This window comes from Pogonomyrmex barbatus, unplaced genomic scaffold, assembly GCF_055798465.1.
Source record: "Pogonomyrmex barbatus isolate J1 unplaced genomic scaffold, ASM5579846v1 scaffold6, whole genome shotgun sequence".
Taxonomy (NCBI): Eukaryota; Metazoa; Arthropoda; class Insecta; order Hymenoptera; family Formicidae; genus Pogonomyrmex; species Pogonomyrmex barbatus.
In genome coordinates this window covers 1034993-1097591 of record NW_028297160.1, presented here as the reverse complement: position 1 = coordinate 1097591, position 62599 = coordinate 1034993, and the positions used below count along the sequence as shown (strand labels likewise).

General features: G+C 32.6%; 3 protein-coding genes, 7 long non-coding RNA genes and 1 pseudogene across 17 annotated transcripts; 6 read left to right on the top strand and 5 right to left on the bottom strand.

Moving 5' to 3' along the window:
* Positions 1-2290: 2290 nt before the first annotated feature.
* On the top strand, positions 2291-8317 carry brun (trafficking protein particle complex subunit brun). Of its 3 annotated transcripts, none has more exons than XM_089082329.1 (13): positions 2291-2535; positions 2727-3746; positions 3911-4184; positions 4303-4501; positions 4781-4992; positions 5057-5255; positions 5333-5747; positions 5872-6092; positions 6184-6544; positions 6646-6802; positions 6876-7050; positions 7628-7851; positions 7922-8317. In XM_089082329.1, exons 2-13 carry the CDS (start codon positions 2809-2811, stop codon positions 8111-8113), a joined length of 3567 nt encoding a protein of 1188 aa, XP_088938455.1. In that variant the 5' UTR covers positions 2291-2535; positions 2727-2808; the 3' UTR covers positions 8114-8317. The 3 variants fall into 3 exon arrangements, with proteins under 3 accessions (XP_088938455.1, XP_088938456.1, XP_011633915.2); XM_089082330.1 differs by having other exon boundaries at positions 2291-2637; XM_011635613.3 differs by lacking the exon at positions 2291-2535 and adding an exon at positions 2584-2600.
* Pif1 (Pif1 DNA helicase) lies at positions 6568-10501 on the bottom strand. Of its 2 annotated transcripts, none has more exons than XM_089082339.1 (2): positions 10347-10501; positions 6568-10210 (listed from the first exon to the last, which is right to left on the bottom strand). In XM_089082339.1, the coding sequence occupies exon 2, from the start codon at positions 10177-10179 to the stop codon at positions 8308-8310; it is 1872 nt and encodes a 623-aa protein (XP_088938465.1). In that variant the 5' UTR covers positions 10180-10210; positions 10347-10501; the 3' UTR covers positions 6568-8307. The 2 variants fall into 2 exon arrangements, with proteins under 2 accessions (XP_088938465.1, XP_088938464.1); XM_089082338.1 differs by having other exon boundaries at positions 10302-10456.
* A 158-nt stretch (positions 10502-10659) lies between these two features.
* On the top strand, positions 10660-57950 carry LOC105425064 (uncharacterized). Of its 2 annotated transcripts, none has more exons than XR_016140594.1 (6): positions 10660-10752; positions 20705-20805; positions 21107-21222; positions 21755-21890; positions 51484-51585; positions 54821-57950. It is a non-coding gene; the product is annotated as an uncharacterized LOC105425064 (long non-coding RNA). The 2 variants fall into 2 exon arrangements; XR_016140593.1 differs by having other exon boundaries at positions 21632-21890.
* Positions 11461-12434, bottom strand: LOC148935067 (uncharacterized). Its single transcript, XR_016140595.1, has 2 exons — positions 11883-12434; positions 11461-11812 (listed from the first exon to the last, which is right to left on the bottom strand). It is a non-coding gene; the product is annotated as an uncharacterized LOC148935067 (long non-coding RNA).
* On the top strand, positions 21898-25117 carry LOC148935066 (uncharacterized). The gene is made up of 2 exons (XR_016140596.1): positions 21898-23821; positions 23914-25117. It is a non-coding gene; the product is annotated as an uncharacterized LOC148935066 (long non-coding RNA).
* LOC148935065 (uncharacterized) lies at positions 29029-30483 on the top strand. Its single transcript, XR_016140592.1, has 2 exons — positions 29029-29679; positions 30263-30483. It is a non-coding gene; the product is annotated as an uncharacterized LOC148935065 (long non-coding RNA).
* On the bottom strand, positions 33931-38396 carry ERp44 (Endoplasmic reticulum protein 44). Of its 3 annotated transcripts, none has more exons than XM_089082343.1 (7): positions 38244-38396; positions 37366-37447; positions 37105-37260; positions 36315-36615; positions 36100-36147; positions 35294-35589; positions 33931-35225 (listed from the first exon to the last, which is right to left on the bottom strand). In XM_089082343.1, exons 1-7 carry the CDS (start codon positions 38277-38279, stop codon positions 34888-34890), a joined length of 1257 nt encoding a protein of 418 aa, XP_088938469.1. In that variant the 5' UTR covers positions 38280-38396; the 3' UTR covers positions 33931-34887. The 3 variants fall into 3 exon arrangements, with proteins under 3 accessions (XP_088938469.1, XP_088938468.1, XP_088938470.1); XM_089082342.1 differs by having other exon boundaries at positions 38118-38333; XM_089082344.1 differs by lacking the exon at positions 36100-36147 and having other exon boundaries at positions 38118-38329.
* Positions 37443-39442, top strand: LOC148935064 (uncharacterized). Its single transcript, XR_016140602.1, has 2 exons — positions 37443-37958; positions 38030-39442. It is a non-coding gene; the product is annotated as an uncharacterized LOC148935064 (long non-coding RNA).
* On the bottom strand, positions 39967-43423 carry LOC148935063 (uncharacterized). 2 transcript variants are annotated; one of them, XR_016140599.1, is made up of 3 exons: positions 43251-43423; positions 43009-43181; positions 39967-40451 (listed from the first exon to the last, which is right to left on the bottom strand). It is a non-coding gene; the product is annotated as an uncharacterized LOC148935063 (long non-coding RNA). The 2 variants fall into 2 exon arrangements; XR_016140600.1 differs by lacking the exons at positions 43009-43181; positions 43251-43423 and adding an exon at positions 40595-40720.
* On the bottom strand, positions 48519-50440 carry LOC105426021 (uncharacterized). Its single transcript, XR_016140601.1, has 2 exons — positions 49777-50440; positions 48519-49598 (listed from the first exon to the last, which is right to left on the bottom strand). It is a non-coding gene; the product is annotated as an uncharacterized LOC105426021 (long non-coding RNA).
* A 19-nt stretch (positions 57951-57969) lies between the features above and the next one.
* On the top strand, positions 57970-59466 carry LOC148935062 (uncharacterized; annotated as a pseudogene).
* The last annotated feature ends 3133 nt before the right edge of the window (positions 59467-62599 follow it).

The following is a 62599-nucleotide window of genomic DNA, read 5'->3' as shown; positions in this document are numbered from 1 at the left end:
TCGAATACTTTGATTTTTATTGCGTTAATTATTATAAATTTGATGCAATATTATAACGTTAACTTGATGTAATTTATAAATTTATAAATTGATACAAATGAAATGTAATTTTCAAAGTTGAGAGATAAGAAATAAATGAATTACTATTACCAAGACCAAAAAATCGCAGAAACCGTGATTTTTATTAGAGATAATTATTGTTCTTTTATTATTTTATTTTATTTTATTTGTTTAATAATATATTTAATATTACATAAATTTATCTATCATTAATAATATAAAAACATTTATGTAGCGCCCAAATGTAATGTGATATAAGAATCAGAATCTTTTCAGCATTGAATCTTTTATTTTTTTGCTATCCGTCTTCCAAAAATAAGCTTGAATTTATATAAGCAGAATAGTTTTATGATAAATTATCAAATATTATATAACTTATTTGTACAAATATTTTCTAAACTTTTATGTAATGTTTAATGAAATATGAAATATAATTCTTGTTTTTTCATTTATATCGTTGTAGATAATATATCTAAAAAGCATTTAGCTTATAGAATATCTTAAAGTGAGAAATAAACATCGAATCAACATTGAGTTGACATCGATTCAATGTAATTTAAATTTTATCAACGTCGATTCGATGGTTCATTTCTTATTGGGGAATGTCACAAAGACGTCTCCAATAATGTGAAAACATTGCAAAATAATGACGTCATAAATTGACGTCATAAATTGACGAAAATTTCACAATAATTGCGCTAAAATGATTCGTTATAATGTAGCAGTTGTATTAACATAAAATTTCTAAATGATATTTGTAAAAAATTAAATAAATCAAATTTGTAAATATTTTATAATTCACTTTAAAAAAAAAAACGTAATGAACAAAAGACTGCGGTAACGTACTGAAGAAACAAATCAAGACATATCGACTGTTTTTAAATGCTCGATGAACATTTCTGAAAAATTGACTTATATGCATTCTAAAAGCCATTTGAGCTTTTATTTAAAATTTAATTGTGTTGAATGTATGATATCCCAATGAGAAATGATAGATTGAAAAGATGGAGAATCAATGTTTCAAATACCAGTTGTAGAAAATTTGACCGATTAGATATTTTCATGTCATTTAAATGAAACGACTATAAGATTATTTAGATGACTACACACATACCACACACACTCACACGCGCGCGCACGCGCGCACACACACACTTGCAACCTAAGCAAAAAAATCCTCTATTATTTTGCGATTTTCATAATTAATAATGAATTATTAATTATTAAAAATCGCCGAATAAGCGCGTATCTGCTCAGACCATTGGTAAATGCCAAGCACACCAACGAGATGTGACCGTCTAACGTTACGCACATTCGCAGCTAGAAGTACAACAAAATATTTGGAGTGTATATATGTGTATTATATAATATGTGTATTATAAGCAAATGTTTTGTAAACTTCACGTCTAAATATCTGGCCACGCTCTTAACAACCGTGAACGCGCAATGTTGGACAGTTGCATCTCGATATATGCGCGCTTGCATTTGCCGGTGGATATGCGCTCATTCGATGATTTTTAATGATTAACTCGTTACTAATGGCGAAAATCACAAAATGATAGATTTTTCTTCTCAGTTTGACTCTATCTGTATACAAGCGGTATACCATTGAAATTATATATCCCATATATCATTGCGTAGTGAATCGATTTTGCGTATATCGATATATCGCTATTTGAAGAAGATTTTCAACTATTTTTGACTATTCCTTTAAATATATTTCTTAAAATATTGATATGTTGATTAACAAGGAGTGAACCGGAAGTAAGAACGCGCTTTTGAAATATAGTTTGAAATTTTTTTACAAAAGATAGTTCTTCTGGGCGTGTTCAGAATGCTATTAAGAATCCCAAACACTACACTTCAAATACGCATTAATTTTTTCAAAAATTAATAATAAACATAAAAATTATAAACTTTGGATTGATTAACCACTTGGCAGGATGATAAGAAAAAAGAAAAGGAGAAAAAAATTTATGTATTATAATGTTTCAAGATAAAAAATCTATAAAAATCAATTCGAAGTACCCAATACAAGGTATTGGATATATTGTGATAGTATCGAGTTCACAAAGTTGGCACGTAATACGCATATATCAACATGTCACATAATTATAAAATCGACTCGATCAGTGTGATGCGAAGCCCGAGCACACGGATAGACGGAGCGTCTCTCTGTGCGTAAGTGGAGGGGAAAAATCGCTGGTATGCTCGAGGCTCGAATTCGCATCACTGACTCGAATGAACTTGTCGTGAAACGTGTCATGTGATCCACTAGTATCGGAAGACCTGTCTCTTTAAAGCTAAACTTCTTTACACTGTTGATGAACTTCCTTCTTTTTCTCATCACATTAGTGAAAAAAGGAGAAAAGATAAAAGGTGTAAGAAGTTCAGTTAAAAAGACAAGCCTATTATCAGCTGGCAATTTCTATATCCGCATGCGCGGAATGTAGACGTTTTTATGTGTTTATGCGGGTAACACATGCTATCTACGTTCTTCTCTCCACTCTCTCTCTCTCTCCACTCTTCATCGCCGTGATGTGATAGATTGTTAATGTGTTATGAACGTGTGTGTGTGTGTGTATATATATATATAATAAATTTTGTTTATATAATATAATTTTGTTTATATATACAAAATAATCGCACATTTCTAACAACGACAGAAAATGCCAAGATTGGCAACTGGATCGGGGAGCGTCTAGATATTAATCCGAGTAATTATTCTCGAACAAATCGATGGCATAAATGCGCTCGGCTATCAGTGTTATTCTGTCGAGTCCGGTGCCCGACAACAAGATGTCTCATCCTGATTATGAACAGACTGCCCATGATCACGCTGCTCTATTACTGCTCCTGAAGCCGGTCGGCACGCAGATCAAACCGAAGACTGTCAGTAGATTATGCGAGCGAATTGTCAAGGCTGGCAGTAGATTTTCCGTATCTGACTCTAGTGGCGGCACTCGGGAAATACTCGCTCGATTCATCAGAGAACATCCTGTGGAGAATAATGATTGGGGAGATTTTCAGACGCACAGGAGACTTTTAGGTCTGATCACATTTAGCAAATATGATAATCAGATGGAACTGAACGAGTTGTGTAGAGTGCACGAAACCCTGAAGGTGAAGTATAGCAGTACTTTATATGACTCACGTGCTATTTTATTCGGACCGCTTGAATCAAACGGCCGTCACGAACCACCACCAGGCTACACTACTCCCAACAACTTTAAAACGCGAGCGGTATTCTATGCAGACGAAGCATGTCCTGATTTAGAGACTCAAACGGCCGAATATCTCAATTTCTTGTTCTGGATCCTGGAATCGAAAAGATTGGAGCGTTCTAGGGAAAAGATAGATCGTGTTTCCCTCTTGTTGGCTCCGTTTGAGAAAAAAGATTTTATTGGGCTAGATCTCGAATCCAGAAATAATAAAAAAAGATGCGTAGGTCGCATGTCGAAGCATTTAGGAGATCTGTGTCTTCAAGCTGGACTTCCAGCTGATGCTCTTAATAATTATAATTCTGCAGCTAATATTTTACAAGCTGTCAATGATTGGCTGTGGCTTGGAGCAGCATATGAAGGCCTCTGTGCTGCCTCAGTATTGGTTCTTTATCCTAACATGTGTCAAAGTCTTCCATTGCAAAGAAATTCTTCCCTACAGGAAGGAAATCCAAGTAAGCAAAGGTATGCATCTCGGAACAAAGTTATATAAACCATGATATTACATACAGTTATATAAACATAAAACATAGAAGCATTTATTTATAAGTTATTATATAGTTAAAAAAGTATCAAATAATATAATTGTTTTTATAGAACTAATGAATCAATGATTAATCATTTTATAGACGAGGATCACAGGCTCTTATAGTTTTGCCATCTCCACCTAGTATAGAGATGATAAAGATTACAATGCCACATATTTTATTACCTGAAGAAATATCTAAAAAATATCGCGAAGCTATAGTACATTATAGTAAATACCAATATGCAGGAATAATTGAAACTGAAGCTAGTTTTAAAGCTACAAGAATCTCAATAGAGCAGAACTGTACCTTACAAGCTGCATCATATTTAAATAATGTTATATTGATTAATTTATCTCTCAGTGAGCAAGAAAAAGTATGTAGCGTTGATATAAGCGTTGCGATGTAATAAACTTTAATATATGTATATATATATATATATATATATATATATATATATATATATATATTTAAGGTTTTATAAAACATTTTAGATTGATCGATTTACTACGTTATCAGATTTATACACAAGCTTTGGTTTTGATAGAAAAGCATCATTTTGTTTACGATTAGCCGCCACGCGTCACGTATCGCAACATAATCCTAATCCAGATTGGCAACAATGTTATAATTTGATGTTGCAAGCTACGTCTGGATTTAAATTATCCTTGGATCCTGTTGACATGCCACCAGGTAAGGTTATATATTGCTATAATGATTATTGTTAATTATGAGTTAAATAAAATTTCATAAAATTTTACATATTTCTAATTATCTAATTATCATATTTGATCGTATTTTCTATTTTAAACAAAAATATTTATAAATATTCAATTCGTATGTAATTCTAAAAAAAGTATTTGAATTAAAATTTTTTTCAATATGTATATTATTAGAATATTTTCTAATATTATTTTATCTTTACATTTCAATAACGATTTTTTTTTTTTAATGTATTATTCTCTTATACAGATGGACAAAAAGGATGGCCAGCTATACAGATCCAAGTAATAAATGAACTTGTTGCTGCTGCAAATCGAATGGGTAATCCAGCGCTTGCTACTAGACATCTGACATTTTTGCTTCAAACAATGTATAATCATCTGACGTTTGCCGAACGGAAAGATATTGCATTACAATTGCAAAATGTATCTCAACAGTGTGAGGGCGCACCAGTTCCTCTTGTATGTTAAAAAAAATTATGAATAATGATATATTGACCCATATAAACCATGAATTTTATAATAGGTTTTAGATTCTGGTACTGTCATACCACCAGCTAACTTACTAAATATACCAAGAACAAAATCGTTTACTTTGAAAAATATGCAGCCTCACTTACAACCTCAAAAAATAGAAAGAATAAAAGAAGATCATGGTCCATTTTTATTTACACCAATTAACTTCGGATCATTAGAGCGCAAAAGTATTTCGAAAAGTAAAGTTGGTATGTATCCAAACATTAATTGTTATTATCGAAAATTTAATATTATATTCATGTATGAATTTTTTCTTTTATGATAGATTATTTATGGGTGGAAGGGGATATCTGCGAAGTATCAATGCAACTCATAAATCCTTTACCGATTGAATTGCATGTATCTAATATGAGACTCTTGACAAATGGCGTAGTATTTGAGTCAATACCAGAAAGTATTAACCTACCTGCCGAATCTGGGCCGATTACGGTTACATTAGCAGGCAGACCCAAGGAAGTTGGAGATTTAGAAATACTCGGATTCAGCACGCATACATTAGGAGTTAAATCTAACTGTAGATTGAGGTATATGGAGGGTATGTTATATCCACAATATACGGTTGAAGTCATTCCAGCCTTACCAAGAATTGACGTCGCGACGAGTTTGCCTCAAACTGCCAGTTTCAGTTCTGGCGATAATATAGTTACCAGCGCGAGTATATCGCTCTACGGTGGTGAGAGGTTTGCATTTATTATAAACTAGAGCTAAGATCTTATCTAGAAACATTTTTGGTATTTTTACATTTTTAATATTATATTACTTATTATATCATATCATGCAAAATAATTTTACTTGCGTTTGTAGTACTGAGTGTACTGTGACAATAACGAATGTCGGACAAGTTCCTGTCGAAATGATCGAATTATCAGTACAATCTACTCTGAATGCTGTAACTGAAAATAAAATTTTTAAATGGAGTGATACGAATCTGATGACACAATTGCCTTTACAGTCTGGTAGTAGTGCAAGTCTTACTTTATATCTGTATGCAGCAACAGATTTTGTGGCACCTTTGATTAGGAATGGTAATATGATCATTAATTTATGGTTTGATTCGTTATTATAATATTCAGATTTTTAAGTATTTTCTTTTTTTTAATAATTATTATTTTTCAGATATTACTAGCAGTACCTGCCTTAGTCAACCAAGTAGTTTCATCTCACATTCAGGCCATAGTTCTCTCCCATCTAGACTTAGTTCTCCATCTCATCATACAAAAAGACAATCCGAACTGACTTCTTCCTTCAGATCAGGAATAAGTTCGCACTCTGGTCATTCTTCCTTAGCGAGTACACGTTTATCGAAACTCGCAGTACCTTTACATACGTCTAATATTATTGAAGGTCAGTTAAAAATAAAATACTCAGGAGGTGCTGGCTTAATAACTGGTTACTGCAGAATTTCATCTGTTTTTATAACTATTGAGATGTTACCTAGTGTGCAGATTACTAATTGGGATGTGTTACCAGCCGAAACGTAAGTTGCAAAAATACAAATGCTTTGTAAAATAATTCATACAATTTATTCCTTATACGCTATCACATGTATTTTGTTAATAAAATTTTAACAATTTTTAGACCATTGCAATTTTATCTCGTGTTGGATGTAACAAATGTGACGAATCATGAAATGGAATTACACTATACGCAAAATAAATGTATATACATGGAAGGTAAAGAATCATGTAGAATTCCCGTTCCAGTTGATCGATGTCCGCTTAATAAATTATCGAAGGTAATAAATCAAAATATTGTTTATTTAATAGCATATTGTAATGTAAACTTATTTTAGCAATTTTTGCTTATAGTTAAATGGTACCGATACAGACGAACTTCAAAAAATATGCGCTGAACATATAGCTTCATTGGTCGATCTACGCTGGCAATTATTAGGTACGGAATCAACAGGAAAAGCAACTTTATCTGGTATTACTCTAACTCAGAATATGTTAGATCTAGTCAGAATGAGTCCTTTACAATGGGGTGTGTACAATGCTATTTACTTTATTTATATATCATAAGACACTTAAGGTTCCTGAATATTCAACTAAGAACACTCTGTATTGACAATAGTGACATCGTCACGATAAAAATTAGAAGCTCAGTCATCCTTGTTCATCTTTATATTACGGACATGCGGACAAAATTTTTATTAGTTTCGTTATTATGTGCTTAATTATGCAGATGTAACTTGTATTTATCAAATTCGTAAAAATGGACGACAGCAAAGTTATCTTTGAATTTTATATGTAAAAGCCTATTTTTCACTTCTTTCAACAACTGTCGAACCGTGTGTTTTTCTACCTGAACAAGTTTCATTTCACTTTTTTACGGCTTCTATTTATTGACTATCAGGAAAGGAAAGGATAGCAGCTGTCCATTTTCACAAATATTTTACAGTTACCTCAAGTATTAATTTAGTCAAATAACTCTTTATTTGCAAATTAGTTGCAATAAACCTTATTGTCATTTTTCGCCGTCACAATTCTAATATGGCCGCAATGACTATTCAAGAGCTTTAAAGTTATAAAAAATAAAAATTAATTTCAAAATTTTCTAGAAATAACTATCAATGATGTTATCATAAAAGCACAAGAAGAATTGTCATGTGCTTTGGGCGAATGTATCAATGTTGGTGTAGGAGTATGCAATGCTCTAGAACATCAATTGAATGATCTTACATTGTCTATTAATTTTTATCAAGATCATCATAATGGAGTTAATAATTATCAATTAGAAACAAGGTTATCTATAGCTGGAGCGAATAAAGTCATGTTGCCTACTGTAAGTTAAATTTTCATAAATGTAATTACGCGTGTTTTACATTCTCTATTTCATCATGAATACATAATAGTTGCAGGAGTACGGCAGAGCTTATCATGAATGTCGTGTAGTTTTTTTCACAGCTGGCCAGTATAAAATAGATATTCAATGCAGTAATAAAGAATCTGCTCCAAATTCTCCAATACTTCATTCGGAGCTTGTGAATGCCGGACATACGTGGCGTTATATACCGCCTATTGAGATAACTGTTGATGATTATTGATATAAGTTATTATCTACAATATCAGTTAAACTATAGTATTTGTAAAAAAAAAAACGTATTAACTATATATAAATGTTTTATTTTCTTTAGTGAAATTAATAATCGTTATCTAATTCTTATCATATCAAGAGAATTGGATATAAATTTTTTTCTAACAAATTATATATATATATAAACTATAAAGAATATAAATATTATCTTTTATCTTGTTCCAATTTTATTTTCTTACCCAAGAGAAATATCTCCATCTCTTGTAAATTTCTCCTAAATTTTTTATAAAATTCGAGTACAACTGTGTTAGCCCATACCTGTTTACTATTGAAATCTAAAACGCGTAAACTTTGTAAACTCTGAGCTCTAGAAAGTGCTACGTAAGATTGACCAGCATCAAATACTCTTGACAAGCACATTTCCACACAGTCTAAAGTCAAACCTTGGCTCTTGTGAATTGAAAAAGCCCATGCAAGCTTTAAAGGAATTTGTTTTCGATGTACAACAGCACCGGAACTAGTTTTGATAGTCCATTTTTCCATCTTTGCTTCATAATGAGTTCCAGATCGCAATTTAATTATTGGTGTATCATTTTTAAAATTAATAACAACACCTCGAGCTCCATTTACCAGACCACTATTAACATTTATATTTTTTAGTAACATTACTTGTGCGCCAATTTTTAATATTAGTTTGCCAGGTATAGGTAGCTGTTGGTCTAACATATTCGTCATAGAACTATCGGAATCTATTGCTATATATACTTTACTCTCACTCTTAAGTTCATTTAATTGAAATTCATTAATCTCATCAGCTTCTTTCACATGTGAACATAATCTAGTTGCCAATACTCCATTACTTTCAATTTTTTGTTTCGCTGTTTCCTTTAAGATATCTACAATATCATCCGTGACTCTACCTATTCTAATATTATTTAATATTTTTACAAACGCCTCATCCTTTTGCCTATGAACTGTCTGCAATTCAAAATTAAAGTGAACACATTTGTGCCAAGTCTCGCTTTGAAAGCAAAATTTTGCTCTATCATTTGTTTTGGACACGGGAGGTAACTGAAAGAAGTCACCGCACAAAATTAATTGTATTCCTCCAAAGGGTCTTTCTGTTCTACGTATATGTCTTGCTACTGCTTCAATCTTATCAAAAAAATCACCATCTACCATAGAAATTTCATCTATTACTAAGTGTTTTGTTTTTCTCCATATTGAAACTACAGACGGACGGGAAGCCAACTGGATGCATCTCTCCTTGGTTCCAGTACCTAGACCAATACCAGCAAACTGATGCAATGTAATTCCACCTATATGGCAAGCTGCTACACCAGTGCTTGCTGTAGCCATTGTTACATCTGGAGGAAGAGCAGAGATTATCTTTCTTAACAGAAATGACTTGCCAGTGCCTGCACTCCCAGTAAAAAATACATTTTTTCCATTAAGCACTGCATTTAGAACTTGAATTTGCTCCCCAGTTAGCTCTCCTGAAGTAGGATTCTCATATAATTTTTTTGCCATAGGTATCTTAGGAACATCATCACTGAATCGTTTCCTCTTCCTCACCACACTTGATGAAGGAATAGTAACAGTTGTACGTGATATAATCATAGCTTTTTCTTTTGCTATATTGACTTCTGTGCAAGTAGCTGGACTGGCAATTTCAACATCATTCAACTGTATGTTTGTAAAGAATTTTTCCTGTAGAAGATTCTTTGTGATCATTTTTCCTTCTTGGCCTATTAGCTTAACAAATATTGTTTTCAAAAAGTTTATCAGCTGAGAGGAGGGCGCATTTGACAAGAATAATGTGCAATTTTGTTCCTTAAATTTGATGGATGCTTTCCCTTCGGTCATGAATTTATTGAATACCGATATACCTTTCAAAGATAATTTTGTAAGCATGTTTGCCTTCTCTGCGCGTATCTCGATGAATATTTCACGCTGATCATCTCGAATCAAGCGCAACAGTGCTGTTTTATGAGTCACTTTTCTCAGGATAGATCCTTGAGCGTTTAACCACTCCATGGCAGCAGTGCAGGTTAACGAACAACCATCCGAATCCATGTTCCCGCAAATAAAATTATTTCTCGAGGTGCTATAATAAGTAATAATAATTTAATAATAATTTTGAGATAAATACAACTAAATAAAAATATTTTAAATTAATATTATCTCTGAACACGCACAATATGAACGCCACAGATTCTTTTCTTTTTTCAATTTGGTGATACCTGTTCTAAGATGTTCAAGGATAATACGGCCAACATCTAGTAAAGAAAGTTCTTCACAAATTATTGTTGAATAACAAAACGTATCGTGGAACGAAACGGAAAGATACAGGCATGATTGTTAATTTAAAAATTTTCGCAAGATGGAAAACTCTGGGATACATCCGTCCCAGGAGACCACATTGCAATTGGACACAATCACTTAGGGTGAATTCCTACTGAGCGCGTCATCCATCGCGTCACGAATTGACCAATCAAAACACCTCATTTTATTGCATCATTTGCCTCGCGACTCCGCGCAAATTATGAGTTCCTTGCACGACACATCGGTTAGAGGTTTGTTTTTTATTTCCGCACTAGAGCTGCACTAGAACTAAACTGAATTAGTGCAAACCAGGACATCGATCATGTAAGTTTTCCTAGAACGAATCAGTAAGAAGTGACAAGTCTCATGTGGATTTCATCATTTTATGATCACGTAATTTTAATTCCGGTGAAAGCATGAGATATTTAGCGTGAAACTTTTCACCATCATCTGACATAGTTAAACAATGAAAATCTAGTGTTTCTTAACTTACACGTGGTGTACGGGCTTGTAATAGATAATCGAATCGTTTCTCCAATTAAATTCTTTATTTTGCGTATTACTATAATTTGCTCAGTTTGCTTGCTTGATCTCGATTCCTTGTCTTTTCGCACGCTTGTCTATTTATACAGTATCAAATATTATTCTACCTAATAAGCAAATGATACATCGTGGTCTCTCATTTGTTATCTCGCTCGCAAATATATCGATTAGTAATACATGTCGAGTTCGCTCACTATTCGGAGCAACAATTATAAATTAAATTTATTATTTATTTATTTAATCACCAACACACAGCATATTAATTGGTAAAATGGCCGCAGTTTTTTGGGTTTTAAATCTGGCAATAGAAGATTTTAATTTTTAATAACTATGTATTCCGTTGTAGATAAATATTCAAATTTTTTATGAAGATAAATTGCTAATATATAGTATATAGTATAGTATTGCTAGTAACACATTATTGTCAAGATGTAAACTGAGAAGATGTAATACTTAAAAAATAGAATGAATCAAAAAGGAAATAAAATATTGTAATTATACTTTTTATTATTTATTAAACTTAAATAAACGTCATTTAATCAATTATAACATTTTCAGAAAACTTATCTAATATCACATTTCAAATAGTTACCATTTCCGCTATTTATATTCTCTTTATCAGCTTTCTGAATTGTGATTTGTAGTTTCTATGATTAAAGAACGTTTTTTTCCTGCAAAATTTGATGTGTAGACTCCTTCGTTAGGTGCAGACTCATACTCTTCGATGAAGAGATTGCTCATCGAATTGCTCATCGAATTGTTTTGGTCGTCTTCAAACGGGCTTAGCTCTCAAAGCTGGCTTATGCTCCTCTTATGCTCCTGTTTGTTTGAAATACAAACACTGAAATAGAGAAATTTTTTAAATGAAAGTTTATATATTCCAAATAAATTAATAAATTATTGCAATTTACAATTATTAGTAATTGTCTTCTTTATTGCCGTTGATGTATTTATCTTCTTTGCGCGGATAGGAATATCTATTCCTAAGTTCGTACCTCTTTATTTTGCTAAATATTAAGGTTATATTTACAATCATGAAGTTGCCTTCAGTGTAGTTTTTGGAATATTTTGATGTGAATAAGTCTTCATTACTTTTAATTATGTTACTAATAATTTCTTTCGCTGCGTGACACAGTGAAAATAACAAACGGTGAAACCGTGAGATGGCCACCGATGGAAATTTAAAAGTGAACTATGTCACTGAAAAATATGTAATCGATATTCAAAATTGACGAGTATAAGCATACAGTTAGGAAATAGAAAACGATTTAGGATCCACTTGGTGCTACAAATGCTTCCAAGCATTTTTTTGATTGGTCAATTCATAAAATTCTTTATTCTGATTTCTTTATTTTGATTTGGTTAAGTAAATACTTTGAAGCATTTGTAGCAACAAATGAACCATAGACATATGTAAGAATTAGACGACCGTAAGCGGTCATGAAAGAGATTCGGAATATAAACACTAACAGAGAAGAGCCGTCGTGGTCGTGCAGACTAAGTGTCGGATTGGTAGACGAGGGATCCCGAGTTCAAATCCAGTCGGTCTCCGTTAATTTTTTCCGAATCTAATAGATATCTTTCACATATAACATAGACCCCGCACCATATACTCTTCTATACCACCAGTTGGGTTTGGCAGAACGATGAGAGAAGCAAAATATCGGGAAATATCTGTCCTTTACTGCGCACGCATTATTGACAAATAAAAATGGCCTACTCGAGAATCATCCGTAGCAATATTATAACTATTTAAAATGACATAATATATTTTTAAGTTTATTGAATACGAGAAAGAAAGTTTTAATAGAATAAAGCTATAAAGAACAATATAACTGTCCATCACGACTGTCATATAATCTGTCAATAGATCATCGCGCATCTTATCTGCGCAGAGAGGAAGAGAGAACTTCTCCTATATTTTGTCTCTCGTACCGTTCTGCCAAGGACTGATATATATATAGCTAATGCTGGTTCTATTATATATGTCTATGTTAAACTGTAGCCATATTGTGGATTGGATTTCTCGCGCATGCGCACTGGAATTTTAGGGTGCCGTCACATGCGGCATAACTTGCGTAAGCGTAACTTGCGCTGACTAATCATATCGTTTCACTTGAACATCAGATTCCGCCTAATTACTTTATACTGTTTGTAGGCTATTATTATTACGCTAAATCTAATTTTTTTGCGGAAGAAATACATATACAGTGAATAATCAGAATAATCAGAGCTTTTCGACAAAATGAATAAAGATCAAATCAGGATAAGTTAATTAATTAATATAATAATGATTAATTAAATCATCATATCAAATTAATTAATAATAAATATATATATATATTAATATATACTTATTTATATATTACAGTTAATTAGAAAGATAATAATTAATAATGTTATTTCATTATTTATTCATTAAAAATGTTGATTAAATGACGATATATTTATAATGGTAATATTTCATGACAAATGTTATGTTTATTTTACGTTATTGTTTAGTACACTGATGACGAAAAATAATCTTAAATCATCGTCATAATGATGTCATCTTGCTACTGGGATATGACAAATGATATCTACACAGATTTTATACGAATAATCTTAGTATGTTCGGTATGATCACAGTATATTCAGTATAAATACAGAATATTCGTATATGAGATCATGTGCTGATAGGGCACATGATCGGTATATTCTGAAGATGAGTTTAAGAATATACGAGAAATGATATACGACCAAGCTGTCATATGAATGTTCTCTGGTATATTAGGCAATAGTACGTATGACCACAGTACTTTCGCTACGAGTGTAAAATATTCGAATAATATCATATCTATTAAATATGATATTGTATCATGTATTAAAATCATGTACTTAAAAAATGACATTTTTCACATAAAGTGAGCATATTAAACGATCGTAATATGCTCACATTAGAAAATTGAAGTATGAGATTTATCAAATTTGTCATACAATCAATGTATCAATTTGTAACATATATCTTAAAGAATATCTCAATACAAATATTATAAAAATCGAAGTATCAGGTAAAAATTTCAATTAATTAATTTGCAACCGTCCTTATTTTTTACTATAAAATCAAAAAGATATTTCAGAAACATACTTTACAAATGCTTCGGTAATTCTTGCTTCCTGATCGTAACGAGAAAAACGCTAGGGTTTTCTTCCCCTTGCTGATATCGGTAAGGGCAATGTCCAGCGTATCATTGCCGATATCGTTCACGTATAATTTTCTATTTCACATTTCTCGATATTTCAATTAATTTTGCAATTTCATAGATCGGCTTCTTTTTCAATTTCTTTATTATTAATTCTCACAATTTCTTTCTACATATTGAAACATATTCATGAAGAGATATTCTGAATTGCATGCAGTACATTTTATAAAACGTATTCTGTGCCTAATGCATTGAAATGCTAAAAAACATCGTGCGCTATGCTCGATAAATTGTAATAAAACCTATTTTGCGCTTTGCGCAGTTAAATACTAAAAAGCATTCTGCGCTCTGCGCAGTAAATTGTAATAAAACGTATTCTGCGCAGTTAAATATTAAAAAGCATTCTGCGCTCTGCGTAGTAAATTGTAATAAAACATATTCTGCGCTTTGCGCAGTTAAATACTAAAAAGCACTCTGCGCTATGCGCAGTAAATTGTAATAAAACGTAAACGTCGCAGTAAATGTGACAGGCTGGCAACTATTTCTTTGTGCGAACATATGTTTATCTCTTTTCGCACAAAGATGTATCGATATTGTTTTTAAGAGCTTCATTGTTTCGTGCGGCGAAATCTGTTGCAGTCAACGTTCAGTTACGGTTGTGCACGTATCATTGATTGAAACTTGCGAGATTCGTAGCATTATTCGTTTATTTTTTATTGTTTAACGTCTATTTGTAACCAACGATATTTTCGCACAATAAATACGTATCATTTTGAATTAGAGAATTTTTAGAACCTAATAATTAGCCTGCAAATCTTTAATCTTCCTTTACGCACCGACTTACATTCCAAAATATATATATATATATATATATATATATATATATATATATGTATATGTATAAATTTACCACTATTTTGTATCCATAAATATCTTGCATCTTGTTTGTAACGAAAATTTATATATAATTATTTATATATTATTTATATATTATTATTTATATATAATTTATAAATATACGTTTCCCATGAGACACTCATTCATTTATGCAATCTTTATATATGCACTTATCATAAAATTTATTTCTCATATTTGCCATTATTTATTATGCCTTGATTACTTTTTTCTATTCGCTTGACTCTTCATCTAACTGTTCACTCGACTATTCACTTAAATATTCATTCTCTTTTTTTCTGCTATAAACGTAAAACTTATTCACAGAATCACTTTTCTCTATGTGGTTGTTTTGTTACTTAAAATTTACAAATGCGGCGCGTGACTAGTTTAGTCTCGAGATCGAATGTCAACCTTCCTTTCGCACGATCAGATGCTCAGATAACATTTTTGATTCGAAATGTTTCTACCCACGTCAAAATATTTTTCACAATGTTATGATCCTAAATCTCGTTACAATTTAAATGTATTAACAAAATTATTTCCTTTTCCGATTTCCCGTATCGATTAAACTTATCTAATCTGCATGCTAAGAAATTCGGGAAGATGCATCTAGACACTCAATCTCTCAACGTAAAACAATTAGGCGAAATCTCTGTTTAAAAAAAACAGTCGTCATATTTGTCTGCCGATTCTGCGTAAATAGCTAATGGCTCGGGGTATCTCAACTATGTGTGCGTGTATATGTGTTTGTCTAATGACCCTGCGTGTTCGGCTTTAAGATCCATGGCGATATGTTCGTCACAATATATATATATATATATATATATATATATATATATATATGCGCGACCGTAACGGAATGTTAACTGCAACAGATTTCGCCGCACGGAAAAATAAAGTTCTTCAAAACAAATGAAAATCTCCATACATCTGGTCTGTGCGAAGAGAGATAAGCATATGTTCGTACAAAGAAATAGTCCAACTTGTCACATTTGCTGTAGCTAGAAAGTGTCTATGCGTCTACAATTATTATTGTAGCCGTTACAAAAATTTGTGTCCGAGTATTGTCTTTCAGTCTCCAAAAAAATATCAATACTCGGTGAACAGAAATAAAAAATGTAATAAAATTATAAATACATGTTTGATTATCCTTTTAATTAATTAAATAAATATACTTTATTAATTCATCCGTTGTATTTCAATTATTGCTTTATGACAATTTTATAAATGTATCTTAGACATTTCTTCAAATTATTAAAAAAAATTCGTTTCATTTTTCGTTTTATCATCCTTATTATAACTTTTATTACTTTTACCTGCAAAAATTTTTGATTACACGAAAAATATATATTTTACTGCGTATGAAATTTAACATGATTTGTCTGCATGGTTTTAATTTCTCTATTTATTTTATTATTATTTTATACTGCTTTAAGAAATATATAATCGTCAATATTTTTATTTCATTATTATTATAGGGAATACTAATTTAGAAAGATAGTCTCCCAGTTCCATTCGACGTGCTGGATTATGCGAAGATCATTTTACTCTAAATTCATTTAATTTCAAAAGTATAAAGAAAGGATTAAAAAGGGATGCAGTGCCATTCCATATCATTTAAGTGTCTCTCAAAACAATTCCAAAGAATCTTCAAAGAAAAAGAAAATTTCAAATGACACAGAATCTTGCCTAACAGAAAATATGAGGCAATTCCAATCTGAGGAAAATTTAATGTCATTTACGCCTATTTCCAAAAACATAATAATAGGAAAGCAATTATTACAAGAGCCTCCAGTAAAAATGTATAAGCCATTACATTTACGTTTTCATAATTCAGACGAAGAAGAAGATATTATGAAATGGATGAATCTTGAGTCACCTATGCATGAAAAAGTTTCGATAATTATTGTGCATAATAATGCAAATAACGAAAGAGAAGAAAATAAAAAGAAAACGACAAAGGAAGTTAAAGACAATTCTGACATTATAATTGAATCTTTGAAACTTGAGATAAATCGATTGCGAAATCAAGTAAAATGTTTAAAATATCGCTTACGTATCGCTAGAAAATGTAGACTGTCAAAAAGATCACAGTCAAATTCTTTGAAAAAGATGCTAAAAAAATTGATACACGAACAAAATCTATATCCTGTTGCAAAAGCAATGATAAATTTGCAACTACATACAAGACGTGCACCATACACAGAAGAGAAAAAATCTTTCAAAACAATTATATTTCTATTCATCTTCTGCATTCTGTCGCTTAAGAAAAGCGAGATATAATTTTCCTGGACAACGAATCATTAGGAGGTGGCTAGAAAAATTTAATATACAACCAAGATTTTGCGATTTTATATTTGAAAAATTAAAAGAAAAAATTTCTCCGAAAAAATATTCCGTTAGAGGAAAGAGTGTGTGCTTTGAAGTGGGACGAAATGTCTATAAAAACTTATGAGGAATATTCATCTAAATTAGATTTAATTGAAGGCCTTGTTGATCTTAGACATTTAGGAAGATCATTAGATAAATCTAAATGTGTCTTCGTGTTCTGTTTAGACAGTTTAAACGCGCATCATCCATGGCGTCAACCTCTAGCATATTTTTTACCGGGAAAGTGCATTAAAGCGGACGATATAATAATATTAGTGAAAGAATGCCTAGATAGATTAAATGAAACAGGAGCTGATGTGCAACTTCTAACATGCGATCAAGTATATGCACAAATAATCAGAGAGCTTGAGCTATGCTCAACTGGGCATTAATACAGAAAAACCATATTTTACACACAAATATGAGAAAACATAATGCTTCATTTGATTTTCCATATTTAATAAAAAGATTGGCAAGTTTCTTGAGGACACATATAAAGCTTTACTGTGATGAAAAAATAGTTGCATCATATTCAGATTTCGAAATGACGTGGTCTATCGACAATGCTACAAAAAGAGACCCAAATCTGTTATCTCACATTACAGAAGCGCACATTCCGTCCGAATAATTTCGAAATGATGAACGTTAAAAGAGCTTTCCAGTTATTTAACTATATTTTCGCAACTGCGATAAAAACAGCTGGCCACGAAAAAGAATTAAATTACTGAAACATAGGAAGCAACTGCCGATTTTGCAGAACATTTGAATAATATTATCGACGCTAATAGTAATAAGCGTAATAGTTATAATATTAAAGTTAGATTTGGCAGAAAACGACTATTGTCTTCCAAGAATCCTGATTTAAATATTTTGTTAACAGATTTTACTGATTAGTGCTCGAAATGGTCAAAATCACCAAACAAAATAATACAAGTTCCTTGTTTTAGAGGCTTTGTTTTAACTGTATGAGCGATTCTTGCAACCTATGAGAAATTTGCAAATCGATTTGAAGGATTTGAACTTGTAACAGGATTGTGTAATCAAGATTTGGTGGAGCACTTATTTTCTAGACTTAGATAACGCGGAGGATTTAAACCAAATCCAACGGCAAGACTGGTACGATTTATCCATTAGATACATATATTTTCAAGGATATATCCAAACGAGTGACAAAGACAATGTTCAATGTCCAGAAAGTGAAGTTCTTATCACTCAACCAAGTCGTCTCACTAAAGAAGTAGAAAAAGTCATGAGTACTTCCATTGTAGAATATGATAACTTTGACAGCGATTTATTTTTGGAAGATGTAAAACTTGTGGGGGAATATGTAGATTTTGAAGTTATAGAAAATATAAATCCATTGTGTGGTTATAATGAAAATGCTATTGCATATTTCGCTGGATTTGTGGCACGACGAAATTTTGTAAAAACTAATTGTGAGGATTGCCGCAATGATATGATAAAAACTCCCATGGATGATGCGACAACAAGTGAAAAATATATAGAATTTCGAGAATACTCAAATAAGGGTAATGAAGATGCTCCAACAGTGACAAAAGTTAATAAGACCAACTGCTGTGTTTACAAATATGTATAATTGTGTTTACAAAAACACAATTAATGACATTTACACGTATGTGGCACATCATTGAGCATCCAATCGCCTTCTTCAAAATATTGTAGCTGAATGTATGCATGTTACGAATAAAAATCACGCTGGATGGTTGGATATTAATCATAAATGTTATAATCATCGAATGGAAGCTTTGAAATATATTACAATATATTTTTACATATACTAATCACAATTAGTATATGTAAAAATATATTCTCATACGAGATACAACAATCGTGCAGAAAAAAGAAATAATACTTCGAATAGAAAAATGAAAAACATTTTGAATAAATGAAATAAATAAAATAAAAAATAAACGTTACAGTTCATAATGAGATAAAATCCGTAAAAAGAGAACAATAAAAAATATCTTGAGCACCATTTTATAAGAAAAGGAAAGTTAAGAAGAAACATGCACACACACACACACACACACACACACACACACACACACACACACACACACATACATGTATTTTTATATATATTTATATATATATATATATATATGTATGTTTATATATATTTATATATATATATATATATATATATATATATATATATATAATGTAGAGATGTAATAAATTTATAAAAGATGAAAGAAAAGAAGATGTAAAAAAGGGTGAGGTCCAATCGGACATATTGCCGATTGGTCGATTAAATAAAAAAAATTTTTGATAGGTAGCTCATTAGAAAATTCCTAGGCATCGGCTAATGTGAATGGTGTGTCCGATTGAAAATGTGCGCATCTGGGACGCTCCCGTAAAAAAGATGAGGAGAAAGCAACATATCAAGAAATTGAAATTTAAGTGAAAAAGCAAAATATAATCTAAAATATAATCTAAAATCAAATGAACTATACGCCTACAATTTACTGCGCATAGCGCAGAATGTCTTCGACTATATTCTACTGCGCATAGCGTAGGATATTCTTTAACATTTCACTGCGCACAGCGCAGAATACTTTTTAATATTTAACTGCGCAAAGCGCAGAATACGTTGTATTACAATTTACCGCGCATAGCGCACGATGTTTTTTTAACATTTCACTGCGTTAGGCGCAGAATACATTTTATTACAAAATGTACTGCAATGCATGCAATTCAGAATATCTCTTCATCAATATGTTTCAATATCTAGAAAGAAATTGTGAGAATTAATAATAAAGAAATTGAAAAAGCAACTGATCTACGAGATCGCAAAATTAATTGAAAAATTAATTGAAATATCGAGAAGTGTGAAATAGACAATTATACTTGAACGATATTGGCAATGATACGCTGGACATTGTCTTTACTGATATCAACAAGAGGAAAAAAACCCCGGCGTTTTTTCTCGTTACGATCAGGAAGCAAAAATTACCGAAGCGTTTGTAAAGTATGTTTCTGAAACATCTTTTTGATTTTATAGTAAAAAATAAGAACGTTGCAATTAATTAACTGAAATTTTTACCTGATACTTCGATTTTTATAATATTTGTATTGAGATATTTTTTAAGATATATGTCACAAATTGATAAATTAATTGTATGACAAATTTGATAAATCTCATACTTCAATTTTCTAATGTGAGCATATTATGTTTTTATATTTGTTTAATATATTACTTGTATATTTCATTAATGTACATTATTTCCTTGGTGATTGGCAACATACCGTTTCGATTGCAGCTGTGAATTGATTCGTTGGTTCGAATAAATTCCAATCTGGGAAATGAAATGTACTTTTTGCCTGTACAGCAATACAACGCCATACAACAGCTATTGAAATAGTGAGTGTCTTAGGTTTTTAAAAATAAGCATTCCTAAACTTGCCATGATAATCTAAATAGCAATTGATATAATTTATTTTTATCCCAATAAATTTTTTATCTGCATCGAACAGTTTGCCTTATTGCAGTTTTTTACATAAAATACTGCTGCAATTTTTCTTTAAGATTTGTATAGTATATTTGATTTAAGATAAAAATTGACTAATATTGAAAAATTTAAATATTTATATACATATAGGAATACATAAATTCGAAATTATATATTCTTTGCATAAAATGAAAATTAATATTTCTTTTATAGTTCCTGACAAAAGGATTGGATAAAATCTAGATGCAACGTATGTTGCGGTATATTGGAAGCAAGATATTTCACTACATCCTTGTAAAATTTCGTATTGTTAGCAGAACCTTTTGCAAGTAAGTTGCTATATCTGGACGCGATATCACGTGGCTTTAATCAATATTATAAAATATCCATTTTTTTTTAAACATTAACTGTGCAACCGGAATAATAAATCTCCAAATATTCTAAATGCAAAAAAAAAGATAATTACTTTAAAGAAAAATATACGTGAAATAGCATTTACATAAAAAACAACATATTGGTAATTCCAAAGACTGTCGTTAATATTAAAGTTAATTAAATCGAGTAACATTTTTGAGAAAAAGTTGTTCGATATCTAAGATCTTGCCGAGGGAATTATCTGTGTCCCTTTCGGTTGTTGAACATATTTTCGATTTGTTTTATATTACATATCTTTATTTAATCTTTATTTAATTTGTTACGAATATTATTGTTGTTATATATAAAACATTGTCATAATAGATATATGATATAGCGAGAGATATTCGAGTCATTATGCAATTGGAAAAAATGAGACAGAAGATCGTTCTTCTATCAGGCAGCCGACGCGAAGACGCTAACTAAGCGCACATGATTTTTCTTCAGTGTGCATGGTTGCTAATTTTCTCGCGCGTCGGCATCGTTGGTTGACCACGTGTATCGCTCAATCACTTCATCAGTCGACTGTCAAATGTCGAAGTGTGCATGTCTTCGCAGAGAGGAGCCTTTCGTCGCCAAAAATGTAAGTAAATGCATCATTTGCTCTTTCCTTTTATTAGAATATTCCAAATAACACGCGTGTCTAAAAGGCATCTTATAAAGGCATTCTCACAGAAAATGTACGAGCAATTTTTTCGATCTAGCGAAATGAATTTTTATTTAATACACTGTTCGGACACATTCACGCGAATATATATACATTACATATATCTACATGTCATTTTCTTGACATTGCTGTTGACTTCAATTTAGATTACTTTAATTAAATTTAGTGCTATATAAGAGAAAGGAAAGACGTTTTACAGACATTGAATCTTTTAAACATCATCAAGTCGTGTTCTGGAATATTTTAAGATTATATAAGTCTCACACACACACACACACACACACACACACACACACACGAGCGCGCGCGCGCGCGCACACACACACACACACACACACACATTTTTAGTCATAAATATAAATAATTACATATGGACAATTTTCTTTTCAATTCTAATTTATCTTCAAACTTAACTTTTTGTAAAAGAAAAAATACAAAAATTATCCTCTTAATTATTTTTTACTTTTTATTATTATTATTACACATACAATTACTGTACAACAGCTACTTTTTTTGTAATAGTCAATAGATTATAAATATCATATTTTATAAATTTCACGATTTATTTTTGTTATATCAAATAGAAATTTTACAAAAGAAAGAAACTAATATGAATTAATATCCTAGCGAGAAATGTTAATGGAATCGACATACATCGAATCAACATCGAATCGAAATGTATATGAATGTATAAAAAATTAATATATTGATAAATGTATATATTTTTGTCAATATTAATTAATACTTTAGTCTATAATAAAAGAGAAATTACGCGAACGTAAATATATATATATATATATATTCTCATCTACAATTTGTAGCACTCGCACCACATCTATTTGACATGATTTTATCGGCAGTGTCGCCGATGTGTGAAAATAGATGTGACTTGTAGTTCCACGGCTCAATTATAGACGTTAGTGGTGGTAGTGTACGGCGATTTTTACGGTATCACGAAAAAGGCCGGCGTGGCCGCTCTCAAGTTCCTCTCTGCTTCAGACATTGATGTATTGCTGTAAGTAGCTGTGTCCAATTGCAACGTGGTTAAACAAGACGCTCTCGCACATTTCAAGTATTAAGCTGGTCCTATGGCACGGAAATCCACAGCGGAACGGAATGCGCAAACCAATTACAGCGAAAGAACCAAAAGAAACCTCGTTCATTCTATTCGTTCTTTTGCTGTGATTGGTTCACGCGTTCCGTTCCGCTGTGAGTTTCCGCGCCATGGGACATCAGCCTTATATTCGTATCAAATTGATTTAGTACGAAGATGTAAACGATAGTGTATTAAGTTGGTACGATACGTATCATGAAGGCGTATTAAAATAGTATATCGTATTAAAATAGTACATGTATTCAGCACATATGTAGCATTGTAAACACTTGCGTATTAGAGACACTACAATAAGAGATTGATCACGACTCTGATCCGTCAATCAGAGACTGATTCGCCATGATTTGGCTAAATTCTTCGAGAGAAAAAGAAATATTCACCATCTCACTCTAACCAATAACGTGTTTTGATAGCGATATTTTTTACTTTGCATGTGCATTGATTTAAGTGTATTGTACATATGTATTAAACACATGGAAAACGTGATAATATATTATTAAATAATCGAGATACTAAAATTGCAAAATATACTCATAAATTAATTAATTGTGATAAATCAATACAAAAAATAGGTGGATGTTCAGCACCATTTTGTAATAATTCTTCGAAGAAAAGTCATGTTATGAATGACATGAATTCGACATTCCCGAGAGATCCAAAACGTCGAGCTTTATGGTTACAAAATATTGGTCGTAAAAATTGAATACCAACAAATGATTTCTTTCTTTGTGAGGTTTGTGAAGTTTATTGTTGACGCTTTTCCGCGATGAGTTCTCTCGCTGCGCTAACTTTGTGAATAGCTGTTATTGTATTGATTTCACATAGGATCGTTTTGACAATTGTGTATCAAAAAGTTCACTGAGAAATACAGAGAGCAGAGACACAAACAGAAAATGGAATTTCGAAAAAAAATATTAGATTTCATGAAAAAAATGTTAGATAAATGGTGAGGCTTTTAATTTAGTTAAAGTACAATATGAAAACAGAACAAAGTTACAGGTTGAATCATAAAGTTACAGTTTAAGTTATTGCTTTTTTGTTTTCGAAAAAATATGTCATTTATGTTTATATTTTTTGTGCAATTTTTTAAATTAAAAAAATTTTTTAATTTGTTTTATTTATATGTATAACTGCATCTATTATCTTGTTTTCTGTACTGTCTTCATTTTTACATATAGAATAAATTTATTTCATCTATTTATTTATATTAATAATTATATATTTAGTTTATATATTAACTGTGATACTCAAGTAGCAAAATGCCAGCAGTATGCAGCACTGTACTAGCAGATTCGATCATGACTTTACAGCAGATTTCAAGCTGCTTCCCAATTAAGCTTAGTTTTTTGCACACCTTCTCATCATAGAATAACGACAAAAATGCGATAAAAATCGAACATTGCTTGCTGTCTCATTGTGTCAGCAGATATGTAGCAGCTATCGTGCAAAGTTTGTCATATCAGACTGGCAGCAAAAACGCAGCAGAAATCGAGCACAGTGTGTCGTCACGACGTGACGATAAAATTGCGACAGATATATGGCGCGACCTACTTTATCAGCTGTGTCGGCAGAAACGCAGCAGAAATCGAGTACAGTGTACCGTCACGATGTAACGGCAAAAACGCAGCAGAAATCGAATAGAGTAGTAACATAACTTGTTGACAAATTAACAACAGAAATCGAGCAAATTCTGTTTCGTAAATATTTAAATTGTTATTACTAAAAAATTTTGAAAAATGTCTATTATTTTTTCTATCTTATTTTAGAAGAATAATTTTTAATTATTTTACTAATGATGAAATTAATATATTTTTTATAGTACAAATAAGTTATAAAAAGTTTCTTAAAGATATAAGCTATGATTCTTTTGATTCTTATATAACGTATTAAATAATATTAAACATTGTACATTTTATATAATATACTATTTTCCAGATACTACACTTTGTTAACTATCTTGTTGGGCAATTACGTCTTGCATCAAGCGCATAAAAATACGTAAATAATAAATGCATGTTTAAATGTTGAATATGATTTCGCTTATATAGAAAATTTGATAAATTTTGCATGCGAGAAACAGATATCCCGAAATGAAACATCTTTCCAAAATACTATAATAAAGTTACGTTTTATTGAGTATTTTTCGAGTTATGTAGCTTGAAAGTTACAGTACCGCCGGCGTTATCCATGTACGCATGCGCCTTAGTTGGCCAGATCAATTATTACGTTTACACGGCGATGTTAAACCGATTTAGTAACAACCGTAGTTAGTGATTTTTTGTATTTAATTGGATCACAATTTTAGATTTAAAAGAATGTACCAATCTAACGAGATTTCACTAACTACGATTGTTACTAAGCCGGATTTACGTCGCTGTGTAAACGTAGTAAATGATCGGTCTTAGTTGGTCGGATCGGTTTTGTCTTATAATTTAACAAGTACTTAACGAAAAGTAACTTTATTATAGTGTTTTGGAAAGCTATCGAGATAAGCTACAAAAATATGTAATAAAAAAATAAGGATTTCCATTTAAAAAAACATTAATGATCTTGACTTGATTTTTACAAGATCACTCAAGGTCAAGTCCACATTTCCATGTGTCCCCCTTCAAGTCATGCAACTTTTGTTCGAAAAATTTTTCAATAAAATCATCGATTCGCGAGATAATTGACTATCCCTTAAAATGAAACACCCTTATATAAAAGATTTTCACTTCTTTCTGATATTAAATGCAATGCAATAAATGCCTATGATAAAAATTTTATTTTTAGTTAGACATGTATATAATTACTTTCGTTTTTTATTTATCTAAATAACAGTATTTATTTTTATTTTTATTCTAAGAAAATATAAAATTTGTTTAGCTGATTACAATATAAGTAAAATAAGATAGTATAAGTACGTTTAAGTAGGTAGTATAAGTACATTTTCAAATATATCACATTTCCTAATAAATTGAAATTGTCTTAAAATTATATATATCTCATTGGACCTGCTTGTGCATTGTCTTTAAGATTTTGTCAATGAATATTATCATCTATTTCATCATTTAACGGAAGAATGTCGAAATTATGTTTTCAGAAGTTTGACAATTTATTATAAACTATTGAGATTATTAATATCATTTTTATTTTAAAATTTTATTTTGTATTAATTTTATGGAAATGTGTAATATAACTATTCAAAATAAATAAAGTATTCTTTTATTCATACTCTTTCTCTATTCTTATTGCATTGTTCGCATTATTAAAAATTCTAATAAAATTAAATAATTCCTTCAAATATAACAAATATATTATGTTTTTAGTAAATTGGAATCGTCTTAAAATTACATATATCACATTGGAAGTCTTTCACAGATTAAATCACTTTTAATTATACCTGCTTGTGCATTATCTATAACAACTTGTCGATGAATATTATTGTCTATCTCATTATTTAATGGAAGAACGTCAAAATCATCACCTTTAAATGTACAAATGTTATGCAAGACATAACAAGCAAGTATAAAATGAGCAATTAAATCAGTTCGATTTATAGGGAGATGGTGTAATAAGCTTCGAAATCATCTTTTCAAAAGACTAAACGCTCTTTCAATGGCAATTCGCGCTGAAGATTGGCAGTAATTGTAATTTTTTGTCGTTCAGTCAAATGACCATTATCACGATAGAAAATCATTAAATTGTCATGAAGCTTATATGCATCATCAATTAAGTGACATCAGGAAATTTTTTTGGATTGCCCAATGCATCCTGGATTTCTGAAAGACGAAAAACACGCTGATCATATACAGAACCAATGTCCAATATAACAATGAGTAAAACGAAGTATGATCACAAATTCCCTGTAAAATATAGAATATGATATATAGATGGAAAGAAGAAACTTTTTTATGTAAGTATATGTGTATTACTAACTTGCAGCTGAATGGAAAAATAGCCTTTTCGATTAACATAAGTCTCTGGATTTATACATGGAGATGGAATATTGATGTGAATGATGCCGTTTATAGCTTTTATAACTTTCTATAACTTTTGGAAAAGCACTAATTGCTTCAAAACTTGCCCAAATTTCTTGAACATTGTCTCCTACTGGCCATTTGATAAATATTGATGCCAAATTTATAAGTGCTTTAGTAACTCGTCGTGTTGTTAATAAAGCTGTTGATATTAAATTTTTCACATATTGATCTAGAATAAAAGATTTATAAATAAAAAATACAACATTTTTAAATAAACCTTAGTATTGAATATAATACACTACCTCTAAGAATTTGGAGTAACCATTCTCCAAATACAAATAAGAAACTGTTTCTCTGGAAAAATCATTTCTAATCCTGGATAATATTTTTCCAAATTTGGAGCAATTATTGAGAGTATGAATTCAAAAGTGTTTCTGAACATCCTATAAAAAATTTGAATAAATACTACTAAACTACTACTAAAAATTAATATAAACATCTTAGATAAAAATGTATAAATATTATACATATTAGATAAGAAATAGCTAATCTTGTTATAAGCAAGCGATGCAAACTTTCCATTGTACTGATGATATACAAAATTTTGAAGAGAAATCAAAATCATTTATTATTATCTAAAATGTGATTTAAATTCTGCATCTCTCCATCTAGGCACCACCTCTTCCACATAATTCTGCAATCTTGGAATTTTTGTTCGATGTACAATTTCTAAATTACCAAGAACATCCAAATCTTCATCGCTATTAGATGATGAAGACGATTCTATTAATTCTTTCAGAACAAGCTTTAATATTATTTTTTTTTGGTTATTCATGTTTCTAGCAACGGCCATATTGAAACAATTTACTCGAAGCATCGTTTAGGCATCTCTTTCACCAATCTTCGGTTAAGCTAACCGATGGTTAACTCGACCATCATGATTGCCAACAACTGAGAATTAAATTGTTTATTGTAGATGTGTTAAAATTTTTGTTTAAGCGAATGATTTGAAAGATATCTATTAGATTCGGAAAAAATTAACGGAGACCGACTGGATTTGAACTCGGGATCCCTCGTCTACCAATCCGACACTTAGTCTGCACAACCACGACGGCTCCTCTCTGTTAGCTGTTTATATTCCGAATCTCTTTCATGACCGCTTATGGTCGTCTAATTCTTACAGATTGTTTAATAATTTTTATTTATATTAATTATCGGATATTACTTACAATTTCATCTACTTACCAAGATACCTACAACACGAAAAGAATATTAGGTCAAAGAACACAGATTACTTTCTCAGCATTGAATTAAAGTTGGCACTCTTGCGGATTAACTGTCGGTTAACTTAACCGAAGATTGGTAGAAGAGATCCTTAGGGAGCTCGAAAGCATAAGCTCCTTATAGTTTTCTCGAATGAGTCTGCATTAGTGTCTTTTGCGCGATAGCAAGCTCCCCGAACACAGCCTTTGTAATATGTATATATTTGTAAAAGGCATAATAACTTTTTATGAAAGAAACTTTTTTCTTCAAGAAATGAATAAAGCTATAACATCGAAAAGAATAAAAAAACATTACATATTTGTTATTTAAATATATATAAAATTCATGTGTCGGACATAGTATACCTAGACCGAGCGTTTGCCTTTATTCGAAGAGTAGGGGGTAGATGCTATATAGAAAAGGATATATTCTGTTTTGTGCCTTCGCGTTTTCTTTCACTCTTGTTCACGTATGCGTACAAAATATACGCCTCTACTTACGATCCCCACTTACAGATGTACGATTTATACGCATTGCGAGCGAGAGAGAACGTAAAAGCATAAAACAGAGTATATCCTTTTCTACGTAGACATCAACTTCCACTCCTCAACACTCGGTCTAGATATACTATGGGTGCGTTTCGTTGCACGCATGAATCGCATGAGATGATAGCGTCTTACATGAGCGCATTGACATGTTTCCCTTTTTTCTTGCACAAGAAAAACGAAACGGTTTATGCACACTGGGTTATTGTAAATAAATATGCGGACGAAATACCGGCTGATAATATACTCAATATTTCTATTGGAATTCAATATGATTATAGAATCTCCTTCATATAACTTTTTACGATATTAGCATTTACTAGCCAGTTATTGCCGCTTGAAATTCGGCAGTTACATCGAACATCCACAATTCATTGTCAACATAAACTTGCAAATTTTTAAATCATCTTTCCCGCTTAAGCACATGGATTGCATTATCTCGAAAGCTGAAGCCATGCGTTCTCATGCGCTGCACGATATGGTAAGGGAAATTGTTTTCATGCGCGCATGAACTGCATATGGAGTGAAACAGAACGACCTCATGTATTCTCTATGCGCATCATGCGTGCAACGGAACGCACCCTATGTCTATGGTGTCGGTATATATAGCATATATGGGACTTTCATGCGTATGCGTATCCCCCTTACTTCATACGCATGCGTATGAGTTTTGTACATGCTTTTCGGGGCCATGTATTTGAGACAAGTTAGCGGTCTAGTATATAATGTCACGCTCATGGCGGTCACGATTTCGAATCATGTTATGCGGATGAGCCACGCGTGGAATAACAATACTTCTCTACAAAAAATCAGAACTTTAGGTAATTGTATAATTAGTCCGCCACCGATCTCCGCGAAACAATCACAACATGAAACAGCGCGTTACACAGAACAACCCACGACACGTTGTCAGGGAACGATCCTCTGTTTTAAAATAATTTCTGAAATATTGATTTTCTCGAGGGCTGATGTTTGATTAAATATAAATAAAGAGACAATTTTATATATATATTTATATTCGAATAATTAAAATGTAATAACATTTTTATATTATATAAAAGATAATATTTTTATTGATATTACATTTAATTGATATAAACAATATTTATATATATAAACGATATTATAAAAATGTTTAATGTATGAATTTTATTGAAAGATTAGATATTTATTTTTTGTGAATTATATTTTATTTTTAATTTTTATTCTTATTTTTTCTTATTTAATTATATCTTATTGTTCTTATTTTTTTATATTATTCTTATTGTTCTTTTTTTTTATTTTATCTTATTATTCTTATTTTAATTATATCTTATTATTCAAATTTTACTTGAATCAATTATTTGTTTTTGATCTTTTTGTTTCTTATTCTAATGAAATTCATTTTGATATTCGTTTATACAGTACTGCAAGCAGATCGTCCAAAGCATGACTTTCGAGATAGTTGTGTAGATGAGACATACCCCTGCGTACACAAACGACGAACTGCGCTGCAGTCGCTTTCACAGACAGTGGAGACACTAGAAATGGAAGACTGATCAAGGCTTTAGTTGGATACAAAATGGCGAACATTAATATGTAATAAAATGTTTAAATGATTAAATGTTTAAATGTAAATGTTAAAATGTTTATTTGGGTATCTTTCATTTCTATTTCTCTTTCTTTCGCATGCATAGTTAGTGCAGATTAGCTACACCATTCTGTATCCAGCCAATCAAAAATTGGCTTGTTTTAGTCAGTCTTCTATTTCTATTCTATTCTATTAGCTTTAGCAGACGAAATAAATGAACATCTGCGATAGTGACTGTATAAACAAATGCACTCACTAGAGGGCATGCTTTTCTCGGGAAAGCTGTACGCTCATTGGATATCGCGTATCGCGTGTCGCGTCATCGCGCTGGTCTGCAGCCAGCATTATTCGTTTTATTTGTTCGCTCTATTTACTTCATATCACTCGATGTAAATCATAGACATTTATACTATACACTAGACTGCTAACTCTTTTATTTACTGAGTCTGAAAGTTAACTCCAAAACTTATGTATTACGTAATGTAACGTAAGGGGGACAAATGATGTCACATGATCACGCGTGATCAAAACGTGGTCACATGGTCGTACGAATGTAATATGGCTGATGCACTACAAGCATAGACATTTTTATTAAAAATCTTAAATATTTCCATTCTTCAAATTCTGCTTTAAAAATTTTTTTTCATTTTGTGTTAAATAATATATATATAAAATCAGATTTAGGTAAAGACATTTATTTAATACAAAATGAAAAAAATTTCTAAAGCAGAATTTGAAGAATGGAAATATTTAAGATCTTTTTATTAAAGATCTTAAAGAAAATCTACAAAAAGTTGTTATGCCTTTTAGAAATATATATGTATATATTACAAAGTATTTGACATGTGAAATAGGTATATATATATATATATATATATATATATATATATATAGGCATATATTAAAGAAACATTTTACTTCAAGAAATGAATAAAAGCTATTAACAATTATCGAAAAGAATAAAAAAACATTACATATTTGTTATTCAAATATGTAATGTTCGATTTAAATATGTATATAAAATTTGTGTATCAGTATATGTAGCATATATGGGACTTTCATGCGCATGCGTGCTCCCTTACTTCATACGCATGCGCATGTGTTTTGTATGCATAGACCTTATAGATATGGACTGGTAATTGCTATAGTTTCTGCATAAGAAACAGTAACTACATTTATACATCCTCTTTAATCGGGTTTAATAACATCCGTAATTATAAAACCGGTCAATCATAACTATTCCTCTGAAGAATGGAATGTGATTGACCAGTTTCATAACTATTGATGTTATTAAACTTGATTAAAGGGGACGTGTAAACATAGTGTCCGCGGGAGGTTAAACAAAGAGACGTACTTTTTGATACTTTTTTCTTTTAAGATGTCCGGAAATATGTATTGCGCATGAGTTCGAAGCATATAGCAGATTAATATGATCATAATAATATGATCGAAAACAATAAATGTTGAAGAGTAAAGAATGAAAGACTTTATAGTCAAACATATAAAATGCAATAAAATAAAAAAAATATATATATATATAAGAAAAGTGAAAAAACATTAGATAAAACTTTTAGATTAATTTGTGAGTTTTTAAGATAAAGATAAAGTGAGTTTTTAAAATAAGATAAAGAGTTTTTAAAATAAAGATAGAGTTTTTAAAATAAACGATATGTAATTCTATAATCTATCTAATGTAATTCTATAAGTTTTTATTTTTTATTATTTAATTTTGTAAAATAATAAAAAAAGAGTAAAATAAGAATTATAATATTTAATGAATCATGCATGGCATATTTGCTGCATACTTAAATTTTAGTTTTATATATAGTTTCTAATGTTGTTTTATTTTATATACATAATACACTCGTTTTTAAATAATTAAAAAATTATAGAAGAATAATTTTCTTTTTAAAAATGCAAATTTTTGGAAAAATATGATAGTTATAATTATTTTGAACAATAAATGTTTTGAGACTAATAATAAATGGTTTTCTATAAATAGGCGGTTCGTGTTATTTATACATATTGTACTTAAGCTTCTTGTTTTTTTTTTCATTGCTCACAAATATATCTATTCGGCTTTAAATATTGAAAATTCTAAGCAACGCGAAACCTAATGTAATAAAATCTGTTAAAAAAGTGGATAATAGAATGTAAATTTTTTTTTAATTTCAAATGAAACAAATAACTTTTTTTAAAGAATTATTATATATTAAGAATATGATAATTAAATTGAATTTATAATTTAAAGCTCTCAAAATTTATAAAATTTATTTATTTATAAAATAAAAAAATTGCACAAATGCTTCTACAATTATTAAAGTATGCTTAATATAAGTTACTTTACAATAAATCCTGTTTTATTATTACTTACGAATGAAAAGAAACACTATTTTCTGCAGAATAACTCACTTTGCAAGTAACACACTTTCGAACCATTATTTCTTTTTAAAAATATAATGTGACATTCCTATCGATATTCCGCAAATACGATACTCTGCAAATAACGTACAAATAACCTCAAACTTTCCTTTAATTTGTATAAGTATACACCAATAAGAATGCATTAATGTATAGTATATGTCAAGCATGCGCAAAACGTATTTCCGGACACTTTTAAAAAAGAGAGACGTTTCTCTCTCCAACCTCCCTCGGACATAATCATATCTGTATTACCAGTCCATACATATAAGGTCTATGTGTACATGTTTTTCGGAGCCATGTATTTGAGACAAGTTAGCAGTCTAGTATATAAATATAAATGTCTATGCTAATGCATTACAAACCATAGACGTATAATATAGACCCCGCATATCATATACTCTTCTATACCACCAATTGGGTTTGACAGAACAGTGAGAGAGGCAAAATATTGGGGAATATCTGTTCTTTACTACGCGCGCATTATTGACAAATAAAAATGGCCTACTCGAGGATCATCTGTGTAGCAATATGTGTAGCAATATGTGTAGCAATATACTTGTATTTAAAATGAAATAATATATTTTTAAGTTTATTGAATACGAGAAAGAAAGTTTTAATAGAGTAAAGCTATAAAGAACAATATAACTGTCCATCACGATCATACCTATCAATAGATTATCGCGCATTTTATCTGCGCAGAGAGAAAGGGAGAACTTCCCCTATATTTTATCTCTCGCACCGTTCTGCCAAGGACTGATATATATAGCTAATGCTGAGTCTTATATATGGCTATGTTCTATCCTTCATTTTCCGAAAGTATATGATAAAAAAGAATATGAAACATTGCTCTCTCGCTTTATCATTAGAAACAGGATATAAGATCGAGATAAGTGTTCTTTCATTCTATCATTTCGAATTTTGATGTTAATCACAAGATGTATCCAGTCTATGAGATCTATACTAGTTATATAGTCAAAAAGGTTACGTACATTCTGATATTAATATAGTTCAGTAGTCGCATTACATCAAATAAAAGGGAAGAGTATTTAGACGGCGACCAATATTATAAACAAAGCAATTATGACTTAGAAATTGTTTATTAACAGGCAAAACAATATCAATCATACAAATGATGCATATAACTATGTAGACACTCTGAAATTTCACTTGCTCAAACATTTCAATCATGCTATAAACAAAGTACTCTCTTCCTCTATTACATTCTATTTTAAAAACATTGCCCCATACGATGCAATCAATAGTTATGCATGCATACATACATATTAGATTACCATCATATATTCCCAAACACATTTACACATCTTGACGAATATAATTGCATGTTACTAAATATTGGATTTCAAATCTTGATATAACAGATATGGATACAAAAGAGAGATTATGTAAATTAAATTTCTTTACATGTACACAAAACTTCAAATCACTATCAAATTTACATCAGTATTGCATAAAATAACAATAATGATGCATGATCGCTTTATAATGTATGTAAAAAAATCTGATACATAATTATTCACACTGGTTAACGTAGTTTCATAGTCGATATAAAAAAATCATCTCTGCAATCTTGTTTCAACAAGACCAGAAATATTTTATCAAAAGGAAAAGTATTCTTTTGTCATTAGTCTACCGATAATAAATTATGCAAACATACGAGAACTTTTTAATAAAAAATACATTATGTCATAGCTTATCCATGAATGCAAAACATGTACATTTAACAAAGAACTCAATTGATATTTTTTATTACTAGATAATATGTGAGTAGATGGAGAGAAATAGAATTCCATTTAACGCAGAGTATGCAAAGATGAAAATAAATCACAAAGAAACGTGAACTTGTGGAGGTCTTAGAAGACTCGAGTTACAAAAGCACTATGAAAATAACATATATTTATATTGAATATTGGAAAATCACCGATTGTAATTCACTTTCGATTTCTAGTACTGCATATAAATTATGAAAATTTTACACTGCACTGTACTATGCTATACAGTGCTGCGCACAATCTCATTACAATTCATCCTTAACTATTGTATACCTATTTTTGCTTGGTGCCAGTTTTTTAAATGCGGATTCTGGTGGTGTTGTGGGTTGTTTTCCAGTAACTGGTATTTCATTACTGGTGATGTCAGGACCATAATGAAATTCGCGATGAAGTTTGCCAGAATATAAATCCTCCAGAAAAGCTTTAAGTTTTCCTTCCACGAAAATATCATTGAAATTCGGGAATAAGTACATATGTCTAAAACTATCTATTGCAATCAATGGCAAATCTGCTGTGCTTTTTCCTAAATGGTGCAACGGATGTGCAAATTTCAGGCCGTCAGCGGTTAAGAAATTAATATTTTCTAAAAAGAAAAAATAATCTGAAATTTTATACGCGATAAATAATATAAATAAAAGCAGAATGACATACGTTTTTCACTCATTAAATGATTAGTTACGACATATTTGTACTGCTTGACGCTTTCTATATCATCAGGAGCATGAAACAATATAAGGAATGGCAAGCCTTCCTCTGTTAGTTCTTCAGCATTTTCAAATGTTATTTCTCTGACGAATGGTACACACTTCTCCTGTGCCCATACATTTAATTCATCGTAAATTGTCAAACTTCCTTTATAAGTTTCATCCATATCAAGAGATACACCCTTATCCGATCGGAAGGCAATAATAGGTTCTCCTGGAGGATGCATTGCTTTACTTGCATTCCTACACATATTATTTCAAAATCACTATAATTTTTATTTAGGGTGCAATCAACTTGTAGCTACAAATATTTCGAAACATTTTGTAATTAATTAGTTGGTAAAATTTTGTTATTGTTGATCAATCAAATGCTTCAAAACATTTGTAGTAAGACTTTGATCGCATCCTTTGTGGCAAATGTTTATTATTTTGGTCACATGACACTGAAAACATTTTAAACATCTAATAAAAGAAAAGAATTTCAATTATTCAATGTGCATTATAACATTCCATTAAGAACTTTTAAAATTAAAATGGATTATTTAAAAAAGGGACTTCAGGGAAACAAAATTCATTATGTTAAGGATTTATTTATAAAAATGTATATTTAACATATCTCAATGTATGATGCAAGAACATAATGCTTTATTATATAAAATAGAAAAAAGGAAATAATAAAAATTAAAAAAAAGAAATATAATTTTATAAACACTCAATGAAAAGTTATAAATTTTGTAATATTACTTCACTTACAACAAATGTAAATGCTGTCCAATTTCGCAGTTTTGATTGGGACATGTGCTTGTTAAATAAAGTATCAAATAATTATTATAGAATATAGATTATTTGCAATATTTTTATTTTTGCAAAAGAGAACTTTTGCATTTATATAAAAAAATATTTTTTACAAAAAATATACTTGCATCTTAAAAAGAAAATAATTTTATATCATGAATAAAATATCTTACCCAAAACCAACATAGAATTGGCAATCATCCTTCAAATTGGTTGCAACTTTTCTAAACAATTCATATTCTGGTACATCTTTTCTTTCAAAGTATCCTATAATCATACGTTTTTTGTCATCGAGTTGATCAAGTTCTCTCAAGTCGAAAAATTCTTTAATAGGATCTTCCAGCTGTTTTCTAATAAACTCTTGAAACGCTTCTACTGATCGCTGTCCTCTATATTCTCTCTTAGTTGGTTGCCCGTTTCTTATTATTTTCAATGTTGGATATTTAGTTATATGAAACCTAGATGCCACAGATGCTGAAAAAATATAACTTATGACATATCTGTCTCTCTCAAAAATATATAAAATCTAATATATAAATTAATATTGAAACTTTAAATAATCATCTTTATGAAAACAATTTGAACAACAATCAACAACAATAAATGAAAACAATCGTTTTGAAATAAAATTTAATCTCAACTCTTATTTTATGTTTTCATTTATAAAGAATTGAAAAGCAGAGACTTGATTATAAGTTTCTTATTACTATGAGTTTCTTATTACTGAACTATTAAATTTTCTTTTCTACTTTTGACAAAATTTAGATATATATCTATTTTAATTTAGTACAATAGCAAAATAAAATAAAAAAATAATCTTTATAAGTGAATAAAGGAGTACAATATAAATAGTAATTTATTTTCAGAATCTTCCTATTCATTTAATTTATTTAATATTCAAATTCTATTTAATAACTAGAAATTATTATATTTTTACTAAGAGTATATTTTAAATATACTCACTTTCACGATCACAGTCTACTTTAGCCATTACTACTCTGCCTGGTTGTGGAAATTCTTCTCTAACCTTATCTGCAGCTTCATCAAATATTGGAGCTAACAGATTGCTAAAGCGACACCATTGTGCATAGAAGTTGATAAACACTAATTCATTCTCAGCTGTAAACAACTCATAATTAAGAAACGATAGATATTATACTTGAGTATGTTTATTAGCGTTAGTACTGTTGTAAACATTTGTACTGTTTATATGTAATACTTTACCTAATGTCACATCAATATTCTTATTTGTAAGTGAAAGTGCTCCTTCTTTTACTTCCTCTGCTATATTGTTTGGCAAATATATCTAAAAGTATATGAATTATATATGAATATAAATTACACACATACATATACATGCGCGCGCGCGCGTACGCGTACACACACACACACGCACACATATATATACACATATATATATATATATATTACTTTAATCTAATTTATATTAAATATATTATTTTTATTATTATTAGACATATAGATCTTTTATTGATATTGTATATTTTACATTCTCATGGAAATGCTTAAATATCGCTCAGCACATTTAATTCCTATACTGACATATGATCTTTCCTTTATTTTTACACTATTAGATATATTCAATATTATAAATATTATAATAAATAATCGCATAAATAAAAATGCCCGCCGTTATTTTAATAATATGAAAGTGTACAAACACTTCCCAAATCCACATTTTATAATGTATCATGTGGGATGTAATTTTTTTTGTTAATAATTGTATATTTACTGGCTATGTCTTTTTGAGAAAGGCGATGATATAGGTTATGCCGCGTAACTTCAAGCAGGTACGAGTAAGTAAACGATCGATGAGACGCTTAAATAAATTGCAATTAGAGGGAAAAGCCAAACTCGTAAATTGTAGGTGAATCCTGTCAATGACATGCCACGAGAACTATTAAATGTTGATTTCACGAAATGACGTGGCAACGCAATTTTACAACGTTACTCACCAGCAGATACGAGAGCATAAGTACTTTGAAACGAAATATATTACAACGAATCAGCATTTTGCGATTTCGTGACAACTAACTCGACAAGTGTGACAAGTTTTTGAAACACCATCAGTAAGCGGCTACCTGTGCGTCAACTGCTATGCGGTACGAGCGGTACATCGTCGAACATCAAGTCGAATATGAGTATTCTCGAGACATCGATTATCGTGTACATAAGACGAGTTTTTTAATTCATCGATTGATAAATCGCATAATGCGCATAATCGCAAATGCTGTTTTTATAGAGCAAAGTTGCATTTGCACATAATGCGATTTATTAATCGACGAATTAAAAAACTCGCCTATACATACATCCACCAAGTCGATGACGTTTTTCAAAATTTGAACTTTACGGTCGATTTTAAATTCAAGGATGATAGAAAAATTAAAATAATCACTTTGATGTCATATTAATCAAATTTATATTATTTTTTGATTGATGATTGAAATTTCAATTTCAAATAAAATGACTTTATATCAATTTCTTTTTTACCGTGTTTTTTTAATTTTTAGAAAATGTATGTTTTTTAGTTATATGCAATACATATATATATATATCAGATTTAAAAATAACTTAAGGGATTATTTCATAAGTGAGATTGAGTGGCAATATAATGTTGCTACTCGAAATAATCTTATTATGCGAAGACCATTGTAAAATTTATTTATTTCATACATATTTCTAAATCATCAAGATTCATTTTTATTACTTTTGAGATGCAACAGTAAGACCAACTTTATCAGCTATCAGCTAAAGAAACATTTTTAGTTTTCTCATTTGAATAAATAACATTTATTAACATAATACAATAGAATTAAGTTAGATTAGGTAATAAAATAAGGAAGCATCAGATCTAAGAAAATATATTTATATACATAAGTAAATAGATAATACAAGTTTTCTTTTTAAATTAGTAATGCATAATATATTTAATCATGAAAAATATCTTAAAAAATAATACAAATAATAACTATACATGCAAAGATAATTTCTCTTTATAAAGATATTTTTTGTAATATTTTCATTAATTAAATATTAATATTAATTATATCATTGTGCATGTATAATTATTATTATATTATGTAATAACTTTTTTATTTTTTGATCAATACTTATAAAAATAGATATTGTTATTAATAATTAAAATAAGAACAAGATTAGAATAAAAAAAGCAAGAATCTTAATTTCATTATATTTCCTTAGATTGTAATCTAACTTTATGTATAACTTTGTAATGTATGTAGAGATTGTTTTTCATTAAAATATTCATATTACCAAAAAATTACATTTATTATTAGGTTAAGTATAGTACTTTTTTACATTAATAATATAAAAATATGTAATATATTAATGACAAATTATTTTTAAGAAATTGCACGATAAAAAATAAGTTGCATTTGAAAAATAAATTTGAGATAAATTTATTATTTTTAATGTTATATTTAAAAAATTATTTTGCAAGTTTTAAAGTTTTAGATTAAATTCTTGTAAACATTTCTATTAATAGTATATGTGTGATTATAAGATATACTAATAATTTTACTTTAATTAATAAAATTAACTGGAAATTTAACTTAAATCGATACATAAATATATGCATGACTAACTGAATATAATTAACATAACAATATTTACGTACAAAAATTAAACTTGTTATAAAATTTTAAAAACAAAAACGACAAAAGTTTTTTACATTACATATAGTTCTTAAACACATAATAAATAGATATAAAATAGATATAAAATTAATATATAAATATTATTCAACAAATTCTTTAATTATTTGAAGAATTTTAATCAAACACATTCTTCTTTTTGCTTTTGGTACATCTTGCATTACATGAACAATTGTGACTGACAATGACGAAAGCGCACTATCTTCGGGAAATGATGATACTCTTTTAGTTTGTCAGTTTGATATAACAGTTTCAACAGTAGAAGCCATCCTGTCTGTCATCTTTGTAATTTTTCCAAGGAAACTATTCATGACATTTTTCTTTCATTTGAAGAAAGTATCATTTAGAGGTATGACAATTTCGGTATCCATTTTGAGCTTGAATTTATTGGTTTCAGTAGATGTACCACAAAATCCTGATCCTGATTCTGATGAAGACTCAGATGTATCTTTGGATTTCATTGCCTTGATAGATGGAGAGAAAGGCATGAATTGTACCTCGTTGTTTACATTTTTTTGAAAAGTTTCATTCGTAGGCGTTGACAAAGGTGTAGATGATAAAGCAGGCGATTTGTGGGTACTGGCGATAAAGAAGAAAAGCTGTTATCATCAGTACCTGCAAAACGAAACATGTTGAAATTATATTGCAGCAATCTGGACATCGATAATACAATTTTTTCCTAGAAATGGAAATGCGAAAAGTGAAGTTTCACGTAAATTCGATGAATAGAATTGTTGCATTTATGTGAAAGTTTTTACTTTTTGTTTTCGTTCCTAGAAACAAATTGTAAGAAACGGCGAATTGGAACAGTAGCGACACCTATCGGTAACCGATCGAGACCAATCAGCAATAGATCACGTGCAATCTACTGCGTATGACGCGACCGAGACCGGCGAAATTGGAGCAACCGGAGATCGGAGCAATGAGACGTGCTTTTGCGTTACGACCGCGAGCGTAGACAGTCGGACAGTACTCCTCTTAAAATCGGAATCGGGACTTAGCGCGATACCGACGTCCCAGCTGAAGCGCGAGAACTTAGACGCGAACGGACTCTCAGTTGCATTCGACTCGAGACGGATCGTTGCCGTTGCTCATTTTGTAAGGACTTGCTAACTGCGCCGCGAAGCACGGTGCCACGTGCCGTCGGCAAATATTGTACAGATTCGCTTGTGCGGGTTCTGCAATAAATAGAGTGATAATTGCACTAGTTAAACCTGATTTATTACGATATCCATCCTACACCAATTCATACAGATCGAGCGCAACATCGCAACCAGTTACAGTCTTCCAGACATTAAATGAACGGAACGAGCGCGAATAAGATATAGACTTACAAAATTATATGATCGAAAAAATTATATATCTTGAAATATATTCGACACTTAAGACTTAAGACCATTGCTTAAGACTTTACCATATGAAAAAATTTTAGTCGCAATAAATAAAGTCGTAAAGTCATAAATTGACTAACTAGAATTGACTATTTTCCTTGGCTACGTTTTAATATTCACTACCAATGTATTGAAAATATACAGCGTGTCACACATATTATAGATTTCCAATACTGGTACTGTATATTGGAACGCAGCTCTTATGGTCCAAAAATAATTGACTGACTGGTTAATTTACTTATCATCTTATAATTATAATTAAAATTTCTTTACGTATAATGGTCTTTATCTGCACTGCTCGTGGAATCTGTCAAATCATGAAACTGTGGAATGTCAAGGTTCCAAATCAATTGGAAGAGTAGTGATCGATGCAGATCCATCAGTTACAGCTGATGCTGAAGTGGACGAACGTATTTGCATGGAACTATTAGGTGTACAAAAAAGTTCTGAGCTTTAGATTTCATACAACCGAAATAACAATTTAAATTTTATATATCTTCCCGCCCTTTTGCGGTTTTAAAGCGTTGACATTTGGTCTTCTAAAATGCCATACGGTTTGGCATTTGATGCACATAACCTCAAAAATCAGTAGTGTTCACGATGGCAATAACAAAAGAGCATATTCGATTTTCCATCCACTTCGCGTTTCATCTGAAGAAAAATGCTGCTGAAGCCACTGCAATGATTTGTGCTGCATATGGAGAGAACGCTGTAAGTCATACTACATATAAAAGATGGTATCAAAAATTTCGCCAAGGAGATTTTAATCTTGAAGATGAACCGCGTGCTGGACGCCCTCAAAAGATTGAAACGGACGAATTGCAAGCACTGCTGGATATAAACTCTGCGCAAATTGAAAAGGAGCTTGCAGAACAGCTTGGCGTTACGCAGCAAACCGTTTACATACGATGGGAAAGATTCAGAAGGAAGGCAGATGGGTTCCGCAGGCAGATGAATTGTCCGAAGACAACAAAAATCGTCGGCGTGACACTGCACTCACTTTGCTTTCAAAGTTCCGTAAAAAAGATTTTCTGCACAAAATCATTACAAGCGATGAAAAGTGGATTCTTTATGATAATCCTAAACGTAGAAAATTATGGGTTGACCTTGGTCAACCTTCATCGACGCCAAAGCCCAATATCCACGCCAAGAAGGTTTTGCTCTGTATCTGGTGGGATTGGAAAGGTGTGTTGTATTACGAGTTGTTACAACCGGTGAAACAATCACGGCAGACCGCTACCAACAACAATTGACCAATTTAGAAGAAAAGAGGCCATTTACTGGCCAAAGACGTCGTAAAGTGATCTTGCTTCATGACAATGCTCTACCACATGTTGCGAAAGCGACTCAGGACCATATCTTTGCGTTAGGCTGGGAACTTCTCCCACACGTGGCGTATAGCCCAGACATGGCGCCTTCCGATTACTACTTATTCCGGTCGCTGCAGCATCATTTGGTTGATATACATTTCGTGAGATTTGAAGAGATACGAAAATGCATTGATGACTTTATCGCTTCGAAGCCGGTGAGCTTCTATCGTCAAGGAATTCGCAAGCTACCCGAAAGATGGCAAAAGGTCGTTGATGCAAACGGGGAATATTTCGCTGATTAATATTTTTTTGTTTGTTTTTGAATAAAGATTAAATTTTATAAAAAAAAGCTCAGAACTTTTTTGTACACCTAATAGAAATCTTCATGTTTGAATGAGTCCTACATATTGCATGAAAAAGATACACTACGATTTATGTACATGAGAAAAAATATTCATTGTTTCAACTTACATTCGAGATTTGTAATGAGTAATGAGAAAGTTCATTTCTGCATAATAAACAAAATCTATCCCATCGCTTTCATAAAGATTTTCCTTTGCACCAGAATCTGATAGTATATATTCGCTTACGATGGGCTCGTACAAACATTGTACGTAGGCTGTCTCGTTTCTGCACAGCTTCACCTATATAATATAAAGTAATTTTGATTAGTTATGCAAGAAAACATGAGGAAAAGAAAGCAAAGAATTAACCTGTTCTTGGTTTGAGTAAAGCAGCACCTATTTGTTCCCAACATTGTTTTTTATTAATGTTTTTATACGTTTTCGTATCTTTCGCTTATTAGGCAAGAATTTACTTCCACAATTTTAATTATTTCTAAATCATCAAGATTCATTTTTATTACTTGATGCAACAGCAAAACTAAACTTCTTCTTACGGCGTCAATACAAGTCACGATTCAATTAAAAAAAATGTTTGAGCAAAAATCGAAAAAGTTGTGCGTGATGAAACAATACAACAAAATTTAAAGTATCCGAACCACTCAAACGGCCCGGGAAGGACTAAACTAACCTAACACGAAATAAAACATTTGATCAGGGGATCGATCATGTAACTTTTCCCCTAGGGCGGAAACGTGAAAAGTGAAAAGTTTCACGTGAACTTACGATCATGTACGATTTTGCAGGATCATGTAACTCTCTCAAACGTAAAAATGTGAAATTTTTCACGTGAACTTTTTTGCCATGTACCTTGGTGGCGGAAAGGCGGAAATCTAGAGGATTAATAAATATGCTTTGGAATTAGAGAAAATTAGGGCTGCGTTAGGATTAAGTGTACGTAGCACATATACAATTGGTTATTAAAAGATGTATATAATACTGTACCAATAAAATAATTTTCATTAGCTATAAAACCTATGAAACTATGTTTCACGATTTCACTTTCCACGCATCCAAACTATATACATAATCGCTGTACGTGAAAAGTTTCACGTGAAATGTCAAGGTGTGAAAAATGAAAAGTAAAAAGTGAAAAATGAAAAGTGAAAAATTTCACTTACATGTAAAGTTACATGATTGATCCCCAGGCGTCACTAAGCGCCAAATTTGAAAAAAACATTTTTAAGGCCCTGCGCACAACTTAAGAAATACTCGGAACAGAAATAAATATTAAACATTAGAAAAATTAAGAAATTAAGAATAGAGATTAAACTTAACTCATAATATATATAAATAAGATATAAGATATATAAATATGTCATATCTTATTTGTTATATCTATTATGCATTATGTTTAATCTCCTGTCAAAATTTTTTTATTTTTTAATATTTAATATTTATTCTTGTTCCTAATAAGTTTTCCAGTGTACGCAAGATTTGAAATTTAGAAAATGAATATAAAGAACATGTACAAATCGAATAGGAAGAACTCTAATAATATCTGAAGTACTGATTTTTTTCAAAACTAACAGTCATAACATAAAATTATAGCTGCAGTCTACTTAATATTACAAATGTTTCGAAGCATTCCTTGATTGGTCAATTAGTAAAATTCTTTGTTCTGATTGGTTAATCAAACTCTTCAAAACATTTGTAAGCATAAGGTAAATCAAATAATTTTCATTTTTTCACTAAAACTTAATACCAACTCTAATAAATTTTCTAAAGCGCCACATTGCGCAAAATATTTTTTCTTAATGCGCCACAAATTGTGCCATGTGCTAAAGTGAAAATTTCATACGCCAAGTTAGGATGCCGTCACATGCGGCATAACTTGCATAAGCGTAATCTGCGTATTCTAATATTTTACTAAAACACGTTACGCCTTTTTTCATATAGAGCGTATTTCGCGGAATTTTGAGAAATGCGTAATTAATACAACCAATTGCTGATTAGGGCTTCTGTTGTACTCTCTAACAGAAATGCTAAACTAATTTATGATTGGTTTTTGTAACTGCATATCTGGAAAAATACGCTTCATGGAGAATCGAGACTTTATGTACGAGTATGTGTACAAACAAGTCAAGTAGATGTGAACCTAATCTGTGAGAATGTATTTAGAAGTCATTATGAACCCTGACCTGTTGTTATTAATAATATGGAAGCAATCGCAAAAGTGAAAGAAGATGAAACAATCTCAACAACAGAAAATTAAACGATATAATATTTTAAAATTGTTTGGAATATGGAAACAAATGGTATACCAACAGAAAAAAGCTTATCATAGAATGTGGGTGCGTCCAATATTCACAGAAAGATGAAGATTATTACATGGTGACAGTGACAATCTGGTCAAAGAAATGGAATTTGAAGATTACGAAATGTTCTACAATTATTGTAGAAATGTTCATAGAAATGTTTAATCAGTTGTTAGATTGTTGGGCCACGCATTGAAAAACATTATAAATTAATTAATATATACATATATATATTAATATATATATAAATATATATATATATATATATATTAATATATATATATATTAATATATATATATATTAATATATATATAAATATATATATATTAATATATATATATTTATTGTTAATTAATTTGATATGATGATTTAATTAATCATTATTATATTAATTAATTAATTAACTTATCCTGATTTTATTTTTATTCATTTTGTCGAAAAGCTCTGATTATTCTGAATATTCACTGTGTGTGTGTGTGTGTGTGTGTGTGTGTGTGTGTGTGTGTGTGTGTGTGTGTGTGTGTTTTCCGCAAAAAATTAGATTTAGCGTAATAATAATAGCGTAAACAGCATAAAGTAACTAAGTGACATCTGATGTTCAAGTGAAACGATGTGATTGGTCGGCACAAGTTACGCTTACGCAAGTTACGCCCATAGATCTTATATGTATGGACTGGTAATAAATCATATCTGTATTATGTCCGCGGAGATTGGAGAGAGAATGTCTCTCTTTTTCTAAAAGTGTCCGGAAATACGTTTTGCGTATGCTTGACATATACTATTAATGCATTCTTATTGGTGTATACTTATGCAAGTTAAAGAAAAATTTGAGATTATTTGTATGTTATTTACAAAGTATCGTATTTGCGGAATATCGATAAAAATATCACATTATATTTCTAAAAAGAAATAATGATTCGAAAATGTGTTATTTGCAGAGTGTGTTATTCTGCAGAAAATAGTGTTTCTTTTCATTCGTAAGTAATAATGAAAAAGGATTTATTGTAAAGTAACATATATTGAGCATACTTTAATAATTGTAGAAGCATTTGTGCAATTTTTTTATTTTACAAATAAATAAATAAATTTTATAAATTTTGAGAGCTTTAAATTATAAATTCAAATCAATTATTATATTCTTAATACATAATAATTTTTAGAATAAGAGTTATTTAATTGTTTCATTTGAAATTAAAAAAAAAATTTACATTCTATTACCCTTTTTTAATAAATTTTATTACATTAGAACATTAGGTTCACGTTGCTTAGAATTTTTAATATTTAAAGCAGAATAGATATATTTGTGAGCAATGGAAAAAAAAGAACAAGAAGCTTAAATACAATATGTATAAACAACACGAACTGCCTATTTATAGAAAACCATTTATTATTAGTCTCAAAACATTTATTGTTTAAAATAATTATAACTATCATATTTTTCCAAAAACTCGCAATTTTAAAAAGAAAATTATTCTTCTATAATTTTATTTAAAAAACGAGTGTATTGTGTATCATATATATATATATATATATATATATATATATATATATATATAATAAAATAACATTAGAAACTATATATAAAACTAAAATTTAAGTATGTAGCAAATATGCCATGCATGATTCATTAAATATTGTAATTCTTATTTTATTTTTTTTTATTATTTTACAAAATTACCATAAAAAATAAAAACTTCTATATAGAATTACATATCGTTTATTTTAAAACTCTTTCCACAAATTAATCTAAAAGTTTTATCTGATGTTTTTTCACTTTTTTTATATATATATATTTTTTTATTTTACTGCATTTTATATGTTTGACTATGAAGTCTTTCATTCTTTACTCTTCATCAACATTTATTGTTTTCGATCATATTATTATATTAATCCGTCATATGCTTCGAACTCATGCGCAATACATATTTCCGGACATCTTAAAAGAAAGAAATATCAAAAAGTATGTCTCTCTGTCTCCCGCGGATACTGTTTCTTATGCGGAAACTATAGCAATTGCCAATCCATATCTATAAGGTCTATGGTTACGCCGCATGTGACGGCACCCTTAGTATCTCAAATTGGCGCAATTGCGCCACCTGGCAACTCTGCATTTGATTGGTCAGTCGTAAGAAAATCACTAGTCAGTAGTCGTAGAAGTTTTGAATTGGTCATCTCTACCGACTCACCGATTCCGATTCACAGACTCATTTCCGACTCATCGATTGTAGCTTAAGAGGATCCTAAAGTGAGGGGAATTACCGACACATTACAGTGCATCAAAGAACTTTTTATTGGTTTGACAGATTGCAAAATCCTTTCAGGCAATTAAAATACACATAAAAAGAATATGCGGAACAATCGATTTAACAAGTAAATAAGAAAAAAATTAAAAAATTCACATAATTTTAGATCGTACAGCTGTTACATCAGATCTTCGTTTCCTTAATACAAAAATTCTACAGCTCATATATACAAAATGAGTACGTTCCGCATTTCGGACTAGATGAATAAACAATACTATATTTTGGATTTATGATTGAAAGCTTAGAAAAAAAGTTTGAGATTTGAACAGATTGTGTATGATTTTATGCGTATATATATATATATATATACGCATAAAATCATATATATATATATATATATATATATATATATGCTTGGCGCAGTATAAAATGATAAGTAGAGCAGTAATTGTAGTTGACAGATCTTGCAGAGGTGGCGTTGCAGAGGAAAGATAAAGACAAACGATCTATGAGATCGATAAAACGTTCAATAAGCTTGCTTGCTAGAATAAAGTGAATTTAATTTTTTATCGAAATCGATCATCTCGCATTTCTTTTTTGTGCTATGTTTCAATTGCACAAAAGGATTTTGTAATCTGTAAAGCCAATTCAAAGATGCCGGCTGTAATGTGTCGATAATCCCGTCAGTATTTTCAATAAAAACAGTCAACATATTGTTACGTCGTGACGACTCTTCTCTTTCATGATTCTTCTCTTTCGGGTATCAATTATTAGAATTTAATTAAGCGGATAAACGAGAGACACATGTTCTGTTACTCTGTTAGATCGCGACGGTTACACAACTGATCTCTTCCGGGAGTCGGTTACTAGAATTTGGCTAAGCGGATAATCCCTATTATCCTAATCGCGGAAGAACAACATGTGTACAGATGTTTTCCTCAACGAAATCATATATATATAGTGCCCTTAAAGGCACGGAGCGCGCACTGCTACTTCCTTTTTTCACGCGGTCAGAACATTTTCAGTCAGTTTGTCAGTAATTCAATCAGTCGGTGTCAGTCGAAATAAATTTTTTCACCAAGTACAAGTGACCAAGTTTCCTGGCGACACCGCTTCCATCTTCATCATCTCGCAGGTCCCAAGTCTTCGGCATTTCAGAATAACAGTAAGTTTGACTACACATAGTAAAATTCTCTAATAATAATAGTTTTTGGGTCTCTTCTCCTTATATTTTCTCATTTCTCCCTTACATCCTTTCTATCCTTTGCTGTTCTCCTTACATTTCTACTCCTTTTTCTTTTTCTTTTCTCTTTCTTTCTTTGCTTGGACTGTCGGACCTCTCGAGCTCCCTATGCGTTGCGGAACACTCAGCAGGTTCATGGCCGCGGAATAATTCGGCAAAATCTGCTTCTTCTCTGTTGGTTTCAGCCGTCGAACCTCACTGACTCCCTATGCATTGTGGAACACTCAGCAGGTTCATGGCCACCGAATAATTCGGGAAATCTATTCTTTTTTTTCTCTCCTCTCTTACAATTTTCTCTTTCCCTTCTTAATTTCTCTCCTCCGTCGGATCTCTCGGTTTCTTGAAATATTTCAGAGATAGCCTTAAGGTTTACGATTAATGACATTTCCTTCATATTCCAAATCCATTTCTTCTAGTGAGATCTGCATCATCCTCTCTTTCCGACGCTCAGAGACGGAGGCGAGCCCTGAAGAGGCTCCGTTATCGTCGCAACAAGCGAGCTCGTCGATCAGCCAACTACCTCTCGCCTAGGACATCCGAGGATTTTATACATGCTGAAGAAACCACGAGTTGTTCCAGCACGACCTTATTCATTGTGCATATCTCCTCTGTCCTATTCCCCGATTAGACCATCCGAATCTGGGTCACCCCCAGATTTCAGCGCACTCTTCCCAGAGCGCCATGACACAAATTTCCAATATCCAGATTTCCGCACCAAGAAATCCTTGGAGAGTTCTGCGAACTCCGAACTCCTTCCCGAAATGCTTAGATCTTTTTTGTTAAGCTTTTTGTCGTGCGAAAAGCTTGGGTTCGATCCCCAACCACTTTCCGCTAGGAGATTATGCTATCCGCTCATATCTCCTTTTTTTTTATTTTTCTTAGAAACATAAAATATACGACTATACCTGACGATGTCTGAAAAATTTAATTAGAATAAATTATCTGAAAAATTTAATTAGAATAAAAAATTTTTAATAACATTTTATTTGCAAAATAAAAATGTTATGGCGCTGTATATTTGTGAATTTTTATCATAGTGCGGGTGTATCTTTAAAAATATGAACAATTTATATATCATTGGACATTACCTCACCTTTTGCACGATATTCGCTCAATTGGTCGGTTGTTTCCGGGTCGTACGCAGATCCAAGTCTCATCTCCAGTTATCACGCGTTTCATCTTGTCCTGGTAGTCAGAAATCATTGTTTCACACACTTCAACACGACGCTGTTTTTTAAAAAAATTGAGTGTTTTCGGAACCAAACGAGATTTGACTCTTCTCAAGCACAAATGGTCTTTCAAAATGGTCTGAACTGATTCGAAATGGTCTGAAATGAAATGTTTACAGTATCGGCAAGTTCTCTAATTGTCAATCGACAATTTTGGAGCACCAAATCCTTGATTTGCTTCACGTGTTGTTCATCAGTTGATGTTTTTGGTCGTCTTTGATGTGGTTCGTTTTCTACGCTTTCTCGACCATCTTTCAACATTTTATATCAGTCAAATACTCTTGGTCTTGATAGAGCCTGGTCACCAAAAGCCTTCTGCAACATTCTGAACGTTTCAGTAGCAGAAATTTCATTCCGCAAACAAAATAAAATACAATTTCTTTGCCCAACAGAATCACACATCGTAAAAATCGAAAAAAATACTTTTAGATATTCACAAAAAGCGTTCACTATTAAACAAATGAAGAAAATGACATGAAATTTCACACAGATGTCAAAGACAGTACTTCCAACTTAATCAAAAAAATATTTGTCAGAATCGATGAACCCGCGCAGTTTAAATTTTAAAAATTTCGTTTATATTTGATCACAGTAATATATGGCAAAAATGCACAGTTTGGTCTTCCATCTTCAACTTGTTATAAAATCTCCAAAACTCAACCAAATTGCTTAATTTTTTTTTTAGAATGAAGCTAGAACTCAGCTGTCAAATGACATAGCAATAATATACTCGTAGATGCGAATAACTCTAGTACTCCCAAAAATGAACTAGCACCATCTGTTACAAAAATGCGTCATGACTTTTCCAACAACCCAATGTATATATATATAGTATAATTTTTTTATTTGATATCAGTATGATTTATATACAAAGATTTATATACAATTATATACAAAGATTTATATACAAATAAAAAAATTATACTAAAAAAAGAGATATACGTTACACATGAATACACGGCATATATTACCAATTTTTTATTTTTATTTTAAAGAAATAATCGCTATTTTTAGACTAATAATAGACTAATATAAAATCATTACACTAACATATACGTTATATGTAGCATTGTGTTTGTGTTGTAATATTATTTATTAAGATACCAATATTAAAATATTATATTAATATTAAACAATATTGTCATTGCAATACAATTTATATATTTACAAACAAAAGAGAAAAAGTGTCTCTGGTGCTGCAACAGCAGCATCAGCTACAATTGCAGCAGCTGCGGGAAGAATACGAGTTGCAATTCTAACAGTTCTGCGAGAAGCTAGATATACTGATATTGAAAAGAATGCTTTTGTTGGCAAATCTAAACATTTAGTCACATGTTCAAAATAGTTTTGTTGGGCATTTAAAATTATTTTAAAATTATTTTTAAAATTATTTTCTGTGATTCAAATTTATTTTAACTCAATCTGTATTCAAATTGATTGTTACAAAATAAAAAATTTTTGCAATATTATTATGTTTAAGCATCCTACATTTTGATAGTCCAACAAAATTATTTTCAGATCTGTATCTGATCAAATTTTTAAATTTGCTAACAAAAATGTTTTCTATACAGCAACAGGGATTGCAGCAGCCACCGCAGCAGCTACCACCGCAGCAGCAACGTCACCAACGCAACAGCAACAGCAACTACTGCAGTAGCAGCAACAAAAAAATGGTATGTATTATTTGTTGAAATGAAAGTGTACATCCACACATACATATGTAATATAAAATAAATATGTATATATACATATAAACATTTTGATACTTGTGTTACATCCAGTGGACTCCATAATTCTTTTCTTTCCAAAAAAAGACGAATAATATAATTTTCTTTGTATAAAAATATTGATTTCTTCTTCCATTGATAAGATGTTGAATTATACTAAATTTCAAAAAACAAAAGAAAGATTTGCAACCGCTCTGACTATTATAATGATACTCTTAATTTTAAAAGAATATGCAAAGAATTATTATTATTATTAATTCCCGAGTTAGAGCTATCGTGAGTCCTTGGCACATATCAAACACGAGCGAAGACGATGTAATGTAAACATCCTATCTACACCATCAGATTTCCTGCCGCTGTCTTCACCCCTCAACCAAGAATTGGACTCTAATCATCCCATATAAATAGGGCTGCTTCCGAATCGCGACAACATTAAGTATTTTTTTATTAGTGGCACAGCTTCCATCCATTCAATCAACTATTTTAAATTCGAACACTTCGGCTTAGTGCATCAGATTCCAACTTTCTGAGGAAACGTCAAGACTTGTTTTTTCTCAAGATAACCGTTCCCCCCCCCCTCTCTCTCTCTTTCTCTCTCACTAATTGAGAGCTGTACAAGGGTTCTGGTTGATCTTTTCTTTCACTCTCTCATACGCATTCACACCTCTCTTTATTTATCAATTCTTTTCCTCTTAGTGAATCGAACGGAAGTCCCAGCTTCTAAGGTTCGACAACGTGATACTAAAAAATGATCTCATCGTTGTCATTCTTACGATTGGAATCGACGGAAATGTTAGGGTCGAATCAAAAAGTCTAAGCAGATATCAAAAGAGCCGATCGAACTGCCAACATTAGCAATTACTGCTCCTAAATCTTCTCTCAATCAACCTTCAGCATCGCTTCCTCACCTGTCTATTGAATCAGCTTTATTATGTTCATCTAACTCTATTCCTCCTTCCGATACAACGTCAATATTAACTAATCGCACCGAGTTCTTCCCGTGCATCCATCCGATGCAGAATAACTTCTCGACTTCTATGCTCTATCCCTAGATCCTCTATTCCGAGATGGAGAACCCCTCTTTGAAGATTTAGATTTAAAAGACGAAGAATCCCATCCTATCGTCCTAATAACCCCACCTCCCGAGGAACATCAAGAATACTTCTCTCCTTAAATCTCATGTATTAATCTTCAGTTATCATATACATATTATATACAATTCTTTATTATTTATTATTTTTCTTATTATTTATATTTTTGTAATCTTTCCTTTATTTTCCTTATTATGTAATCATTAAGTTAACTAGAGAATATTGTATTACCGGGTAGGATTACCATACCAAAGATTCACTCATACATTCATACTCTCCCTCGTAAGAATCCTCTCCCGATGGCCTCCGTACTTATGTAACACCTGCAATATCACACATATTAGGTGTACAAAAAAGTTCTGAGTTTTTTTTTGTAAAATTCAATCTTTATTCAAAAACAAACAAAAAAATATTAATCAGCGAAAAATTCCCCGTTTGCATCAACGACCTTTTGCCATCTTTCGGGTAGCTTGCGAATTCCTTGACGATAGAAGCTCACGGCTTCGAAGCGATAAAATCATGCATTTTCATATCTCTTCAAATCTCACGAAATGTGTATCAGCCATGCTGTAACGACCGGAATAGATAGTAATCGGAAGGCGCCATGTCTGGGCTATACGTCGCGTGCGGGAGAAATTCCCAGCCTAACGCAAAGATATGGACCTGAGTTGCTTTCGCAACATGTGGTCGAGCATTGTCATGAAGCAAGATCACTTTACGACGTCCTTGGCCAGTAAATGGCTTCTTTTCTTTTAATGCATCGCTCAAATTGGTCAATTGTTGTTGGTAGCGGTCTGCCGTGATTGTTTCACCCAGTTGTAACAACTCGTAATACAACACACCTTTCCAACCCCACCAGATACAGAGCAAAACCTTCTTGGCGTGGATATTGGGCTTTGGCGTCGATGTCGAAGGTTGACCAGGGTCAACCCATAATTTTCTACGTTTAGGATTATCATAAAGAATCCACTTTTCATCGCTTGTAATGATTTTGTGCAGAAAATCTTTTTTACGGAACTTTGAAAGCAAAGTGAGTGCAGTGTCACGCCGACGATTTTTGTTGTCTTCGGACAATTCATCTGCCTGCGGAACCCATCTGCCTTCCTTCTGAATCTTTCCCATCGTATGTAAACGGTTTGCTGCGTAACGCCAAGCTGTTCTGCAAGCTCCTTTTCAATTTGCGCAGAGTTTATATCCAGCAGTGCTTGCAATTCGTCCGTTTCAATCTTTTGAGGGCGTCCAGCACGCGGTTCATCTTCAAGACTGAAATCTCCTTGGCGAAATTTTTGATACCATTTTTTACATGTAGTATGATTTACAGCGTTCTCTCCATATACAGCACAAATCATTGCAGTGGATTCAGCAGCATTTTTCTTCAGAAACGCGAAGTGGATGGAAAATCGAATATGCTCTTTTGTTATTGCCATCGTGAACACTACTGATTTTTGAGATTATGTGCATCAAACGCCAAACCGTATGGCATTTTAGAAGACCAAATGTCAACGCTTTAAAACCGCAAAAGGGCGAGAAGATATATAAAATTTAAATTGTTATTTCGGTTGTATGAAATCTAAAGCTCAGAACTTTTTTGTACACCTAATATATACACACACCTACACAAATATTTTTTCTTTTGTTTTTTCTGTTTTTTTTTATATATATTATGTATACTTTTATTTTACTAATTAAAATCATACTTTTATTTATCACTTTTATTTATCAATACTTTTATTTTACTAATTAAATGTTTACATTTTAATTTTTATTTTTATTTTTTTTAAAACCCTTGATCTCTTTTCCCCTATTGATCGCACGAGGTCTTTCCCTTGTAATAAAAATTAAGTTTCTTTACCAAAAAACACCGACGAACGTACGTCTACAGCGAGGTGTCATAGCGAAGTGTCATAGATTCTTTATCACTGATCCAGTGCCGAGACAATGTGTTCGACTCGAGATCATGTTTCCATGCCTGACTCTCGAGAGAGCAGCTGCTCGTCCTTCCGAACCCATTCAATTCTCATTCATTTAAATCCTTAATTCTTAATTTTACAATTTACTTTAGGCTGGACATAACACTTGTTTATTTTCAGTACAAGGTGCTGGATGCGCTAGAGCTCGGTGATATCGGCAAAGAGAAGGCCTCACGGCCTACGATTGAAGAGGCCAGCAAATAAATAGACCAGCGAGGAGGCAGATGCCAGCGAGGAAACAGAGGCCAGCGAGGAGGTAGAAGCAAGGAGGGGCCTATTATAATAAAAAAATATTATTTTCAATAAATATATTATGTTGTAACAGAGCATATGTAAATGCTCTGTTACAAAACGCGCGCTATACGGCCCACACCGTCCGAGGCCGCCCGAACATCCCCGACTCCGATCGAGCGAACACACGCGCGCGGCTGGTCTGTCACGCACCGACGGCATGACAGATCAACTGTTTCAAAACTCTCAGCACGAAATAAGTATATAAACCCGGCGATTTTTGCAGAAAAGAACCAGACTTGTCCGACCGCTTTCGAAATCACCGATCCGATCCGAACAACGCGAGAATCTTCTCGCGTCGAATACCGAGCGTTCCCAGTATTCCCATTATATTCTTTCACGAAAAATCAGAGTGTTCTCGGGTTTTTCTTCCACGGGATACCGAGCGTTCTCAGTATTTTCGTTTCCTTCTCGTCCGGGAAGTCGAAGCGTTTTTGGACTTTTCTTCTACGGAATATTGGGCGCTCGCGATTCTCGTATTGAGAGAATAGGACCATCATCTCTCTGGAGTACCGGTCGTGGGGATTCGAAAGAATACATGTATATATGTATATTGTAATATATATATATATATATATATATATATATGTATCATTGTATTGTTGACGTGTTATTCTAAACATGTTATTTGCGATAAATATCATCACATGCCTCGGTAGTCGAAAGGATAAGATGCCTGCCCGGTAAGCAGGAGATTCAGGTTCGATTCCTGGCTGAGGTGGTATTTTTTCGCAAAATAATTACGAATTTTCACGACTGGTTCATGGTCGGGCCCCGCCGTGACCAGGCCAGCGAGAAGGTAGAAGCAAGGAGGGGCCTATTATAATAAAAAAATATTATTTTCAATAAATATTTTTTTATATATATATACATATTTATAAAAGTAAATTGATAACGACATTGCGCGTCACACCGCCAATTCGGCAAGTCGAAATCATAGCATTAAGGAATCGAGCATGATCGAGAAAGAAGAAGACAGCAATAATAATCTGTCTTCTACCGCTCAAAGCTAATCGAAGCGCGGAGTGTACACGGATGAGCGCTCATCGAGAAAGAAGAAAGCAACAATAGTAATCTGTTCTTCTCTACCGCTTGAAGCTGACCAAAGCGCGGAGAGTACACGGACGAGCGCTCACGCTAGTGTACGTGCCAGCCTATCCCCTCCACATGCTGCAGCGTGGCTACAACATACATGGTCTGGCATCCTGGTTACAGCAAATCGAACCGCAAGAGGCGGAGTTCCCTTTCTCTTCCCTCGTTTACATATCTTAGAAACGAAAGGCAAGTCAGTAGCTCGCCGGAAGTTTTCAATCAACGATATTGAAGATGACGTTATCGGGGATGTATGAGAGGCGAGAGGCAGAGTCACGTACGAGGAAAAAAATCGTTCTGGAGCGGTGATAAGGAGAGATTTTATTAGTGTCGGTCCACAATAAATATTTAATCTTTAAGTCGTAAGAAATTGACCAATCATAGTCGATTATTCTTTTCATATTCGATTATAATTGGTCAATTTCTTACTTCTTAAAGCTTAAATCACCTATTGTGGACACTTAGGGATGTAAAACAGATAAAAAAATGACGCTTCTTGAGGAAAAAAAATGTTTAAATGGCTTCGCGACGTGTCTCTTTTCCGTTTGCTACGCAACTGCCGGAAGTCCGACCGCAACGATGATAGCAGATTTGTCTATCGTTTATTTCATTGTTTTCTTTTTTCTATTCTATCGCCTTTATTCTTCTGTTTTTTAATTTTTTTCGTTCTATTATCTTTACTCTTAGCGGTATTATGTACGAAATTTCTCGTCAATTCGGGGGAGCGAGATCGTTGTTCGTTGGGAATCGCGCGTCTTTTTTTTAATCGCGCGAAAGGAGATCTCATCTTTTTATATTTCATCAATCTGCGATTTCGGAAGATCGATTCGGAAGAAGAAAAAAAGTTTTTCCTAGTTCCGCTTGTCATTGCCACGAGATGCGAATACGCTACTTACGTACGGTTCGCCGGAAGTTCGACCGCAACTACGATAGGAGACTGGTCATATATTAGAGCGTTAAATATGTTATCTTGCCTGATTTGTTTTCCGAATTTTTTGGTATCAGTCGATGAGAGTGACCTCGCTATCGATGTTCCTCGTCGAAGAACGATCTGGCGATCCATCGATTCGAAAAAAAAAAAAAATGAAGAAAAATTCTTTCTCGGAATCGCGCGTTTTTTTTTTCTAAATCCGCACGATAAGAGCATTTGTTGAGAGACACGGTCATGGTTTGTCGCCAAGTGTGAAGCCAGCGCTTCGAGCGTGAGCTGACGAGTTGCTATCCACGTTATTGGATCTCTCCTATCAACGTTATTGGATCTTAATAACAACTGAATCGATCAATTTCTGAATAGGCGCAATTGATAGCTTAGATTTGAATTATATAACAAAAGTGTTTTTAGTTTTCCTCTCCGTGTCATACGAGCGGAGATACTATGATCAAAGTCTGACACCTAGAAATTTATTTCTAAGAAACGTTGTCATTATTATTGTCATTGTCGTCATTCCCGTCCGTATGGGCTATGATTGCAATTTTCGCAACTACGTGGCGGCGACGATAAAATCCTCGGCGCGAGATATGAATGTTATATAATTTCATTGTCCGCAGTTCTCTGCATATTTTCTCTCTTCCCGCACCTTTTTCGGATACCTCCGCATCCGTTCCGCAACTTTTCCGCATACTTCCGCAATCATTCCGCAACTCTCCTGTAATTTCTCCGCATATCTTTGCAATCTTTCCGCATATCTTTGCAAACATTCCGCAACTTTCTCACAATTTCCGTATATTTTTGCAACCATTCCGCGACTCTTCCGCAATCTTTCCGCATATCTTTGCAGCTATTCCGCAACCATTCCACAATCCTTCCGTATATCATAGCACCTCTACCGCAACTTTCACATCTTTTCTGCAACCATTCCGCAATTCTTTCGCAACCTTTCCGCATATTATCGCACCTCTTCCGCAACTCATCCGTAACCATTCTGCATATTTCCGCGATCCGTAATTCTTTCGCAATCTTTCCGCACATCTCCGTAATCATTTCACAACTCTCTCATAATCTTTCCGTAACCTTTCCTCTCTTCCGCAATCTTTCCGTGTATCTTTGCATCTCTTCCGCAACATTTTCATAACCATTCCGCAACTCTTCCACAATCTTTCCGTATATTTTTGTACTTCTTCCGCAACCATTTCGCAAATCTTTCACAATCCTTCCGCATATCTTCGCACCTCTTCCGCAACTCATTCGCAACCTTTCTGCAATCATTCCGCAACTTTTCCGCAATTCTTCCACAATCTTTCCGCATATTTTTGCATCTCTTCCGCAACTTTTCCGCAACCATTCTGCAACCATTCCGCAACTCTTCCACAATCTTTCCGCATATCTTTGCAGATTTTGGCATGGGTTTGACCTTATAATTGTAAAAATATTTTCAAGGTCATTTTTCATTTTCTTATTTTCATCATCTATAGACCTAGGATGTGTTCCGTTTCACGCATGAAGCGCATGAGACGACAGCGCATCACATAAGCGCATTGGCTTGTTTCCTTTTTTCCATAGAGAAACGGAATGGACTTATGCGCGTTGGGTTGTTTGTAAATATGGCGGACGAAATACCGGCTAATTCAATCTCTGGTGTCTTCCATTATTATTTGCAACCAATTTGAGATGAGTATTATTAGAAAATATTATGAAATCTCTTCGTCATCTAGCAACAGTGAGGATTCCAGTGACGAAGAAAATGAAATGTGTACCTTATATGCCATGTTAATGGTGAATGAGAGTGAAACTCCTCAGATAGAATTATCTGATTATGTGCGGAACGAATTGTCCCAGGATATTCCAGAATAATTTTTAAAGAATTTCAGGTTTATAAATGTATTTCCCGTCAATTTGATAAATATAGGTTTGTCATACTTTGATTATGTTGCAGAATGTTTCCAGAGACCTTTCAAATGATTTTGAGGCTTTTAAGTCCAGCTTTGTCATAATGTCATAATGTCATAAATGTTCGTGGAAGAAAACAAATTTTTCTAGAGAAGCAGCTTATGGTAACGTTGTAGTTCATGGCTACTCCAGATTCATATTGGTATATATTTGATTATGTTGAAATCGTTAAAAGAAATAGTACAGTATTGCAGTTGTAAGAGCCAGACAAACTTGCATAGATGCATAAGCATATGTACAAGGAAATGAATTGGTCTAGCAAATGCAAATGAATAAATCCATTTCCTTATGCATATGCTTATACATCTATGCCAAGTTTGTCTGGATAAATTCTAACTCTATCATTCTATGTACAGATCTATGTGCGTCAAGTTTGGTGTGGGAAAGGCTACTGCATTGCGCACTGTGAGACGTGTGACTTATGTCCTCCACTGTCTAGCGCCACGTTTTATAAAATGGCCAAGAGGAGAGAAGACCACCCGTGTAATTGAAGAAATTTTACATCACGTATAAAAGTGTCAAGATGCGCTTTTCAAATATAAAAATGTGGTTTATATTACAAAATGCCTCATATTATTAAAATTACCTTCTTACAAAAAGGTAAAAAAAAGGTCAAATATAGTAAGATCCTATTTAAACCTAAGTGTTATAACCTAAGTCATAATCTTATTACATTTAAATAGTATTTTATATTCATCCCTAATATGTATATCATTTATATAAAAGATTTGATATAAAAAATATGATGTTAAGTTATAATCTTATTACCTCAAAAGTTAAATGTACAATTGCTTTTAAAAAATGTAAATCAATCAATGATTTGTATCTTTGTATTCTCATTAAAATCTTCTTATTCTAAAACCCAAGATGATAATAGCTTTAATTCTTTTTCAAAATTATGATATCATAAAATTGTGTTTAACCTAATTTAATTCAAATGATATGTATCTAACATAAGTGGTAGTAGCTTTCATTCTATCTCAATATATTGTTACGTCCAGCCCAGAGTAAATTGAAAATTGTAAAATGAAGAATTAGAAATTTAAATGAATAAGAATGGAGTGGGCTCGGAAAGACGAACAGCTGCTCTCTCGAGAGTCAGGCGTTAAAACGTCTCGAGTTGATCTTATCTCGAGTTGAACGCATTGTTTATGTTTTGGCACTGGGTCAGCGATAAAGAATTGCGACACCTCGATGTAGATGTACATTCGTTTTTCATTAAAGAAATTTAATTCTTATTACCAGGGAAAGACCTCGAGCGATCAATGGGATGAGGAAAAGAGATCGAGGGTTTTAAAGAAAATAAAAATTAAAATTAAACATTGATTTTAATTGATAAAATAAAGTGTGGGAGGTGTATTGTTGGCTGTATGTTGTTTGGTATTGTGGCTGTTGATGTGTAGTTGGACGTTGTGCTTGGTGGCGTGGATGAGGATTGCGTGTGTACGCTACGTCTCGAACGTCTCGAGCGAGTGTATGGCCTGCTGCACTGTGTCGCCCGCAATCGGCTGGTGGAAGCTGGTTCTCAGATCGAGGGAAGTGTCTGTCCTCGATCAGCTGTGTGGCAGACCAACGGTGCGAGTGTCGGCACCAAGCAAAGCGAAAAGTTTAACAGCCAAGAGTCGCTATGCGTTTGGTAATAGAAGCGCAAGCTGAAGGATATATGAAGATTGCATGCACGCTGACAATCAAGGAACGCCGAGTTAATACGAAGCCATTATATTCTTGCAAACAAAAGATAAATGTTACAAAAGCTATCGGGACTGAGTTTGGGTCCCGCGCGAATAACGCGTGGGCGAATCGGTCGCGTCGGTCTCGACGCGTGTGCGCGCAAGCTTTTGTAGCCGCTCCCTGCGCCTCTCACGAGCCCCGGCTCCTCCTCGGCGTGGCCGGGGGGTGAGTGTTCATGACTCGACCTGGGCCGGTGGCAGTCCCGCGGTCTGCGTGGCGGCTTCGATGTAGAAGCGGCGAGTGTCACGGCACGGCGGCCGATGCTGCGATGATGCACTTGGCCGAGCTCGACGGCGCAGAGTTGCCACGGCCTGTCCTGCTGCGTGCCGAGTTCCAAAGAGCGGCCAGGAGTCGGTGGTCGCTCGGGTGCCGTTGAGCTCGAGGAGGTCGAGTGCCTCGATGCGTTCTCTGCGGGCGAAGTCGGCGGCCGGGGCAGGCTATCCTCTGAGGAGGAAGCTGACCCGAACAGGTTCAGGAGCCGTTGCTTGAAACGCCCGGTTGGGCGCCTGGCTCGTCGTCTGGAATCTCGTCCCTCCTTGTCGGTGCACGGCGAGGGAGGTGTGCGCCCAGGCGGCGGTGTAGGTGGCCGCGAAGTCGGCGGTGGCGAGCGTTGCGGTGCCGGTGACTGCCGGATGGTGGACAGCGTCGATCGTCCCGGAAATGATGAGTCGTGGGCGGCCCCTAGAGAGAAGGCACGCCGGTGGAGATCCTCCTGTTGCACCGCGACTCCCCGAGTCGATGGAGATCGGCGTGCTGAGACTGCGGCCTGGAGCAGGTCGCCCGAACACGGGCGGATTGGGCGGCGTCGCTGGCCGCGAGAGTCCTTCCTGAACATGGTGTGGCTGCGGCGTTCACGGTCGACAGGAACACGTCCGTAGGAGAGAGGCGAGATGGATACGGCGGCGTTCACGGCCGTCAGAGGCAAGGTCGGAAGGATATGATGGCGTTCACGGTCATCAGAGGTAAGGCCGGTATGGCGGCATTCACGGCCGTCAGAGATAAGGCCGATTTGGCGGCGTTCATGGCCGTCAGACGTAGGGCCGGAAGGATATCCGCGGCGTTAACTGCCGCGGGGAGTACGACCGAAGGCTGGTCGGTGATTTCTAGCAGGAAAAACTGCCGTGTACTGAGCAATGAGGCCAGGGCTGGCCTCCAGAGCTCGGAAGGCGTCGCAGTGCAGTTCGTACCAGTAAACTGGTTTGAGGCGACTGAGGCGAAGAGCAATGCCAAGTGCCACTCTTATATAGCTCCGCTGCGGCGTTTCAGACACGAAACGCAAACACAAAGTGGTTTGTCGATTCGCCATCTAAAGGCGGGCGCGCGACGGTGTGTTGATGGTGCGGTCGCGAGGCAGTGACCGCCACAAAAAATATACATAATAAAGAGCGGAAGAAACAAGAGAAGAAGCATCTGTATAAACGTGTATATGTTTGTGTATATGTATATGTATGTGTGATAGCGCGGGTGTTACATAAGTATGGAGGGCATCGGGTAAGATTCTTAGAGGGAGAGTATGAATGTATAAGTGAATCTTTGGTAATCCTACCCGGTAATACAATTAATATTCTCTGATTAACCTAACTAGTAATTATATAATAAGTAAATAAAGAAAGATTACAAAAATATAATAAGAAAAATTATAAAAATTGTATATAATATGTGTATGGTGTGATTGAAGATTATTGCATGAGGATTAAGAAGGGGAGTATTTTTGATATTCCGTTGGAAATGGGGTTATTAAATCGATAGGATGAGATTCCTCGTCTTCTAAAAAATTCTGAAAAAGATGTTCGCTATCTCGAAATAGAGGACCTGAGGATAGGGCGTAAAAATCTAAAAGGGACTTTATATGGATGCATGACTTTGAATGGATGCACGGGAGAATAACTAGGTGATCA

Bases quoted from the DNA above. Each gene is read 5' to 3' on its own strand.
- Pif1 (XM_089082339.1), bottom strand. From the start codon at position 10,179: ATGGATTCGGATGGTTGTTCGTTAACCTGCACTGCTGCCATGGAGTGG.
- brun (XM_089082329.1), top strand. From the start codon at position 2,809: ATGCGCTCGGCTATCAGTGTTATTCTGTCGAGTCCGGTGCCCGACAAC. The intron at 5,256-5,332 runs GTATGTATCCAA...CTTTTATGATAG, and splicing joins TATTTCGAAAAGTAAAGTTG to ATTATTTATGGGTGGAAGGG. The intron at 6,803-6,875 runs GTAATAAATCAA...TTTTGCTTATAG, and splicing joins CGCTTAATAAATTATCGAAG to TTAAATGGTACCGATACAGA.
- ERp44 (XM_089082342.1), bottom strand. From the start codon at position 38,174: ATGCTGATTCGTTGTAATATATTTCGTTTCAAAGTACTTATGCTCTCG. The intron at 36,148-36,314 runs GTAAGATATTTT...TTATTTAACAAG, and splicing joins CAATTCTATGTTGGTTTTGG to CACATGTCCCAATCAAAACT. The intron at 35,590-36,099 runs GTAAGTGAAGTA...TAATATGTGTAG, and splicing joins GGACAGCATTTACATTTGTT to GAATGCAAGTAAAGCAATGC.